This window comes from Pezoporus occidentalis, unplaced genomic scaffold, assembly GCF_034315485.1.
Source record: "Pezoporus occidentalis ecotype Australia unplaced genomic scaffold, CSIRO_AGI_Poc_V1 ctg21, whole genome shotgun sequence".
In the NCBI taxonomy this organism is placed as follows: domain Eukaryota; kingdom Metazoa; phylum Chordata; class Aves; order Psittaciformes; family Psittacidae; genus Pezoporus; species Pezoporus occidentalis.
The window spans coordinates 90,391-151,338 of record NW_026913964.1 but is presented as its reverse complement, the minus strand read 5'-3'; the positions used below and the strand labels follow the sequence as shown (position 1 = coordinate 151,338).

Here is a 60,948-nt window from a genome sequence, read left to right as displayed (position 1 = left end):
AATTGCTTTTCTAGCTAACATTGCCTTGTTAATGAAGTATACAGCATTTCTTTAGAATTATTATCTAGGCAATGCTTGTAAAACATTGCTTTGTAATGGACTCATATTTTAACAAGCAACACCAGCTGTGCCTGAATTGAACTGGAATATCAGAGGATTTCCAAACTGAATCCCACCATTGCTTGGACTGACCTAGTGCGGTGTTAAGGCTACCAGACAAAAGTCTTGCTAGCCTTAACACTTCACAGTATGGGATCCCCTTTTGACAGAGGGGTGTGATAAAAATGCATCTTCCAGGCTTCAGTACAGTAGCTGGCTATGAATGGCATTAATTCACCAGATGCCCCTAATTTCAGTGCCTCTTTACTGGGTTTGTATGAAAAAACAAGTTGTGAGTCACTGGTGTATTACATTAGCTTCATGATGGTTTCTCTCCAGTAAGTCAGTGGCGATAAAGAAGCAGAGTTAATATTTACCTATTGTATTTACTAAAATCACATACCCTTTAATGGCAAATGATCCATGAAATGGGCTGCCAGGAGGTTAAGAAGAATTGTTCTTATTGCTAGTACAGCTGCAGGAGTGTGAAGGTCTCTTATGCCACAGGGTCCAATAAAAGGAAGAGTTATTAATCCTGGTATGTCACTGCAGGAGCAATAGTTATAAGTAGCATGCCTGTAATAGCAATGATTCAGTGGTAAGTGATCAACATACCCACAAACTCCCTGTCAGTCTGAATTTCTTTCTGAAAAGCTATCATGTACTTCTTCTGAAAAACCTGACTGTTGCCGCACTTTAGTACAAAAGCTTTACTTGAATGCAAATATACTGTCAGTAGCCCTGAAATCATTGCAGGAGATTGAAGCATCCAGTGATTTCTAAGGAATATAGGCAGCACTTTCTGTGGAGAGGCCAGAAGCAGCAGCTCTGGTTAGTCACTGACAGGAATCCTGCTCTCAAAGAAATGGCAAAGGAATGGCAAAAATGGCAAAGCAGAGAAGCAGAGGTAAGAAAATGGCTAGGAACAGAGCATGAGGACTGGGTTTCCTGTTCCTCTGAGTAGCAAGAGATGTGCTCTTTCTTTTCTCTGGGGAGGATCCCAGATAACTGGTATTAATTTCTCTGCTGAGTGAAGCATAAGTGGATGGTGGTATAGTGAAATGTTTTATTTTGTCTGTTCCTTGGATGCAGTTTTAACATATGCTGTTCATGTTCTTCTCAGTCCCCTAAGTGCTAAGCAAGGCTTGCAGGGGAAAATCATGCCTCAGCTCATCCCTCCTGACCACCCTGCCATGCCCTTGAACCACCCAACACATAGAAGACAAAGTGCTGGGAGTTGCAGTGGTCAGCCTTATCATGTCTTTTTAATCTAAGGACTACTCCAACCTGAAGGCTGTCTTTCACAAGTAGTTCATATGTGGTTTCTGCTGCTTTTGTTCTGCCCACTGGGAATAAAGAGATTTTTTTGAGTGACTGAAAGAAGTCCCTTGATTGCCCAGGTGGGAATGGGAAAGAAAGAGGATCGTGACTAAAAATTGGACTCTGTCTCAGCAGAGTTCTGCGTTTGCATTTTGATATTAGCATTGATTTAGGAAAATTAGTATGTTTCAGCTTTCCGTCTTTATCCTCAATTAAGCTCTAAAATACTGAAGGCATTCTTCATGTATTTGAATCCACAATTAATGACAGAGATCCATTCCCTGCTTTTCTGCTGCCTGTTACAAATCACTCTATTTGGGTGATTTGGTAAATTGATTTGGGAAATACTGATTTGTGAAAATTAATAGGTTTTGTCTTTCCATCTTTATCCTCAGCTAAGCTCTTTTGCCAGCGTTTGTGGTCTACCGACCTATGTGCTTTTTCTCCTGGACTTCACAGCCCTTCCCCACACCTGACATTAAGACTGTTCTGTGGCCTGAACAAGAGCTCAGCTTGAAAGTTACCATCTGCTGAATTGGAGTATCTGTTGAATTGGAGTGTTGCTAATGCAATGTGTACAGTTTCAGATTATCCTTATACTTATAATGCCATATTCTTGTGGTTCAGTTTATCTACCAGATGTTCTTCTGGTTTACTTTGTGACTATTTGGATGGAAATCAGGGGGGAAGATGCATTGTGATAAAAAGGAAAAACAGCAGAAGCATATTACTTCCATCAGCAGTGCCATAAATCTGTATTCTGTTGGTTCTGTATTCCAGCCAAAATGGCAGGGCTTCGAGAACAGGCTTTTACTTTCCAGTAGTGCCTAGCCTGAAGTGTGACTGACAATGGAATTAATGGGACACGGACAGTAGGAAAGGGGTAACATGAACTCATGTTTCATGTACTGCACAATGCTCTCACCTACTAGAGCAGGATTTTACTAAAAGCAGTAGCAGCAGCAAATCATCTGGCAGACATTCACACCTGCAATTCTGCAAGTCACTTAGTAAGTGGCTCCTAACTATGTAGGGAGAATAGCTGAAAGAAGCAGTGGGACAGCTTTAGGACACTTAACTTTATAAATGCTGGAAAGCTTGGTAAAGCAGTGAGAAGGACACAGTTCTCAAGGACCAGCTTACTGTCTGCCAACCAGATAAAAGTGCATGCATATCCCCCAGTGATTCCATCTACAATGGAATGTAGATCAGCTTGTAACTGAGCCTGCTGGATTTTCTAGGATCATGTCACAGAGTATTAAAACACTGATAGTACCAAAGGACCCTTTTGCGGCAGCATAATTTAGGAGGTGAAGGAATGTGATGTACAGTTTGGTGGGAGCTGGGCACTGCTGCCTCATGATGTTTGGAGAAACCACTACCTCTCTGTGCATAAAGAATGCATTAACTTGTATGTCTGAGTGGTGCTATTAAATCCCATTTGTGCAGAGGTGAGAAGTTTGCACTTTGTGAACCAATATCATTCCTGGTCTGTTGAAGCAGTAAATCTCTCTCTTTTTTTGTTAGATATTTTGTATGTACTTCTTAAAAAATTTTGCCCTCCTTCCAAAAGTTTTTGCTCTAAATAAACTATACATTACGCCTGACCTTACATTTTTTGCTCTAACACTTAGAAGCTGCCATTGAGCTAATAGAAGCAACACTTTTTCTTGAGCTGGGGGACTGTGCTGATGTGCAAGCCAGGGAAAAGCTCTGAAAGAGGTCTATGATTGCTTGTTACTAATCAGATGTTATGAAAATAAAAGCTATTGTTGACAAAGAAAAAACAGCTATGTAGCAGTGGGGGGACCTATATAAAAGAAAAGAAGTAATGAAAGTATAGCTCTCTGTCTCCACATAAAGCAAGAGTGAACTGGATACTTGTCTTGTCTGAAATACAGGAGATTGTTGGGTGCTAAACACGAACCACTGAAGGAAAATTGAATGAAGCTCCACCTTTCAGGGACCCTGCCATCAATGTTTTGTTCTCATGCCAAATTACTGGAGTATAAATATGTGCCTATAAGCCATGAAAAAAAACACTTCTCTGGAAGGATTTTCAAGTCACCACTGCATGGCAAGATGGATATAAAAAAGGGGAGGTCATTTTGGATCTTTTGCCTAATTTGGAGCTGTTGCAGCAGCAAAGAACCAGTTCAGATAGGTAAGAAAAAAATCTAATTCTCAGATTATTTGCTCACATATTGCTCCCCATAGGTGACAAATAGAGTTCTCAAATTAAAATGTGTAACATGTTCATGATAGAGCTGTAGGCATGCCAGATACTGTTTAACATTTTACATTTTCATCCTTAATGTCAACCACTTAAGTAGTTTACTTTCTTTTTTTTCACTGCGAGTTAGATTATCAACTGTTTTATGTCCTAAGCAACTAATGTTAAAGAGGAGACTTGCTGGATACAGTTTGCATCATATTAAAATGGTGACACTCTTTTCAACACATTTGACCTATATTCTTTGTAGAAGAAGTATGTTACCATAATGCCTGCTAGGCTTGATTGACCAGTATGAAATACTGTATTAGGATTAATCACATTTTTTGTGGTCTGCTGCACTGTTACCTCCTGATTTGGTTTTGAATGTCTTATACTTTACCTGGTTGCTTAATACACAAACAATTTACATGACAGTTATGACTGTCTCAGTAATTCTAGCAACTCCACTTTCAAGAATAGCCAAACTTTCTTATTTACTCTCATTATTGTGTAGAAAAGGGCTAAATTTCACTACTCCCCTTCAGGGCTGCAAACACCCATGGCAAATTTCAGTCCTTTTAAAAAGATGTTTCTGTAAGGGCTTCTTGGCACTGGAGTTTGTGTTGTACATTTCTAACATCAATATATTATTTTTTCATTATGCACTTGCTGATTCTTAGGTAGGAATATTTAATAAAATCTTAGAGTTCACTGAGTATATTAATGACTGTTTCTCATTTGATCTGTGATGGATGTTGCTACATTGAATTTCCCAAATATGCTACATAAACAATACAATAGAATTTGCCCGTTTTCATTTGTCGTTCTTTGAGATTGGCCTAGAAGATATGCTAAAAGCATTTTGTAGCAAGCCCATCTTATTTAATTCAAGGCGACTCATACTGGCTTTGTGCAGTATGAAAACTACTTTCTGAAGTGATGTCTTATATGCACTTCAAGTATATATCCATACCTTTGACAGAGGTACAACTCAGAGGTCCAAGATATGAGTTTTGGTTGAAAGGAAAAAGAAGTAGCTCTAAGCCAAAAGCTGAAGCTGGTGGGAGCCTCAACTGCTAAGGTCAGCGGCTGTCATTTTGCTGAAGGGTCATGCCACCCATGGTATGTCCTGGAAGGGACTCAATTCAAGACTGAACCAAAATTTTGCCTGTGTTAAGTAGCAGTATTTCAAAAGTAAAAATGAGATTTAGGCAGCCAGGATGGGATTTCCCTCACTTCACCTTAGATATTTACAGTGTAAAGGTATCTACAGTGTAAATGCTGAGGGGTGCTATCTGCACTGGCACACCACAGCAACCTTGATAGACAATGGCGAGAAACATTCCATCTTGGAGCATCTTCTTCTTAGGTGGATATGTAAGGTAGGGAAGCTGAACCTCTTCTGCTTCTCACTGTTAACTTCAAAGGAGACTGGGCTCATCTGCTTACATTGGAAGTATCTCTGGCATGGACTTCAAATGTTCAATGAGATGAAACTCCTTCCCATATGCTAGTGTCTTCCAGGAGTTAACATTTTTGCCTTTTAAAATCTCTTCTTTCATGTTTTTCAACAAAAAAAAGGTAAAGCACCTCATGTGGGTTGAATTTCTAAGCTTCCCTCCTATGACTTTTTCTTTAGTCCAGGTCTCTACTGTCAGTAGGAGTGAATGTGCCACCTGGGGCAATTTCCACTTTCTTACATTCGACCATGTTAAATTCACTTTTCCTGGAACCTGCACATATGTCTTCGCTTCACACTGCAATGACAGCTACCAGGACTTTAACATCCAGATCAGGCGCAGTAACAAGAATAGCTTCCTGATCTACTTCACTGTCACTATTGATGGAGTGATCTTGGAGGTGAAGGAGACAGGCATCATGGTGAATGGGAACAAGTGAGTAAAGCCATACTGTTGTTTCTTGTGCAGCAATTATAATGTTACGTATTAGCATTAAAGATTGTATGTCTAGAAAGGGGTCCTATTCTGCAGAGGTGCAAATGACTGTGTATGATATTCATAGCACTTTGAATAAGGTATTGCAAATAGTCCACCCCATAATGGAGGAGGAGACCAGAAGCACATAAACTACATCTCCCAGGGATCAACTTGAACATGCTAAGCAAAAGGCAATATGTATGTTATAAAAAGAATGCATAGATTTCCTTAATGTTGCTTTGATTTGGGAGGGAATGGAGGAGATAAAATCAACACTTTATTTATTGAAGATTTTGGTTCTGTAGTAACTTTGTATTTGCTTTTTTTTCTCAAAACACTGTTTCTGTGGTACTATCCCTACTGTGGTATGTTGCTGTTCAGGAACAGATGGTCCTCTTAGAAAAAGCTTTCTGTTTCCAGATAGATTAGTCTAGAAAATAGCACTGCTTTGCAGATCACAGATTGCCTTGGGATCTTCTTACACAAAAGACAGAAGTTTCAGAAGTGAAAATCCACACCTCTAGCTCCAATCTGAAATGAACCAGAAAGCAAGCTGCACACAGAAGTTAAAAATACTGCATAAGTGAAGAGCACTGCTATCAGTTGAGTGGCTAATGTAGTATTGACACACTCATGACCAAAATACACTGTGTTATGGATTAAGGGTGGTGAAAGGTCACAGTGGACAAGGTGATCACACCTAAATTTAATACAGTGTGTGGATGAAGGTTGACATTGAAAAGAATGTCCCTATGGCTTATTTACATTCTTTTGTCTCTATTTTTTCTTATATCTCTGAGAGGACTTAATCAGACTTTTTTTCAATGCGATCTATTTTGTTCTTTCCAATTTCCAGGATCCACATGCCCTTCAGCTTGAAGAGCATCCTGATTGAGGACACCTGTACTTACTTCCAAGTCACTTCCAAGCTGGGCCTCACACTCAAGTGGAACTGGGCTGACACTCTCCTAGTATGAACAGCCAGTTAGTTGTTTTTCTCATGGTGACCCTCATCAATGATGAAAAGCAGAGTTAGATGCAGGCACCATGTTAATATAAGCAATTGTTTCATTTTATCAATAAGCTGATAGGGATTTACCAAACTAGGTAATATTGTCATGGGGAAAGGACATGTAGTCACAACCCCTAGGTGTTCCCAACTCATTTTATTTGGCAAAAAGTGCCACTGTTAACCCTGGAGATAGCACATCTGTAGTTATCTGCTTCCTCCATGGGGCTCTCGCAGCAGCACAGCTAGTCCCTCCAGCTCTGACTTGTTAGTTATCCTCTGAATGGATGCACATCTTGTGTGGGAAACTAATCTGTGTGGCCAGTTCAGTCTCTCTGTGTGGCGGCCACTCTCATTCCAAAGCCTTGTTATGTGGAATTTTCCCTCTATATATCCACCCTAAAATGCAGTTTTCTGCAACAGTGTATTTACACTTTTGGGTGTGAATGCTTATCTTCCATGATCAGGACTGAGTAAATAAATGAAAGTTGTATGTCATGTTTTGCAGTTCAGAGACAGAGTAGATGGTGAATACAGAGAAGAAAAAAAATCAGGAAGCAATCAAGTGGTATTCAAATTCTGATTTAATGAAATACTTGCTTCCCCCCTTCCCCTGTAAAATTAACAACTGAAGTATTACAGGCATCATCTGTACAGTGGACACAATTTTAGGGTGACACACTTGTAGGAAAAGCACCACTTTTTTTTTTTTTTGGTGGTCCTGAGTGGCACAAGTACAACCTTCCAAGCATGTAGAAATGATTAGGTGCAACAGTCTCATGCAGCAAGACAATAATGTGCTAACCTAGTTCTTTATTTCCCCTGAATATGGGCAGAACAAGTTATGCTGGACAGACCCATGCCCAGAAAAACTGTTTTCTGTTTAGCCTATGGACTAGAAAAAGCCTTAGGTATGGTTAAAAGCTGACCAGAAACTGCTGTTTTCAACATCCAGCAGGTTAGTTATCTAACCTCCCCAGAGTAGAGCTGTGGTACCTTGCAAGAGGTACCACATGTCTATATACTAGTGTCTCTATATTGGGAGGCACTGGTCCAAGTATTGGTGCAGTATTCAGCATGCTTCAGTTAGAATGACTGTTGCTAGGGGATTGTCTTCCCAGTTAAATTAAACCTGTCTGCATGTAAGTTCTATGGCAGGTTTGTAACAGAAAAGGAGACTGCTACAAACTGGTAATGAGGATTTCTTTACTGTGCTTTCCAGTTGCAGACCACTTAGTAACGTGCTGCAGATGTGGTAAAAAGCCTTTGAACTCTGGGTTTCCTCTTTCCTTTTGTTTTGTAGCTGGACCTAGAAGAAACATATAAAGAGAAAATATGTGGTCTATGCGGGAACTATGATGGCAGTGAGAAGAATGATTTGGTTTTGGATGGTAGGTCATGAATACAGCATATTCCACATAGGATAGAATTGTTAATACTTGACATGAAACTTGATATCAGTTTCCTCTAAGCAGGGTTTCAGATTTGCTGATAGAGACTGAAATACATTAACATTTCCATATACAGGAGATGTATTTTAGGGATGTTCTGCGATGATCTGAGTTCCTCTGCTGTTCATAAACTTGCAAGAGTCTCAATCCTTTTTGATCCAAATTAACTGCCTGCTATCATGCAGTAACATTGCCAGGTTTCCCACTTACAATAGCAAACTTTAAGGAATTTGTATTCTCAAATGAGGCACAGGTGCATTTTCTGTCATTCTATTTTGATAATTTTCAAGCTGGGTATCAACTATGATTATTTTTGCCTCTGTAATGAAATGAAAGCTTCATCACTGAGCCAGAGATTTCACTGAGCATCTTTGCAGAAGCGGTGGTGCCATCCACTGACACCTTCAGGTATTGCACTGGACTGGAAAGACGCCAGCACAGCAAACAGCGGAGGCTACAATCCTGCAGCTGATCCTACTCTTTCCTGGAGTGGAAAAGTCATTCTCTAAGGCCTGCACTTAGCTAAGGGACTGACTCAGTAAAAGGGCATAGACTTGGTCAAAAATCTGTCTATTAAAACTTAAAAAAAAAAAAATATCAAAGAATAGCTATTTATGCATGCTTTCCATAAAAATAGGTAAGTTTAAAACTTTGTTAGAAATATTTCTTAAATCCAGGATTTTGTGTTTCTGGTAATGCTTTCGGAAAATGCGCCCCTTAAGCTAGTATAATGGTCACCATACATGTATTGTGTGCCTGTGTTCCTCCTGCTTCCACTTCCCATCTTTTCTAGCCTATAAATATAGGTTTCCAGATGATTACAAACATTTACACCTACAGCTGTACTAGACTGTGACAGTAGAAGGCAAACTAAAATACTAAAATATCATTACACATGCAAATGCACAACTCTGTAAGATCAAATACACCCATAATAAATACAAGTATTTGGAAGTGATGATGTACGACAGAAAGGTCAAGAGTCTCATGTGATTTGTTATAAATGCCCAGGCTGATGGCAGGCCTTGATACAAGTGTTCCAGGTTCCTGGCTGTAGCTCAACAGAAGTCATACCAGCTTGTCATCTTCTATAATATGCATGCTGTGGTTAAATTTGGGCATTTGATGAAGAGCGTATTGCCTTAGAACCTAAAGATGAAGAGCATTTTTACAGTACATTAAGTGATCTAAAGAATTGCAGGCAGATACTCAGATACATCTGGGGATTTTGCAGGGTATAAAATGCATCCAAGGCAGTTTGGGAACTTCCACAAAGTAGAGGATCCATCAGGAAAGTGTGCTGATGTGAGTCCAGATGACCGCACTGGAAGACATCCTAGGAGGGAAGACAATAGATGCAGTAAATATGTAAGTATGTGTGGCCAAGAAGTATAAATGCTCCTGAACTACAGTGCTGGAGAGACTGTTCAAACAAGTGTTAGTTACAGAGTATGCACTGACCTGAATTTTATCCATGAGTCTGAGCAAAATGTTGGTCTTATGGCAGAAAGAATATCCTATTATAATAGGATATAAGGAAATATATAGGATATATATGTGTAAGGAAATAGCTAGTGGGAAAATGCACAGTTGAATTTCCAGTCCATGAAAAAGGAAGTCATGACAAAGTTAGACTGCATAGTTTCCTGAGGTCCCATCCAGTCTGAATTATCCTGTGAACCTGGAATTGTGTCATCAAAAATTGGGATGCACATCCATGAACCTGAAAGTTGGTAAATGTCAAGTATTTCTTTTCTTTTCCTTCTTTTCATTTTACAGAGAAAAAGATGCAAGAAGCTTATGTCTCGTTTTGGAAACTGCCCCAAAGTTGTTGCTTTTGATGACTATGTAGAGACCTGCACTGAGGATATGTGCCACTGTTCACTTAATTCTTCTCACTTTGACTTGGTTTCCAGCTGCATATGCAGCACATTAAACCAGTACTCTCGAGATTGTGTCCTCAGGAAAGGAGACCCTGGGGAATGGAGAACCAAAGAACTTTGCTGTAAGTAACTGCTGCTCTGGAGGTTTCTTTCAGGTTAGATATATACACATATATTCTGATCCCAGCAGAGCAAAACTAAGAGCGATTTTAACTACTGCAAGTCAATCTGTAGAAGTACTTTCACAGAGACATTGTTAATGGAAAATCTTCTACAAATTTAACTTGATTTTACGCCTAAAATTAGAACTATATCTTAATATTGTCCCCATCCTCCTTAGGGCTACATTTTCTCCAGTTATTTTTTGAATTTTTCCATGCACAGTTAACTCATGAATAGTATTTTTTTAAATGTTGACATCTATTCCGAAGTCACTAAGAAGTCTAACGTGTTTGTCCTTAGCTTATCCTGTGCTTTCATGTTCAGTAGTTCAGCTACTGAGCAGAAAATCACTGTAAATCCAGAGGGAAGTCTACAGGTAGTTCTTCCAAACTGATGGTGTGGATTGGGGTAGAAAATTAATGCCAGAATGACTTAGGCTTCAGGCAAAAACAAGCTATTATGACTCCATAAATTATTCCAGTGCCCTTTGCTTGCATCATGACTTCAGCCCAGCCAACCTTGAGCAAGTAAAATAATGTGAAATAACTCATATTTCCCAGCAGTACTGTTTTGTCCAAAGATGAAGTAAAAGTAATCATAAAAAATTCCTTTAGGATTTAAACAAACATGACACATCCGGAATTTTTTAAAAACAAGCTATGGGGGTAAAGGAGGATGAAGGGGTTGGGGCGTGAGATATTGATATGAGAGCTCTTATAAATGCACCATTAACATATGCCATTTTTCATTTTGTCTTGTAGATCAGGAATGCCCAAACAACATGGTATACATGGAATGTGGAAACTCCTGTGCTGACACATGTGCTGACCCAGAAAGGAGCAAGATTTGTAAAGCCCCATGTACAGATGGCTGTTTCTGTCCTCCTGGTAAGGCAGTTTGCCTCTTCCAATGCGTCACATATGTCAAGGGAAAAAAGAGGGAGGTTGTTCCCTTTCAGTTAGTGGCATTATTTTTCATTAACATTTTATACTAAAACTGATGAATAAACTGTTTCTTCTAGCATAATTTAACAACTTTCTTCTTGAAAGAACTGGCTCTCTAAAGATTCTAGATCCTGAAACTGGAGAAGGGGAGGGAAAGATTTCTAAGGACTAGACATAAAAAAATGGTACAGATGTAGAACGAGGAGAGGTGGTCTCTAGACAGTAAGAATGCAGATGAAGTCAGGTGAGGTGCCACCCTGTTAAAAGGCTAGATATTGCTGTAGCATAAGTCATGTGATATTACAGCATAGCTAGCTGTGTGCATGTGTAAATTTGCACATGAAGTAGAAGCTAAGATGAGGGTCTGATTTCTGTTACATTCGCTATTAGAAAAGGATGGAAACTGGCTCACATCCTTTCAGTCTGGCACTTGATAATCCTACTCACAGTGACAAATTCTAGTGCAATTCTATTGCAGTATTCTTTGAGGTTTGCCTTGCTTACTTTTAATTAAAAAACATTTCCCACCCACTAACACCTGAAAGGGCCCTTTTTTTTCTTAAAATATACCCCGTTCATTTACAGAAATGCTGAATACTCCAGAGTTTTTTCCTTGCTCTAATCTTCCTTGATGGTGTTTCCCAGACTCACCAAAGGAATACTAACTAGCCAATGTGCCTGAACAGGAACTATCCTTGATGACCTTGGAGGCAAAAAATGCATCCCCAGAGACAGCTGTCCCTGTATGTTTCAAGGCAAAGTCTACGCATCCAGAGGGACCTACTCCACTCCCTGCCAAAACTGGTACTGTTGTGAACTTTTTTACACTAACAAAGCAGAAGCATTTCAGAGCTTTGATAGGCTGCATTATGTTCCTTTCTCCTTTCCCCTCCCCCCCTTCTACTATTTGTCTTGAATAATAGTGCACACTCTGGGTCTAAATTTCAACAGTACAGGAAAACTTACAGGTAGACCTCAACCACACACAGTTACCACCCTCACCTGGAACTGCTAGCAAAACCTGAGCTCAAGATTTCAGAATGTGGAAAACTGAGACTCTTCTCTGGTTAGCTCAGAGGCACTGGCCACTAAAATGTGGCAAGGTGTCGTATCATGGTAATGAGTTAAATTTCCAACCTCCTCTAGGTCTACAAACGGATGTTTGAAGGCCTGGATCTCAATCACAGAATCATAGAATCAACTAGGTAGGAAAAGGCCTTTAAGATTATCAAGTCCAACCGTTTCCCCAGGGCTGTCAAGGCCACCACTAAACCACATCACCGAGGGCCTCATCTACATGGTTTTCAAACACTTCTAGAGATGATGATTCCACCACTTTCCTGTCCCAATACCCGATCACCCTCTCCGTGAAGATTTTTTTCCTAATATCCAATCTAAAAAGTCCTGATCTTTAAGAATTACTTGATTTAGGAAAAAAAATCTGTAGCTTGAACTCGTATCCACTCTACGCTAGTGAAAGGTGATCAGGCCTCGGGTATATTATTCTCAAAACAGTTTTATTTCTTACTAGATACCCATCTAATAAATGAACAGTCATTTGTGTTATTTGAGCTCCCACCACATCATTTCTTGACCATAGGCCTAACTTTTACTGTAGTGAGAATTGAAATATACTGTGGTGCATGGTAGAGTAAGCCAGATGTTCTGCAAGCCCCTTTGGGTCGAATATTTCCTGCAATTTGAGGAAATACTCCTCACAGTTTCACAGTATCACAGTATCACAGTATCACAGTATGCTAGAGATTGGAAGGGACCTCGAAAGATCATCTAGTCCAATCCCCCTGCCGGAGCAGGAACACCTAGATAATGTTACACAGGAATGTGTCCAGGCGGGTTTTGAATGTCTCCAGGGAAGGAGACTCCACAACCTCCCTGGGCAGCCTGTTCCAGTGTTCTGTCACCCTCACTGAGAAGAAGTTTCTTCTCAAGTTTAAATGGAACCTCTTGTGTTCCAGTTTGTACCCGTTACCCCTTGTCCTATCATTGTTTGCCACTGAGTAGAGCCTGGCTCCATCCTTGTGACACTCCCCCTTTATATATTTATAGACACTAATAAGGTCACCCCTCAGTCTCCTCTTCTCCAAACTATAGAGACCCAGCTCCCTCAGTCTTTCCTCATAAGGGAGATGCTCCACTCCCTTAATCATCTTTGTTGCTTTTCGCTGGACTCTCTCCAGCAGGTCCCTGTCCTTCTTGAACTGAGGGGCCCACAACTGGACACAATATTCCAGATGGGGTCTCACCAGGGCAGAGTAGAGAGGAAGGAGAACCTCTCTCGACCTACTAACCACCCCCCTTCTAATACACCCCAGGATGCCATTGGCCTTCTTGGCCACAAGGGCACAAGCTGCAATTTTGAGGAACTGAATTTGATGGACTCTCAGTGGTTCCCATTTAGCTGCATCCTCACTTATTCCTCACAAAACCTGAGCTAGGCTATGGCCAGGCTGTTCTCCACAGCTCTAAGAATTGTAACTGCTCATTATCTCAGGTCCTCTACAATTAGTTGCTGAAATGTTGCATCAGCACCTTGCTGAACAGTTGCATAAGTAGCATAAAATGTTGCAAGATCCTGCTTGAAGAGGTTAATTCTATCTTTAAAAAGCCAAGTAAACAATTTAGGCCTAAAAAAACATTTCTTGCTTACTCCACTTAGTGTTTCTCTAAAGCAGCTAGTTTGAAGCCCAGGGCAGTTAACTCTCATTAAGAGGCATTCAACTTTCACACTTTAAGGGCCAAATATAATGTCTTCTTCACACATGGATTTAATAAGCAGCCAAGGCAGAAAGACAAAGAGGTTTCACCTCTGAGGATTCAGATACAGATGTATCTTTGCTCCTTTAAAGTTATGTTTATTCTAACTATGCCTTTTTGGGTTTTGTACAGTACCTGCAAAGGAGGCCACTGGAGCTGTATCTCTTTGCCCTGTTCTGGAATTTGCAATATAGATGGAGGATTCCACATAACAACGTTCGATAATAAGAGATTCAATTTTCATGGCAACTGCCATTATGTCTTAGCTAAGGTACGAACAAACTCCCATTTGACTCCTGAATCTCATGAGTACCATGAGGCATCAAGTTGTGATGAAGCTTTATATAACTTAATTTAATTAAGTGGCACAAATCCAGCAAAGTTCTTCAACACAAGCTCAGTCTTAAACCACATACATTTTCCCATCTGCGATGGATTGCAAGTGAGAGGAAGTGGATGAGCAAAAATTCATGCAGAAGGATTGAATTCCACAGAACTGTCTGCAAATATGTGATCCACACAGGTTGATAGCAAAGAAACAGTGCAGGAAAGGCAGTGAATATTATTGAATTTGGCAATGAAATAAAGCAGTTTGCAGTTAGCGATTAAGTGCCCCAGTTATTTCATTATTGCATTTTAGCCTTTCAGAGATACCTTTTCTCTCTTCTGGCTCTTTTCCTGTAGAATGCTAACGATGTCTACACATTCTTTTTCTCACCTCTTCAGAATACTGATGATACATTTGTGGTGATTGGAGAGATTATCCAGTGTGGGACATCAAAGACAATGACTTGCTTAAAGAATGTATTAGTCACTCTAGGAAGAACTGTAAGTAACTTGCTTTAGTTAGTGGCACATAATATGTCACTTCTCTATAGATTCAAAGACGGGATTTCTCTAACTCTGTGGACTCATTTTGGTCTGTTTCAATACTGAAACTGCAAGATTAATACCAGCGGGTGATGCAGTGCATGTGTTTATTGGTTTTGTTCTATGAGATATTTCTTTTCCAGTTCTTTTGTATTCTGGCTTTTCCATTTTTTCAGAGGTAAATGGCTAAAAATCCTTGTCAGTTTTCCCTCTCTTTTCATGACTTCAAAGATTTTCACTTGTTTCTTTTTGAAAGAAAGATTGAAATTTCTACAAGATTCCCTTCTTTTCTGAATCCAGAGGTTTTTCCTGATGAAATGAGTGAAGTAGCAGAATTTTCAAAACTAAGGCCAAAGGCTTCTCCTACTGAAGATTATGCCATGATTCACACTGAATTCAGTGGAAGCCAAGTTAGGGATGGTATTTATGCATTCTAAGGTTATACAGATTCATCCTGAGCACCTGGTATTTAACTGGTACAGTCCCAACCATATTAGGAGTTCAAACATTCTAGCGTCCTCCTATAGTCAATAAAGAAAGATGGGGATCTCCAAAGGACAAGTCAGCTCACCTAAGGTATGAGATGTTCCAGAGGTGCCTGTTTTCCTCTATTGACTACTGAGAGAGTTTGAATCAGATAGCTCTCATTTTAGGTATGTTGTGTTTTCAATGAGGTATATCCAACCCTACATGTAACATGATATTTGAGAGAACTCAGTCAAAACTGTTGCTTATGAAGAGAGTTTTTCATTTTTTGTTATCGTCACATTTGCTCTATGTTATTGTAGGTCATCCAGACACTGTGTTACATTGACCCCAGAGATGACCATGTTTTAAAAACACTACTTCTTAATGCTTAATGAAGCTTGTCAGGTTGCTGTTGTCTGTCTCATGTCATATTCATTCACTGCTGTGGGCTTTTTCTTTTTTCTTTTTCGCTGCAGACAATAAAAATATGTTCCTGTGGAAATATCTACATGAACAATTTCATTGTGAAGCTGCCAGTAAGCAAAGGTAAATGTCCTTCTCACACCTTCCCCAGAATAGCCTACATTTATTTACAGAGGGATTCCTCTTCCTTTTTCTGAAAATAATATGATCCTGCTCATTTAACCTGGGTGGCTGCTAGGTCTGGGACTCCCTGGGAATTCCTGTGTTACGCTGGATGCATTGATAAATGGCAGTTCCTGTTTACTCAGCTTCGTAAAGATTTGCAATTGCACGTATTTCTTTTTCTTTTTTTCTCCTCTTCAGATGGCATCACCATCTTCAGACCCTCTACATTTTTCATCAAAGTCTTGAGCTCAACTGGAGTACAGATTCAAGTGCAAATGAAACCTGTAATGCAGCTCTCCATAACAGTCAATCATTCTTATCAGAATCGCACATCTGGTAGGAAAGATCATGCTCTTCCAGTTAGCTCTTAAACTGAGTTATAGCTGCTTGTCTATCACTTGAGGTGAACGCATGATTTGATTTTATATTGATTTTATATGTTAGAATCCCCAGTTAAACCTTTAACCTTCCTGAAACAAAGCGTTGGCTAATCCCTTCAATTTACTAAAGAAAATTAGATAACTCTGTGATGTTTAGTGTGTGCAGGTGTTTTAGACCCTATTTGTAAAAGCAGACCTTTCTCAGAAACTTGAGATGCAGATTGTGTACTTGGTTTTGCCACTAGTCTCCTGTTTATATCATTTAAGCTTTTTGTGCTTCTGTTTCCTATCTCTCTAACGGGATCACATCCTGTCTCTCCTACCTGTTTTGTTTTACTTTTGTGATTTTCTTATCTTGTAAGCCTTTGATGACGGTACTTTGTCAGCCAGTGTTTACAGAAGCACATTTAAGCAGCTTCCAATCTTTGTGCTAACACTAAGTGCAAATGTAATGCAGAAAAATAATAATTATACTCTAAAGACAGGGTGCTGTCTGATTTGTGGGACCATCAGGAAATCTGTGAGGAAAAATGGGCTTCTCCCAGGAGAAGGGCTAAGAGCATTCTGACAGGAGCCGTTCCTTTTTCCACTAGTGATTTTTTTTTTCTTTTGCCTTTTTTTTTCCTGCCATCACCCACACGAGGTCTTTGTGGCAATTTCAATAACATCCAAACTGACGACTTCAGAACAGTCACTGGAGCGGTGGAAGATTCAGCTTCTGCTTTTGGTAACTCTTGGAAAACTAGAGCCAGCTGTTTTGATGTTGAGGACAGCTTTGAAGATCCTTGTTCAAACAGCGTGGATAAAGGTAGTAGGCTTTTCATGCCTGGATTATCAATGCTAAATAATTTTCATATGGCAGATAACCAGAAAAGCTTTGGAAATCTCATAAACATCAAAAGCCACTGCCTTTAAGTATATTAATAGAGAACACATTGGTCTTTGAGGTGACAGCTTTGCTTTTAAAACAAAACAACTGCACTGCTGGAGAAAGGGCCAACACTGATGACTCCAAAAGCACACACAGCATCAATAAGAACAATATAGGTTTAAGGCAGAGCATACTTGGTTATCAATATTAGTGCAAGATCTTAACCCAATCTAGGTTGCTACAGCTGTGCTGAAGGCAAAAGGAATGAGTTATCAGCAGTACCGACTTCAGCAAGCATTGTACTTTACTAGGTGCCTGTCTGGTTTCTCACTTTGACAGGGTTTGGCTACATACAGTATTCAGTTTGTACTGTCCTAGATATTGCCACATGTGACTAAAGCTGCAGCTCATAGGCATACAGCTCACTGATCATTACATATTTGGTCCTGTTCCTTGACTATAAAGAATTGCTTGAATGTAAAGAATTAGCAAAGTTTGATGGAAAACAATGAAAATGGGGAGGTTTTGCAGATGTTCTGCTAACCCAGCCACAGTAATAATGTTACTATTTGGAAGGTGAAACCTTTCTTTTAGGGAGATGGGTGGTCACCATCCAACTGTGCTTGTTGCCTTGATATTTTAATTTCCCCTATTTCTTTACAGCATTATCTGAACATTTCAGGACATTCTAGTTCTGTGTGAAACCTGGTAAGAACATTGAATCAAATAGTAATGCAGTTTAAGTGAATATAGATAATGGTGTTTTTTTCCCACTTCAGAAAAATTTGCCCAACAATGGTGTTCTCTTCTGTCCAATACAAGCAGCGTGTTTGCTGCCTGCCATTCTGTTGTAGAGCCTTCAGTATACATCAAGGTAAGGCACTGGTCTAAATGGGTGGTTTAATCTAGCCCAGAGACTGGTCTGCCATGAAGACAGTCTGGCCTAGGGGAGTGAAATAGATTACATTAATGGCTTTTTGCAAAGAAGTTCACTTATGCTGATGAGAAAAATTACAAAATAAGAGTTTATGCAAGACAAAAGGGGCCTTTATGAGCTTGAAAGCAGCCTTGAAGATATTAAGTGACTGCCATTGTTGACAGTTCTGTTGCATGATCCAGAAGGAAAATAGGAAAAAATGGGTTTATTGTTCTTGAAAACTGTTCACTCATTGAAAAGCCAAATCAGTGTTTCTGTGTGGAACTGAACTGAGAGCTTTTTGAGCTCCATGGATTCCTTCTGTCGTTGTTTAAAATTCACCTCTAAAGGGAGACTATATCACATATTTACACGATTTATGTCCCATTTATTACTTTGAAATCATGTTAGTCTCCTAATATTTAAAATGCAAGAAGCTGCCCATAAGTACTCTTGGTGTTACAGCTGTTGGGGAAGTTGGCTGAGCTAGAGAGTTACGATATTTATGTGAATAGTAAAGAGGTTTCTGTAAAATGCAGAAGATTCTTGTAGGGGGTGTGTGTGATACGATTTGCTGAGAAAATACCTGAACATGAAATTTTGCCTAAAAATTAATGTCTTCAGGTACCTTTAAACACATGGCTTATGCTTTTCCTCTCCCAGGTTTCCCTCAGAAAATATGTCTGCTTGAGAATTCATGTTAAGTAAGGAATTCGCAATTTTCAATTAAGGAAAAGTAATAACCAGTTCCTATGGATATGTCTGTTACTTCTGCTGAAACCATGATTTGTGAAAACATTTTCTATGAGATCAGTAATGGCAGGGTATACCACCATCTATGCAGTATGACCTTACTCATCCTGAGTGACTGGCTGTATCAGGGTTGTTCTGTCCAGCCACCCAATTGAAAGAACTTGAGCTTTAAATCTGCTTTATACTTTCCTAACTATTTCTTTTGATGTCATTATAAATGTTTCTCTATTAAACCATCTTCTGTTATGTACATGTCATTTAATTGTGTGTATCTTACCTGCATACTAGGCAGATACACAAGTGCCAGCCATTGCTGTGCAGTATTTTTAGTCCTGTATATTTTCAGATGACATATTCTCACATGTCCTAGATTGTATATCCTCATGGGAGGCTGGTATAGACATTTCTTAGTGCTTTAATTAACTGTAAATAACCTTATCATTCTTATTATTTATCTATTTGTGATATAGTGTTAAGCAACTGCAATTGATTTCCTGTTTCTCAAGTTTGGGTAGTATTTCATTAGCATACGTTTTCTTTTAGAGATATTACAAATTTAGTTTCATTGGTAATAATACTTTTTAAAAAATATTGATTCATTACTTTTTGAATTACTGTATGATTCTGTGTTTCCCTATTTCTCCTCTGAGCTGGGCTTAATAATACCCATGTCCTTTTCTGTCCCCTAGAAATGTATGTATGACACCTGTAATTCTGAGAAGAGTGAAGTTGCTCTGTGTAGTGTGCTCTCTACCTACTCCAGAGACTGTGCTGCAGCAGGCGTATCCCTGAAGGGCTGGAGACAGGGCATCTGTGGTATGCAACCTAAAATACCTATAGTAGGGATATAGAGGAAGAGCTTCAGGAGATCCCAAACTGTGGCAGTTAATGTGTTTTGTACTTTGTCATCAAGCTAGGGGGTCTTTGAAAAACAGAATATGCATACATTCTATAAAAAACTGCCTGTCAAAATCAGTTCATGTCCATTTCATCTTCTTATGATGCATGTTCCTTGTGTAAATATTAGGTGAATTCAGTACCCAAAGAAGCAAAAGAGTATAAGGTGTATATAATAACAAGAAGTTGTAATTAGGTTAGTTTTGAATACATGAGCTTTCCCATGTATTTTAATTCTGATACCTTTTTTGAACTTCATCTCAGCCCTCTTGTGTCAGACATCTCCCATACAAATGGCATCACTTTCATTAGCTGCATTTTTCCATGTAAAATAGTAATGTTTTTTAATACATACATCTGAGATTGTGGAAGTGTTTAAAGGCTTTTTCAGCATAGGACTATCTAACAACTGAATAAAAGTTTTGTGGACATACACATTGTTACTAAATCCATGGTTCAGAGTCCACTTTTTTTTTTTTCCTATGGCACGGCCAGAATTTATGATGAGATGGTATCAGAGCTGAGAATAAAACTCACAAGTCCCAATTTCTGAACTTTACCTCAGCATTTTTTTTTTTTTTCACTGGCAGTCAGCTAGTTCAAGTGATATTTGCCCATATTAACATGAAAATAAATGTATGGGTTTCTTGACTAATAACATATCTGAATAGGAAACACCACAGCAATTATTTTTATGCAGCTTTCATGCAGCTATCATCTATTTAATTGCCTTGACTTAGAGGCTAGCTGGGATATTTAGTAGAAACAAACAATGTATGGTGCTTTGTTGAAGGCATTTAAGATTACAGTAAGAGCATTTTAATAAAACTTTGCTGAACGAATTCAGAGGGAACACAGTGTAATCCATAGCAAATTATCCTAGAATCATGCAGATTTATGTACTAGACACAGTTGCTGTTTACTGAAAGCTTTGTTATCAACACAGAATTACTAACACTTTTTTATGCCAAAGCAAGACTGGTTTGCAGCATGGGTTAGACTGAAATCTGTGGACTCATGGCACAGTAGATAATATTGACTCAAACAGTGCAGTAACCTTGGGAAAAAAATGCTAATGGCTTAATCAGCACAATCATTTTAGGCCTTTAACAGAAGAAATAATCTTTCAGGAACATGCTTATGATAAGATTGAAGGTTGCGCTATTCATAAGTGAAAGAATAAATGGGCCAGAACAGTTACCCTCAGTGATCTGTCCCATTGCAGAGGATGGAAAGGCCTTTCTGGCTCCTGCAGCTGTGTCCAGCTGTGCTGGGCTGTGGGCAGCATCCAAGACATGTTATATCTTAAGGGATGTCTACATTGAAGTCTGCAGTGTGTATGAAATAAGTACACCCTACTAGCTAACAGTTGACAATGCATGTGTGTGACACAATCTTTAGTGGTAGCATGAACCATTACTTGAGTTACTGGTTTCCCAGAAGACCATCACAGTTAGTAGCCTCTGCTAAGTCATGGCACTGCTTTTCTGGTGCTCCTTTTGCAAGCTAGCTTGAAGCTGGTTTTGATATGCTCATGTTCTCTGCACTCATGCCTCCAGCTGTGATGTATATAATCTAAGATTACAAATCCGTGACAATGAGTACTAAGAACAAATAACCTTTCTCTTACCAGATCTCACTTTACCAAAAGTGATCTTTTTCCTCTATGAAAAAGTTAAAGGGAGAAAGTAAATGCAATGTTTTATTGCCTTAATAGCTAACAATTGAGACACCCATTCAGGCAAATCTGATGTAAACTCATGTTCAAAATCTTTATTAATATCTTTCTTATTTGGCCTATTTTGATCTACAAATACCAGTTGATGCATCTTTATAGTATGCCTACAAAGTAGGAGAGTATGGCTTGCATGGTTTATACACAGGATATTATTGTGTCTGCCTCAGGTAAGACCAGGAAACTAACTGGTTTTTGTTCTTGGAGGTAGTGGTTTTGAATGTGTACACAATCTTAACATGCTAACTAATCTAAGAAAGTGTACTATGGTCATGGACTGGAAAACCATACAGAGCTTTGCTGAGGCATAGAACCTATTGCTGATAAGGTGATAACATTGCTGCAAAGCTGATTAGCACATTTGCCTATGAGCAACTCCCCTGTATCTTCTAGTACATCTGTGCATATCTGAAAACCAATTGTGGGGTTAAACCTATGGATTTGATCTAGAAAGAGGTCCAAGATGAGTAGATCCCCATTTATTTTTGAATTTCAGAGGAATCTGGATGCCAGGTTCTCTTGAAAACTACAACCTTAATGGGGGTGATGTTTCCTGACAGAATTTGCTGTCATTCATATGGATCACTACTGCGGATTTTATGGTAGAGTTTTGAAGATGTTGTTTCTTGGTAGCCTGGGAAAATTAACCAGCTTTTCACTGTCTTACAGGATCAGCTGACCTCTTTAGATATTGGTATTTAACTGTTTGTTCCACCAGAGGTCTTAAACACTGTTCTTTCTGATTTCCCTGGAGGACAAGAGTTTTCTTCAGGACATCTATGAAAATCCAAACACGCTTTCTTTGGTAGCAGAGTTCCTTGGCACTGTCCATTTAACGTCAAAATTTACCCCTTACAAAATATGTTCATTTCTTAAGCTATTCCCAGCCAAAGAAATTAGTAGTAAATTACAGAAAATTAGTTTTTAACTACAGTTACAATTCAGAAGTTATTTAGTTTAGTTCTTGGTATAAAATAGAAATGTAAATTGTACCAACTGTAAAATTCTAATGATTCCTTTATTCAGTCAAGATATACCCTGCTGAGTATTTCAGTATTCAGTATAATGTAGTGGGCAGGTTTCCCTCAGACCACTGGGAGACAAGGACTTATAGTTTGAAAAAAGCACATTTGTGGCTACCAATATGCAGAATGCTGAGTCAACAGCATGAGTGATGATTGCACAGAGAAGGCCATACATCCATTTTATTTCTTTTGCAAAGATCCCTCTGAGGAGTGTCCTGAGACTATGGTTTATAACTATAGTGTGAAATACTGTAACCAGTCTTGTCGCTCGCTGGATGAACCTGATCCACTGTGTAAAGTTCAGATTGCTCCTATGGAGGGCTGTGGTTGCCCTGAAGGGACCTACCTCAATGATGAGGAGGAATGTGTAACTCCAGATGACTGTCCCTGCTACTACAAGGGCAAGATTGTTCAGCCTGGCAACTCTTTCCAAGAGGACAAACTGATGTGGTAAGATGCTCTGATGATACAAAGGCTGCATACCTGGGGGATGTCAGGGCTCTAATCCCTGAATGGTGTCTCTTTACTGTAAGGAATAATGTCAAGCTTCTAGGTTCTACCAAAGCAAGTATTTCCCTGGCAGGGAAGTGCAGCCACAGCAAAGGTTAAGAACCTATATTCCTGTTTCCAAACAAGAACCTGAAAACACATTAAGGAGAGTAATGTTTGCAGCCTATGTGTATGCAAAGCTCATTGTTGGGTAAAAAAATTCCATACGCAGTGGGAGCAAGTTTTCTAGAAGTAAGGGGGCTTGGGAGAGTTTTTTGCTTTGAAATGAAGACATGATGTAAGAAACACCCTCCAACACAACATCCTGCAGACTATTAAAAAAAAAAAATAGTCCAAAAAAAGAAAAATCTGTTTTTAAACTGAGATTTTTAAGAAGAGAGAGAGGGAAAGAGAAAACTGGGGGAGAAATGCTAAAAAAAACATAATTGTTATTTTTCTTTTTCTCGTTTTCAAGCAGTTCAGGACAGCAGTGCAAATAGCAGGGGAAGGCGGTTTTATTCAAATGATTTACTTGCATCTTTAGATATTTTCTCTCTCAAATCCTACAGTTTTTTCTGAGGATTTGATACTTTTTTGCAAACACAGGTTCATTTTGTAATTTAATAGTTCTCCTTTAAGAAAGTACTAATCTCATCCCATGGAGTGGAAAATGGATTCTTAGGAAAATTTTGATTTAGGGAAAACACACGGTAAACCAGTGGCAGATGGAGGAAGAGTATTTAAGAGCTGGGTGTCTTAATCTTCCTTCTGGGGATGGTAGTTTATGTCTGTGAACCTGATAGCTGTACCAAATACTCATTTTGATAGGAATTTGTTATTTGTGTGACTAGTGAAGCTTTGTAATACCTTTCTCTTTAGTGAGAGAAAAATATGCAAAGAGCTGATGTGTTTCATTTTATGGAATCTTTTTAGCAAATGCATTCAAGGAAGATTAGACTGCATTGGAGAGACTGTCCTGGTGAAAGGTGAGATTTTGTTAAATAATGGCATTATGGTATTAGTTAGTATTTATAATGTTTTTCTGTGTTTATCTCACTTTCTGTAACATTTTAGTATTTTATACCTTTTTTGCCTTCTCCCAGAAATGTGCTGGTTATTGATAGTAGTTGTCTTTGTAAAAATGTCACCAGACTTGATGATTTTTTTAAAAGATGAGGATATTTCTCAAAGCTTAGTTCTCTGTTTTCTTCTCCCCACACTGCTGGTGGGCAGGAGCAAAAGCTAATAGAAACTGTAAATGCTAGACATATGCTTTCCTCTGAAATGATCTGGTTTACAATTGCTGACAGCATCCTTATTGTTTTCACTAAATTGCCTTCCTAAAATGTTTTCTTCCTCCTATAGATTGCCCTGCTCCTATGTATTACTTCAACTGCAGCTCTGCAGGTCCTGGTGCAACTGGATCCGAGTGTCAGAAAAGTTGCAAGACACAGGACATGCACTGTGTAAGGACTTCATCTCCTAGCAGGAACATGGGACAACATGATTGTGCACATATGATTGTCCTCAAAAAATGCTGTTGGTAACATGTTATGCTGTTCACAGACCAGCTACTTTAATGATAACACAGCAGCTATAGCTACCCACATAGCTGTAACACTTGCAATTTGATTGTAATACTTGTAATTTGGTTGCCACTAATTTACAGTCACATGCTTAAAAAAGAATACACAAAATACTGGCATCCAGAGCTAGCACTTCTGCTGGCTCCCTGTAGCTTCTGTGCATTAACAAGTTGCCTTGTGTTATGTCTTCATATACACAGTATGTCACAGAATGTGCTTCTGGCTGCATGTGTCCTGATGGGCTGGTATTGGATGGCAGTGGAGGATGTATTCCCAAAGATCAATGCCCATGTGTTCATGGAGGACAGTTTTATAAACCTGGGGAAACCATCAAAGTGGACTGCAACACATGGTATGTTACTCCAGGGTACCATGCTTTACAACAAAGCTGTTAAAATTATCAGTGCATTTTGAAGTCTGTGTTTTCATCATTAGAGTCATCAGGCTTCTAATAAAAATCAAAGGGGAACCATTTCCCCTCTGCAACACACTGCATGAGCCTGAACTTGGGGAGAACAGGTACCAAAACATCCTGTCAAATAATTTCCATCCTTTTGTAAACTGCTTCCACACAAGCTTTAGCAGTACCAGCCTCATCCAGTTGGTCTGTGGCTGGTCATTCCGTAAGGGGTCTGTGTCTGTTGAGCACAGCTGAACACCAGAAAAGAACTGAATTTGGAGGAGGGATGATTTACAATGATCTTCTTGTGACTTGCAGTGCTTCCAAGTGCAGAGTTCTCAAGATAAATTAATGCTGTAGTTGCTCCAATTGCTGGTATAACTCTACCACAGACTTCATTGCTATTACTGATCATGGTGGGTAAAATGATTTTAATCCTTACCCATTATTTAGTGAGGATGACACTGTATAGTCCTGCCAAGAAGCCATACAGAAAATGTGTCAGAAACATTTTGGTCTGATCACCATGGTACAAGCAATCAAATTAACATGTGAAGCCAAACCCTGATAAGCAGTCACAGAGGACATTAAGAGGGTTTTTTTGCAGTTAGGGCTTTGTTTTCTTATGAGAACAGGACACACATGGGAAAAAAATCACAGTCTCTGTGTCAAGGGTATAGCAATAAAGATTTTCTGTCTGTGGTCACCATGAACTGGAGGGGAAGTTTGTCAAGGTCTGACGGCCGGACGCCAGGTGCCTAACAAGCTGCTCTATTACTCCCCTCCTCAGCAGGATGGGGGAAAGAAAATAAGATAGAAAAAACGTCATCGGTCAAAATAAAGGCGATTTAATAAAGAAAAAGCAAAGGCTGTGGGAAAGCAAAAAACTCTCAGATTTATTCCCTACTTCTTATCAGGGAAGGGCTTCAGTACACAAAGTGATTGCTCTAGAATAAAAATGTAATAATAAATGTCCCCATTCCTCCTTTCTCTTAGCTTTTATTGCTGAGCATATGCCATATGGTACAGAACATCCCTTTGGTCAGTTTGGGTCAGCTGTCCTGGCGATGTTCCCTCCCAAATCTTGCCCACCCTACAGCCTACTTGTGAGGGGGAATGTTGGAGGGACAGCCTTGATATTGTGTGCACACTGCTCAGCAGTAGCCAAAACACTGGTGTGTCGTCAACACCTTTCTAGCTACCAGTACAAAGCACAGCACTGTGAGGTCTGCTTGGGGGAAAATTAACTTCATCTCAGCCAGACACAACACACAAAGGAAGACAGGGATAATATTGGTTCACACCTCTGTAGTGAGGAACAGAACTGACCACATGATGCCTCACAGATTAATATTCAGAAATAGCTGAAATATTCAGTTCTTCACCTTGAACTTATGTCATAAATCCCACTGTCTGCTGCCAGGACTTAATGATTTAATGATACTTGAAGGAAAAAATTAAATAAAAATTGACAAAGTTCATACATGTCTTGGTACTAAACGTGAACTTTCTGATTAGTAAACCATCTCATGGCATGGTCTCAAAACAGCTGTGAGGGTAAACCTGGAAGAATGAGAGATGACTGCTTTCTTTGAAGTACTGCAGAAGACAAACCTATGAATTACTCTGCCCCTCTTTGGGTTTTGAGGAAAAACCAAAGATAGTGATTCTTTGCATTTAACCTCCCAGCACCTGCAACAAAAGGGAGTGGAACTGCACAGACAATCCCTGCAAAGGAACCTGCACTGTGTATGGAAATGGACATTACATGAGCTTTGATGGGGAGAAGTTTGATTTCCTGGGAGACTGTGACTATATCCTAGCTCAGGTATCGATTTTTTTCACTTTCCTATCATTATGCTTTTCAAAGCTTACACTGTAGGGTTCAGTCTGATTAATTAAAGGGCTATCCCATGCAAAATAGTCAATATTGATGAGCAGAGCCTACTCCCCTCCTCTTGCACCTACAGCAAAGCAATTAACCCTCAGAAGTGACACAAGAGGGCACTCTGGGATCCTATACGATTAATTCCTGGGCTGGACAGACCTTTCCTTATGTAATTCCAGCACCTGTAATGGAAAGAAATTGGTGTGGAGTTGAAAAGCTAAGTGCTTCTCTCAGCCATTCAAGGCTGACAGTGCTTTTGTTGTGACAGAAACACGTAAGGTTAATATGTGAGCCTCATGTATAACAATTGCACGTAATGAAACAGTACCCCTTGAGACATTTTGTCATTCCCAAATTACAGTTGGTTTTGCTAATTTTAAGGAAAAAATGAAACCCCTTTTTGATTGTGCAGGATTTGTGCTATGAAAAGCTCAATTTTTTCTTGTTTTTTCTCTTGAAGTTCCTGGTCAAGTATGAACCCGACACCAGTTCAACTGCCACCAGATTCTTCTAAAATGCCCAGAGTTTGGTGAATAGAAGTGGCAAAATAGCAGAAGTCAGATTCAAATGTCATTCATTTAGAGTTCCTGAAAATGCTTAAGAGTAGCATGGTTGCGTGAAAAGATCTAATACAAGTTATCTATCTTTCTAAGGATTTTTGCCCCAATAACAAGGATGCTGGCACCTTCCGAATTGTAATTCAGAACAACGCCTGTGGGAAGTCACTCTCCATCTGCTCCCTAAAGATCACACTAATTTTTGAGGTTTGTCTAGAACTGCTTGTAAGTGAGGAGCTGTCGTCTTTATTTTGTAGCAGTTAGTATTGTATCCATACGGAAGTCAAACAGCCAAAAAGTAGAGGCCGGAAATCTGGGAAATGTTTAGTTGTTTGCTGTTAACAGGGATGGACGCTTCTACAGGTGAGGGGACAGATGGAGGAAGTCAACTGCACTCTATGTTTGTGCATGTGTGTGTGTGTGTATTTGCATCTGTGACATTATCAGTATAGGAGAAATGGTAAAGGTTTTAGAGAAGCATGTTTCTGTACCGTGGTTTGAGCACGTGGCAGATGTAACTACAGAGGAAAGAATTTCTTCTTCTGTCCAGCTCAGGCTTAGTGTTTCCCCAAAGTGTACACAAAAAAGATTTCTTCCATAGTAGGAGGTGAGAGGATAGTGAAACAAAGCAGTGTGACAAGGGGTGTACTAACATGCCCCATTACCCGTGCACTCAGGAGCTGCTGTTCCAGCAGACTAGATTTCATCTAGAATGAGGACAATTTCTGTGGCTGTGAGGTAAGACTTACCTGTTGAGGTAAGACTGAACTCAGTGGGTCTTGCTTACGGCTCACATGTCTGGCAATAGACCAAGATATAGTGTAAAGGCTAAAGAAAAGTAAAATGAAGGACAAGACGCAGAATACCAGTGCTGTTCCACAAAGATTTCTATTGGACTTCCTTCCATGCAGTTTCTCTGTTCCTTATAGAGCAGTGAAATAAGGCTCTTGGAAGGAAGAATTCAGGAGATAGCCACTGATCCAGGAGCTGAGAAGAATTACCAAGTGGATCTCAGAGGAGGTTATATTGTGATTGAAACAAATCAAGGGATGAACTTCATGTGGGACCAGAAGACTACTGTTGTTGTTCACGTGGCACCATCTTTCCAGGTAGGTATGGGATGGACAGACAGTTATGCTTTCAAACTCAAAGAATGGAGAATTCAAAGCACTTGAAACTCCAGTTTGAAAAGCAGGGCTTGGAAAAGTGTTTGGTTTGGTGGTCAAGAAGAATCAATCAGGCCATGTCTTGTGTGTTGTTTTATTTCATTGTTCAGTTAGTCTGAAGAGCTCCAGAATATTTGGAGCTAGGAGACAGACTTTTTGCTGTATTGGAGGGCTAACAGATTGATTTTGTCATTTGAAGTCCAGCTTTTTCTAAGCCTCATTGTGATGGCTGTTTAGAGATTTGCAGCTATTTTGCCTTAGCCTGCTCTGTTGTTTATTTCTGTCAAACAGTGGGCTGAACACAAAATAACCAAACTATTTACTGTGCCTACACAAATTACCCAGGGAAAAGTCTGTGGCCTTTGTGGGGACTTTGATGGCCGCTCAAGAAATGACTTCACAACTAGAGGGCAGTCCATGGAGATGAGTATCCAGGAGTTTGGAAACAGCTGGAAAATAACAAGTACCTGCTCAAATGTCAACATGACGGACCTGTGTGCTGATCAGCCTTTCAAGACTGCTCTGGGACAAAAGCACTGCAGCATCATTAAGAGTAACATCTTTGAAGCCTGTCACAGTAAGGTAATCCTGTTCTATCACCCTTAGTATTTGTTCAGAAATACTAGGTATTTGTTGCTATTATAAAACACATTTGCACACAAATTTTTACTATTAAAGGCTATTACACAGCATCGTTGTGTATAAGGATTACCTCTTTCAAAACCTCACTTTACGGCTATGCCAGTTGAATCCTGTTGCACAATATTGAGCAAACAACAGTGACTGTTTTGAGCAACTGAAGACAATGAGAAACATAGAATCATAGAATCATAGAATCAGAATCATAGAATAGTTAGGGCTGGAAAGGACCTTAAGATCATCTAGTTCCAACCCCCCTGCCATGGGCAGGGACACCTCACACTAAACCATCTCACCCAAGGCTCTGTCCAACCTGGCCTTGAACACTGCCAGGGATGGAGTATTCACAACCTCCCTGGGCAGCCCATTCCAGTGCCTCACCACCCTAACAGGAAAGAATTTCCTCCCTTATATCCAATCTAAACTTCCCATTTTAACCCGTTACCCCTTGTCCTGTCACTACAGTCCCTAATGAAGAGTCCGTCCCCAGCATCCCTATAGGCCCCCTTCAGATACTGGAAGGCTGCTATGAGAATAAGTCGGCAACCAGAAGTAAAAACTTAGGTATCAGTTTGTAACGTCCGGAGATACGTTAGCATAGGACTGTTTATATGGGGATCCTTGGGAAAGTTTATTCAAATTACTTAGAGAGATTATTTGGTTTATTTTAGACACAACTTGAATTAATCTAAACAGAAACAAGGCTACTAATTCTTAATGACAATGTCTGTACAAAGCTTCAGTGCAGTTTAATAAGCCATTTTAAAAGCAAACATGGCTTATTTTCCTTGGTTAGTTAATGCTGGTACAGGTTAAAACACAAGAGATGTGAAGTTCAGTGGAAATATTTAATACTCAATTAATCACTATCACTCAGCTGGAGAGTGTACACCCTATATAGTTGTGCTAAGCCAAAGCAAGGTAGGTCAGTCCTGCAGAAATCACGCTGGAAAACATTTTAAGCATAAATGCCTGTATTACACACATGAGAATTAGAAGATTTAGAGTCCAATTCTACCTGAATTGGAAGAACAGAACAGAAAACTACCTGTATAAGATGTCATGTCTCCTTCATGATGATCTCAGGTTGTTACAAACAGCCTGGTTCTGACAAAGAAACTGCCAGTGGGTGGTGAAAATTCTCTCATTAAAATGCAGTGGAGCAGGTACTCTGTGGTAATAGATGTGTTGGTGTTTTGATAGGTGAACCCAATACCGTATTATGAATCTTGTATTTCTGACTTCTGTGGCTGTGACAGTGTGGGAGACTGTGAGTGCTTTTGTACCTCAGTTGCTGCTTATTCAAGAAGCTGTAGCAGAGCTGGTGTCTGTATCAACTGGAGAACTCCTGCCATTTGCCGTAAGTGTTGCACTGAAAACGCCCACAGAAAAGCAGTGCTCTGTGCACTCATGCACATGGGAGATATAGAAGAGCAGAATTTTTATATCACTGTGCACACATGACTTAACAAGCTCTTGTTTACAAGATTTAGAAAATAACCCCTGTTTGGTGTCTGAGACTTACAGATTTTTTATTCGTCTATTCCAGCTGTGTTCTGTGATTATTACAATCCACCTGACAAACATGAGTGGTTCTATAAACCCTGTGGAGCCCCTTGTCTAAAGACTTGCAGGAACCCGCAAGGGAAATGTGGGAACTTGCTGTACAGTTTAGAAGGTAATTCTTATTTTACTTTCATGAAGTTTATGGAAGTTGAAGCTATTAGTCTTGTTTTAAATGTCTTAAGCATCAAGGTTACTGAAAGACTATGTCATTTGCCCCAGAAACTCATTTACCTGGGTAATTCCCCATGTGATGGTGCAATTTGTAGCATAATTTGTCTGTTGCCTTTAAATCTGGTGACAGATAAAAGGTCATTCAATCTAATTTTGCAAAGAATAATTATCTGTTGACAAACAAAACTTTTGGGAGAGAGGGAAAAAGAAGATGTGGAAAAATAATTATAGTATAAAGAACATCTGTACTGGGATTACATTAATTTTGGGATCAAATCTGCATCTGATAGAGGTATTTATGTGTTTTCCCTGGATCTATGTAAAGCAGACTAAGAATGCTTTGTTTACTTTAACCTTTCAGGCTGTTACCCAGAGTGCAGTCCTGATAAGCCATATTTTGATGAGGAGAGCAGGGAGTGTGTCTCCCTCCCCAGCTGCACTTCATGGTAGGTCATTGATGGTGAGAGAGGGAAAACAGCCCTGAAAAGAACAAGCTAAGCAATGTTTAGTTTATGTTCACAGACAGTGGCAACTGTCATTAAATCCCACAGGAGTAGGCTTTTATGTAAAACCAGATACTGTTGCAGACATTGTTATTCCATATATTGATTCAAGTCAATAAACCAAGTCTTCTTTTGTCTTTATCTTCAGCGATCCTGAACAGAAACTGTGTACTGAAGACTCCAAAGGTAACTTTTCACCACCCTCACTATTCACCGAGTATAGGTATAGAAAAGAACAGTATAGAATAGTATATTCCAGTATAGGACTGGAAAAACCCAACACCACATGCTACCGCAGGCGTACTGGTAATAGGACTCTAGCTAGCTAGTTCAGTAGGTGGATGCACAGCAGTACAGATATACTTTAATAAGCCAAATGCAACCTTTAATTTGAAAAACTGTCTGAAGGTTAATAATAGAAAGGAGAGAGGCATGAAATACGGGATACATCTCACCCAGGTAAATGCGACTTCTCCATGTTTATACTTCTTTGGTAGTCAGTGAAGACAGACAGAAAGCAGTCTGAAGCAGGCCACTTACAGTCACTGTTTTAATGAGCATTTTTAGGTGGGTCAAATCTTGTAGAAGTCCATGTAGCTGTTTCCTGTCCACTAATTTCATAATAAGCCTAGACAGCTATCGCATAAGAGACATATTTGTGTGCTTAAAGGACACACTTGCTTAAGGTATGTTATCAGTTCATTCCCACATCTTCCCAGGAGACAGCACATCTTCAATTTTACTGATTTTGTTACAGTAATAGATATATTCCCTTTGGTTCCTGAATGCATATTCTCCAAAACCTGAGGAGTTTCTCATTTATTTAAATTATCACCACATATTCCTCATTAGTGGATAGAAATAGCTGTGCAGCATCTTCTGAGCCAGTATTTTATCACTCATCAGGGCAGTAGTCCCAGTCACATTCCCTGCCAAGGGGAAATGCACCTGAGTTCCATGCTGGGTAAGGACAGTGTCAGTTCTAATGCTTTTACTAGCCAGTAGTTCCTCTATGCAGGCTGACTTCAAGAAACACCAGCAATCATGAAAATCTGACCTATTTTAACTAAATGAGGTAGACTCCCAGTGCAACTTCTCAAGCAGAAACTGAGATTTTTATTTCAGCCAGCTAATTCATGTTTGATATTAGCTACAGAAGAGTAAATACAGAGTTTGTTTTTCTTTTCAATTGTGTTTATATTACAAGTGTCCCCTGTTACCGCAGCATTTGCTCTTTTTGATGCCTCAGAATGCCTTTGCTGCTACAATGGAAAGACCTACGCCTTAAATGAAACTGTATACAGCCAAGCATATGGGACCAAGTGTGGTGATGCTGTCTGTGGCCCTAATGGGGACATCATTAAAACATTCATCCCTTGCAGAACACCATCTACACCAGCACAAGGTACTAGATTTGTAAGATGTTTGGTGGTGATTTTCTGGAAGTCTGTAATGGTAATAAGTTTCCTTCTTCTTGGAAACACACTCCTACTGCATGTCAAAGAATTAAAGGTAGTTGAAGGTTAAGGAATGAGGGGTCAAAACTTGTGGGTCTCATAGTGGAGACCAAAAGTGTAATTTTTATAGATTTTTACTGTCAATGGGGTAAACAGAGAATAGGGAGATTCAGCCATTTTTCAGTACAGCTTTTACAATAACCTATGGCATACCACAGTTGACACTCTCAACTCTCAGTCTCAATATTTCTTACTTCTAAACCTTGTTTTACTCCTTCTTTATCACACTATTTTTTATTGTACTGTTTTCTGCATTGGAATAAGTCAGTCTCAAATACTCTCTGAAGCAAGAAAATAAAGTTGCCTGGTGTTTTACTCCCCTCTCAAAAGAGAAGTTGCAGGGTGAAGGGGATGTGAATGAACAGAAAATAGGAAGTAAAAAGAAATAAAGGCAGAATTTTGATGCATGATTATAGCATAAAAATTATGTATGATCCTAGTAGCAAATTATACAAAGGGAACAAAGAAAATTGAAAGTTAGGCTTTCCACTCAAGTGGAAGAGCTAAAGATACACACCCATGTGTTTGGTATTTACTAAATGTGTTAACTGAAATAAGAATTATAGTGCAGTAATAGCTAGGAAAGGAAGGACTATTGAAAGCAGAGTGTAGGTGGCATAGTAGAATGTCAAAATGATCTGTCTGTATTTAAATGAAAAGATTCTTTGCAACAAAGCATTAAAAAGCAAAATCACTTCTCCAAAGTCAGGTGACATCCTGCAGGTTTAGAAAGTTCAAAGAAATCCTAAATTGGAATTAATAAGCAATGGTAGGAGGGTGGTTTGCTGTATTCTATATAGATTAAAAAAAATAATTACAAGGGGAAATGTGTGTGTGTATTATTCTAGTAGTACACAGTGTAATAAATATATATAAATACAGAGATGACGTTCGTAGTGTGTACATGTAGAGAATGTGGTGGCGGTATAAAAATTATTTTTTGTTCCCCTTTTTGTGTTTGTAGAGAATGTAGTAAATGCCATAGGGCTTGAAAGTAGAGTAGCAAAGGATTTTAATATTGTGTTCATTTCCTGCAGAAGCACAAATGCAACGTGTAACATCTACACCTCCATCGTCAATGGTAGCCACTCCCTGCTTCTGCAATGACAATGGACAATTGATACAAATGGGTAAGAAACCAATTTTTTTTTCTGCACCACTGGTGTGGGAAGATGTACTGTTAGATAAAAGTGCTTCAGCAAGTGCTCATTCAACCTTTTGCAGTTACACATTACCACATCTTGTTACATCTTTGAGCTGTAACTAACAACTCTCCTGTATCTTATGACTTTGTCCTGGTTTGGATCTCCCTGATATAAGGAAGCTTACACAAGCCCTAAATCCTAAACTGCTGAACATGTGCTTGTAATCCACAGTCATATTCCAAAACCAGACGAGGGAAGACTCTTCTTCATCTCTTTGTAGCTACTGAACCACCTATCTCCTGGTCTTTGTGAAGACCAGATGCACTTAGTGATATACTTGATATTCTCTCTTCTTGTACTCATTTTCAATTCCCACTGACGTGCTTAAGAGCAGAATTTTAGATTAGCTGTCTGTGGCTCTCCCTCAGCCTTTGCCGTTTGGATGAATTGAGCTCTGATTGTCCCTGAATTCAAGGAGTTGCAGTCACATCTGAACATGGCCACTGGGTACAGGCAGAACAGATAGCTAAATACAGGGCTGAATATGTGGCTGGTCTGTGATGCATAGGCCTTGAGAGGTACCAGTTTCATGCATAGTCCAGCACTAACTTTTGGTTTGGTCTTGCAGGAGAAAATGTTTCTCTGCCAGTGAATGTATCAGGTCACTGCGCTTACTCCATTTGCAATGCGTCATGTCAGATTGAATTAATTTGGGCAGAGTGTAAAAGTGGTCATACTGAGGCCATCAAGACCTGTGATCCAAACTTTGAAGCCTGTCCATTAGCACCTGCTCCCAGTGCACCAAGCCAAGTTGCTGCTTCAACAGGGACTCTTGTGAGCGATTGTCTTGGGCTGATTCCCCCCAGAAAGGTGAGAGAATGAAAGAATATGTGTTTCTTTAGCTACCACATTGCCTGCAGCCAGAATTTAGTGTTATCCTCTGATGATAGTAACACCATTACAGCTGGTCTGCAGGTGTGGCTGAATTATATGATTTAGAAGTGTACCAGAAACCCTCAAATTACTGAGGGAATAAATTAAAGATTATTCTGTTCACCTGAAACATCTAAGTGATCATAAGTGGATAGAGTTACCCAAGATGAACAAAGGCTAGGAAAGCACACCTGGCAGTGTCCTGTCATCAGAAATGAGGTCAGGCCCTTAATACTGAGTCCTATACAAAATGTTGTAGAACAGAAGTAGGTATCAAGGCTCTGTTGATTGCTATATGTTTCATATTGCCTGGTTTCCAGAGAAAGAATAGATGATAGCGAATAACGCCACATTAGACAATCAACTCTGTTGATTTTAAAGACTTTGTTACATTGCTTTGTTATGTGCCTCTCCTTTTTCAATCCATCAATAGTTTAATGAAACATGGAACTTCGGAAACTGCCAGATTGCGACTTGCCTGGGAGAAGGAAACAATATTAAACTGTCCAGCATGATTTGCCCACCTCAGCAACTGAAACTCTGTGTCAGTGGTTTCCCATTCACAAAACACTATGATGAAACTGGTTGCTGTGAAGTCTTTGAATGTCAGTGTAAGTACTGCAGCAGGAGAAATCTGGAAATTTATGTTATGTTCAGTTTGGTCATAAGAAAGATGTCTATGTGATCAGCACCTGTATTATGTTCATATTAATTCATCAGGATATAATTGAAAAGAAGTCCTATTTAATGCATTTGCTTTTAAGAGCACATAACAGCGTCATTGCTAGGCTAATTTTTCTTTACCAAACTGGTTATTTCAGCTCTCACTGGAAACAAGTAAAAGGGTTAAAACCAGCTTGTACTTACAGGAAGATCAGAAACCTAGCTTAAAGCCTATCGCTCTGTCTTTCAGGTATTTGCAGTGGATGGGGAAATGAGCATTATGTGACTTTTGATGGAACGTATTATCATTTTAAAGAAAACTGCACCTATGTGCTTGTGAAGTCAACTCATCCTGACACTCACAACTTCCGGATTCATATAGACAACTACTACTGCGGTGCCGTTGATGGAGCAATTTGTTCAATGTCCCTTCTCATTTTTCACTCTAACTCTGTTGTTGTTCTGACACAAGCAATGGAACACGGAAAAGAAACAAACTTGGTAAAGTATTATGAAAAATTAATTTTCAGTGTTATTTTGCTGTAGTTGTATTACTGTACTGCCAAATGACCTGTCATAGCAAAGAATGAAACTTGTAAAAATGCAGTGAGTAGGAAATGTAATTACATTGCTTTCTCTATTTTTTCCTTGGTGTCAAGAAAAATTTGTATATGCTAAAAACTTAGGAAAATATCACATGATTGAAAGTTGTGTTTTTCTTCCTGACTGTGGTGGTTCAAGACCAGCCAGCAGCCCAGAACCATGCAGCCGCTCGCTCACTGCCCCCTCTTCCGCCCCCCGCCTCCTGGAGGCATGGGGTGGAGAATCGAAAGAATGTAACTCCCACGGGTTGAGATAAGAGCAGTCCAGTAACTAAGGTATAACACAAACCACTGCTGCTGCCACCAATAATAATAATGACAAGGGAAATAACAAGGGAAGAGAATACAACCACTCACCACCCGCCAATCGATACCCAGCCCAACCGAGCAGTGTATGCCTTTCGGGTAACTGTCCTCAGTTCTACATCCCTGGGCATGACATGCTGTGTTATGGAATACCATTTTGGCTAGTTTGGGTCAGGTGTCCTGTCTCTGCTTCCTCCCGGCTTCCCCTCCTCCCTGGCAGAGCATGAGACTCAGAAAGTCCTTGGTTGGAGTAAACATTACTGAGCAACAACTAAAAACATTGGTGTTATTAGCATTGTTCTCAGGCTGAAAGTCAAAAACACAGCACTGCACCAGCTACTAAGGAGAAAAATGACTGCTACTGCTGAACCCAGGACACTGACATGAATAGTAAAAAAGAAATTACTACATATTAAAAAGGAATCATAGAGAACTGCTTAAATGATTGCCTTTGACAGACTTCTTTTGGTTCACCTGAAGTATGAACCTGTGCTGCTCTACTTTCCAGTTGCACAAACCTCATACCTTACTCAACAGAAGGGTGTCCATACAGACTTTTGTTTCTCTTCTTTTTAGGTTTTGTTTAATGATAAGAAAATTGTTCCAGACATTTCCAAGAATGGTATCAGGATAACCAGTTCCGGCCTCTATGTCATAGTAGAAATTCCTGAATTAGAAGTTTATGTCTCCTACAGTCGACTTGCATTTTACATAAAACTGCCTTTCGGAAAGTTTTATAACAGTACCATGGGACTGTGTGGTGAGTGTCCTCATCAACTGCCAGTAATGAATGCAATAAATTTTTCTACTTCTTTCCCTCATGCCCTTGTAAACATCTCTAAATGCTTGCAAATACACTGATTTCTATTTCTCCCTAATTTTAATAGATGTATTTCTATTTGGTGGAAAGACAGTGTCAAAAGACAGAGTTTTAAGTCACTTTCATTCTTTTCACAGCCTGTTGGTGGATGGAGATAGGCTCTTTCTAAGCCTTTCCTCTTGATCAGATCTATTTAATATGTGAATGTAAAAATCTGGAGAGTTCTGTGCTAGATAAAAACATCTCAGTTGCTTTGGCATCAGGAGAAAGGCATCAACCAAGACATCAACTCTGGTTTTCATGAGTAACTGGCAAACTATTTCTTCCAGCCTTCTTTCCCACAAGTGGTTCTTGTGAACTCAGATAGGACCCCACATGTTGCTAGCTTCCCACAAGAAGGAGAACTTCCCTCCAGGTTTTCTCTAAAAGCAGATTCATCAGCATCAGCTGTCCTCGAGCTTTCACTTTGCTTTTACATTGCTACCAGGTACCTGTACCAACCAGAAATTTGATGATGCTATGAAGAGGAATGGTGAAGTTATCGAGTCCTTCAAAGAGATGGCATTAGATTGGAAAGTCCCAGGTCCTACCAACAGATACTGTAATCCAGGTGTTTCAGAACCAGCTGAAATTGAAGATCATCAGCACTGTGAGCCTTCCAATCTGTGTAAAATCATCTGGTAAGACATCTTGCAAAAGTGCCAGAAAAAATAAGCCCACAAGATAATTTTGTGCTTCACTACATTGCATTAGGTGAACTGCTTATAAGAAATGATGAAAACATGAAGCTAGCATACCTTGGAAAACTGAGCAGTAAAATTATGTGTGAATGTTCCTGAGTTTGGCAGACACTTTTCAGCTGTACCATCAAAATCAGTCCTCTCTTAATAGTGTCTGCTGCTTGGCACACCCCCTGCCTGTCATTTCTGGAGGAGCCAACCAGGAAGTAGTTATAATTCTGTATCTCAAAGCTTTGGATAAAAAGGAACTCAGTCAGAATATAGTAAGTAAATGTGTGTGTCTGTTCTTTAAATAAATCCATGGTTTAAACCAGGATTGTCAAACATGCTGGCATAAAACTGTCAGCATATAGAATAATGGCTGTGAACTGTGCAGAAGACTTCCCTTTGCAAGTACTAGCTCCTTTCAAATTGCTTCCTTTCAAAGCGTTGTAAAGAATGGGAGATAAAGCTCACTCTTAATTAAGCTGTGTGGGTGTACTGCCTATTAGAACAATTTGTAGCTGCATCTTTACCCTGAGGCCTCTGGGGTGGGAGAAGTTTGGTTGTGAGTTGAATTCTTCCTTGGAAGTAGCCCAAGAAAGTGAAATGCCATGTCTCCTTGCTTTGCACAGGAACTTGACAGAGTGCCACAGCGTGGTCCACCCACAGCCCTACTACGAGGCGTGTGTGGCCAGTGGATGCTCGGAACAGTACCCCAGCTCCGAGTGCCAGAGCATGCAGACGTATGCAGCATTGTGTGGGCTCCACGGGGTCTGTGTGGACTGGAGGAGGCAGGCGAATGGAGAGTGTGGTAAGCCTGAAAAGACCTGCTGGTGGTGAAACAGCCCTGGTCTGTTCTTTCCCCACCTACACACCCGTTTGTGTTCCTCCACATCATCAGTCTTCAATCCTTCCTGAGCTGCTCTGGACCTGAGAAAAAGCAGGAAGAAGTCAAAGAGGTTGTTCCAGTCCAGAATTGGCACAAAACAAGTGGGAAATAGGGTCATGCTCTTTCTCCCGAGCAGCTCAGCTGAGGAGCCCTGTGTGTTACCTGTAACTCCGTCACTAGGTGACAGCACGCAGTTTTTCCCTCAGTGCTTTACCCTGCTCAGGGGCACCCAGTGATTCAGGGGTAAACCCTACTAGTACTGTCGCAAGCAGCTTGCTGAGTACATCGATCCCCTCTTGCTGAAGCTGAAGGGGACTCCGTCCCTGGGCAGGAGCCTGGGCTGCGAGAACCCATGGGGAAGGCTGCGTTACTCTGCGCAGTTCATCCCTTGTGCAACAAAGAATACACATAGGTCTGAGCTTTCTAACTTGTATGCTGTAATGCTCCACAGAGGCCAGCTGTGTTCAGGATCAGGTATACAAGCCATGTGGAGAAGCAAAAAGAGACACTTGCTTCAGCAGGTGGGTCATTTCCTATGGCAATTTTTCAAGTCCGTATCTTGAAAATTGAAGAGGAAGGTTGGAAGTTCACATTCCCCTGGGAATTAGGTGTCTGATTGCCCTGGGACACATTTCTACCTCTCATTCATTCCTGTTTATATTCTAATTTTACAGAGGAGTCATCAGAAAAACCCTTCCCTCCCAAAATAACACACCAGTGTTTGTTGAGGGATGCTACTGTCCTGATGGAAAAATTCTGCTGAATGATCATGATGGCATTTGTGTTTCTGTCTGTGGTAAGAAATGATGTAAATGGGGCAATGGGAAGGGGTAAGAGCCTGACTAGAAGTTCTGCCTCCCTTACTGGGGGTGTTCTGGGTACAGAGGGAACAGGGGAAGACCATGATACTGACCTGATCTAGGCTGAAATTGTTTCAGATTGGCAGTTTCTGCCTGCTCTTATGCAGGAAGTGCAACTTTCAGAAGAAGAAAGAGGACCTTTGGATGGTTTTGGGCACAGAACCTGTGACTTTGCATTCTGGATCTCTCTTTGTGGCTGTTTCTCAGATTTCAAGTCCTTCCTTCCATTCCTGTCCTCCTGCTTCTGTTGTTTTCCCCAGTTCAGTTACCATAAAAGTAATCTGTAATTAATTTTATAGGTTGCACTGCACAAGACGGGTCAGTGAAACAGGTGAGAAAAAGGAAAAATACTGTCTTTATACTGTATCTGGGTGATGCGACCTGTAAAAATGACTGCATGAGTTTCTTCTTTTAATCCTAAGCAACGAACTGCAATAGCAGTTTGTGGGAATCACTGTTTCCTGATAAAACTACCAGACTTCCCTTCTGGAAACGCATATAACTGCAAAGGAAGGTTGTCAGATAATAGCATCTTTTCATACTGTTCCCTTCTTCTTCCTCTGGAATCTGAACTGTGATTTTCCTACAATATAAACTAGGGTAATTCAGCCCTTCATTGTCTTGAAGCATTAATATAATGCTTCTAGTTTTTCCTCTCTGAACTACTATCCCTATTGTTTACACAGCCTAGAGAGGCCTGGGAGCATGACTGTCAATACTGTACTTGTGATGAAGAGACCTTGAACATCTCTTGCTTCCCCCGCCCTTGTGCTAAATCTCCACCTATCAACTGCACTAAAGAGGGCTTTGTACGCAAAACTAAAACACGTCTGGATGACCCATGCTGCACAGATACAGTCTGCGGTGAGTAGATAATTCAGATGTCATAATGTGGTCTCATTTGCCTTTAGCAGCAACCTGCAAGCGAGATCTGGCACCCCACAGGTACCAAATTCAGATAAACACACTGGAGAGGTCATTTCTTCCATCTACATGTCAGGAGTTCTTGCTATCAGAAGAGACTTCTTCTGGTCTGGCTTGTATTCTAAACTGGTGCCATGAACCATCAGACACTTATGTTGGAAAATCCCCCACAGATCATTGGGATGAGCAGGTGCTTCAAAGTATCCTCTGGCTCTTCTCACTTATGAGATTAGAGGGTGATTCTTGCACAGAGAGTCATCCAGTAAGGGTGTATGTTCTCATCTTTCAGACTCCCCCAAGGCTTCCTGTGGTGGTTCTTGATATATCTCTGCCCTCACCTTTCCATTTGCATCCTCCCAAATGTCCACTGCAGCACAGGACCTCCTCATCAACCTGTCCCTAACCCTGGCCATTCTCAGTACCTATGAGTGCAGGACAGGGTATCCTGATAATGGTGGTGGGATGGTTTTCTGTTCCTCATCCCTTCATGATACCAGGCAGAGGTCCATTAGGTTTCTTGGATGCCTTGAAGGGAACAGTGGGCATCGTCAGGGTGCTCTGCCTTGCATGTCCCAACCTTTACATCTTTCGTTCTCATCCACCACCTCTTCATTTTTATCACTCTCTGACTCATTTATCTTTACCCCGATTTGTTTCTCTGTCACTTTTTTGATGTGAGGGTTTTTATTTTTTCAGAAATACAGAACTCAAGTGGGTGAAGAGAAGCAGGAGCAAGGGCCAGAAGTATATGTCCAGGGAAGAGCTTTACAGTAAAGCATGCTTAGAGATACTTCATCTGGACATGTCCCAAACTCAAAAAATGTGTGGTTCAAGAATCATCTATTTCTACCCAATTTCTTAGATGTTCAAGCTTTGTGTGCAAGTAGCACTGCTGGATGGAAAGCTTTGGCTTACTTTATCTCTGTTGTATATTGCAGAATGTGATATAAAAACCTGCATTATCAACAAAACAGGATGTGACTTAGGCTTCCAGCCAGTGGTTGATATATCTGAGGATGGTTGCTGTCCTATTTTCTCCTGTAGTAAGTACCATGTTTCCTTAAAGGGTTTTACTTATTCATTGAACTACTCAATTTTTTTCTAAATGAGTCAAAATCATAATCAGTATCTTCTCCCCTTCCCTTCCCCTTCCAGTTTTTACAACTGGTGATTTTTGGGGAGGGAGGTGGGTGGAGTAACTAGTGCAAGTTCTCTTTAGCTGGTATTCAGTGAGTGCAAGTTATTGGTCAGATACTGAATGTCAGCTACATTGAACCCATCCAGAAGCTCTGCTGACAAATTATAATTCCAGATTCACATGCCTGACACAGCTTCCCGTTGGCTTTGCTACCAGTAAGGTGGTTAACAATAGAGAAAAGCTCAACTAATTTCAAGGATGGGTAAAACCCCATGAGGTAAACAGATTTTCCCATATAGAAAATAATCAGGATATAGAATTATCCCCCACTTCATGCATAACATCTGAACACATGTTACATGTGGGGCTTCAAATAACAATTAGCACTATGTACTAATTAATATTTTTCCCCTTTTGTGCGGAATACTAAGGCTACTGAATAAGTCCAGTTCTATGTCTCCTCTAAATCACTCACAATTCACAGATAAGAAGAGTAACTCTTTACATCATTCCAGCACATCGTTTTAATTTTCCTTTTTCTTACAGTACCAAAAGGTGTATGTGTTTCTGAAGGAGTTGAATTTAAGGTAGGTTTTCTTCCAGACATTTCTTCCCACAGGTTAATGCTGCCTAAGTCAGAATTTTCTGAAATTTTCCTGTCCACGGGCACATAAAAAGTAGGATTAGAATGCCCGTAATTTTTCCCTGACAGTATGTACTATTGTAACTGTTCCTGAGCAGGTAATGCTAGAGACCAGTATCTTGCTTACTAAACAGGATTTTACCTATATTTCAGAGTCAGTAAGTCAGAACTGTGATTGAATACAAATTTTGAATTTCGTTAGATATTGTAAGATTAACTACTAGGTCAAAATGAATGAAAATTGATGCATGGAATTTATGAGATATTGTAATAACTTATTTAACACCACTGATGCACTTGGGAGTGTCAGCCTTCAGTTCATTTTGTGATACTGGCAGTGTGAGGTTTTAGAGATCTGGAGGTATTAATTTCAGGAAGTTCTTCCAAAAATAAATCAAAAGCATAACATTCAGTTTTGATAGTCTTGGGGATGTTACGTTTATTCTAGAACCCACTGAATTCTTGCCATGGCCTGTCTCCTCTCTCTATATTTCCAGCCTGGGGCAATGGTGCCTAAAAGCTCTTGTGAGGACTGTGTGTGCACAGATGAACAGGATGTTGTAACACAGACCAATCATATCCGGTGTGTTCCAGTGAAATGCCAAACCACCTGCCAGCAGGTCAGTGCTGCACACTCAGCCTGCTCAACCATGGTCAATGGCTGTTGAGGTGTTGTACTCTAAAACTGGCATAGGATAACTGCTACCCCACTGAAAGACAGAAGGATACAATCTATTAGATTTTTTTGTAAAGTCCTTTTTAAGATGCTGGTTATTTTTAGTCTAGCATGTTTAAAAGACCATCCTTGGAGACATGCCCTGAGGGAGAGCAAGGGCAAACTGACTGCTGAAAGACAACGTTTGTGCAGTTCTGTTGGTGTTGCCCACAGTCATCTCAAAAATTAAGATTGTAAAGAAACTGCACAATAGTTTATACGTTTTCAGATACTTCTCAGTACTGTGAGCTGAGAGTTTGCACACAAACTGTTCAGTCTATTACTGAATATAAGCAGAGTGGTTTCTCTTCCATTCTTGCCCAGATAAGGCCAGACCGCTGTCAGTCCTAAAAATGGATAAAACCATTATCCTTTATCCTGAAGCCAGCCACACCCACCAAGATACCTCAAACGCAGGGGAGGGAATAATTGTTGCATGATCTTCACATGTCTGACAGCAGCAGTTCTTGTGGATACTCGTATCAGACCAAGCACTGGTAGTAGATTGTGCCAGTAATCGTACACTGAATGAATTTATTTGGCCTGACTTGTATGGTAGCCAGAAGAACAGAGAAAGACAGGGTCTTGATGGTAACAGAGGTACCCAGAAGTCACCATTCAATAAGAGAAAGAATTATCAGCTTTGATTGTCAGACTTACAGTGGTTTCAACAGGTTTCTAAAGACAACAGAAATGAAACCAGAAAGTTGACTCATTTTCTCTGTCATCTCCACTGTGGCTTTGATCCAAAGGTGTTTCATGAACAAGACATCAGATAACATGGCTAAATGCAAACTTTATTCCCCCAGGGTTTCCGCAGTGTGGAAGAGGATGGTCAGTGCTGCAGCCAGTGCCAGCAAGTGGCATGTGTGGCAAATTTTCCATTTGGCAATGTGACCATTGAGGTAAGCATTTCCCTACTCTGCACACAAGGCTAGATTATCAAAAAACCTCAGCATTTTTTGAACCAGTGTCATACATTTTGAGGCTAGGAAGAACTCTGGAAGATTTAAAAATGTCTGTATTTCCAAAGTAAATGTAGATGTTATACAGCTGCTCTCTGCTGTGCTGAGAATTATGCATCTCTGGCAGGAATGGAATTCACGTTACCCTACCTCCTTCTGACATGCAACCGAAAGAATCTGGAGAGGATGGTGACACTGTGTAATATTGCAGAGATGCATAAGCTGGCTTCACATCATACTGCTTTGTTGTGAAACTGGGTCATTATCTTGTCTTAGAGATACAGGGTTAAATAGTGTGAATGAGCTGATATAATTGTTCTACCCCTAGTTCTGAATTTGCTGAGACAGAAACCAAAAGTGGCATAGCTGCTGTAGTGTAGTGTTGTGTAGACATGGGCTGAGACTTAAGGCTAGCTCTGATTCTATTACAGCCTGCTACTCCTGTGAAGGGTTAATGACACTGTGTCAACCAGTCACTGTTGTCTTTCATGCTATCCCTTCTCTGGTTGCTATTGCATTCTACATCTTTTCCATTTTCATTTCATCTTTTATTCCCTGATAATTCTTTCCACCTAAGTGGCCACAGAAGGGGTTTTGCATGGGCTGGTAGTAAGTGAATCTAGTACTTGATTTGCAGATATAATTCCAGATGCCTCTGTACTTTCAGAGTGATATGAAAAACCCTGTGCTTCTGCCAGTTCATTGACTGTAGTATTTTTGCATTATTCTATTTTTATTGTTATACTATATTGGGTTAGGTTTGTTTTGTTTTGTTTTGTTTTTTTTCCTGGTTTTATTTAGGTTGGAAAGAGTTATAAAGCTCCATATGATAACTGCACTCAGTACACGTGCACTGAATCAGCGGGCCAGTTTTCCTTGACTAGCACAGTAAAGGTCTGCTTACCATTTGAAGAATCAAACTGTGTCCCAGTAAGTACTTTACAGCCAGAAAAAAGACTTCTGCAATGAGCCCTGCTGGTCTGGGAGTTTTCTTTTCTGTTTTGTATGAGACACTTCAGTATTTCTTCATCTTTCTGAGCTGATTGTCCTTGTTTGAAAGAAATATCCTTTTTCATCCCTGGAGTGTCCCATGGAAGTAAGAAAAACTGTTTGCAAACAACCTACATATTTTACTGTTGTGGGATAAGCACTAGAACTTGAAAGAGAAGATTACTGGGGTAATAGCAAGGTGGGATTTTTCATCACTTAAGAAACACCACTGTTAAGAAATGCAGTTGAGCGAAAAGGTAACTCACAATGGGCCCCTGAGGAAACCGATGTCTGCTGGTAACTGGTGCATCACTAAGCAAGTAAGTGGTACATGAGTGAGCAATTCATGCCCTGACTTTCAGCAATTTGTGGCTTCCAGTAACTGTTGTAGGGCTTCACAGCTGATCTGAAAACCAAAGCAGGGACGAAGACAGCCATTGACCTGAATTAGCTTTGAGGTAGGTTTTGGTCAGGCTGTTCAATTCCAGAATCAGCTGTCCCTGGGGCTTGGGGTTTTGTTCGGGCTTCAGTAGTACCTGCATAAGGTCAGGCATGTGTTACAGGACATCTTACCTGGCTTGTGAGAGGATATGCAGTTTTAAGAAAATTCACTCCCTTTGCTTTTGGGTTGGTTTTTTTTTTGGTTTTTTTTTTAAGCAGTTTTGTATATAATTGGTACAAGCAGGTCTGATGCAGAATCTGCATAGGTTAGAGATGAGGGAATATGCCTGAACTCTCACGATTGCTACTAACTGCTTAGAAATTTGTGCCTCTGAACTATTCTGGTCATGTTTGCTTTCAATACAGGGGACAGTTGATGTGACTTCAGATGGCTGTTGTAAGACATGTGAGTGCATTAAATCACCGGTTCTCTATTTCAACACTATTAGGTTCTCCCCTGCTTGTAGTCCTGTTTCTGTATGCACTGAGAGTCTGCAGTTTCCACAGACTCGACTGTTACAGCAGCAGTGAAGTTTTGTACCTCACAGCTGAGGCTAAAAATCTGCCTCATTCTTCCAATGGGGACACTGTGTTAATGCCTCTTTGCACCCTCATTTGCTTCTTTGGTTATGCATTTGAACTGCAAAAAAGTTTTAGTAGGTTGATCTGCCCTTGATTTCCTAGCACATAACTTGCAAAACATACACTTCCCAGTCTGAAGAAGTCTAACAGAAGTATGTTCTTGCACAGGTATCGATCTGCCGCATAAATGCAAACGCAATGTGAAGGAGCAGTATATCGTCCACAACAACTGTGAATCAGCTGCTCCAGTCCCAGTGCCCTTTTGTGAAGGGACGTGCAGTACCTATTCTGTGTAAGTAGGAAACCTTTCTCTGCCTGCCCCCATGTCTGATCTTCCTGTGTTCTTGTTGCCAACGGGCTGCAGCTGTTCGTCCCCTTCCTGCTGTTTAGAAGGGCCTGGTAGAGAAACTGGGTGTGCTGTCAGTCATTATCAATGTCTTTAGTGTGACCTGAATGCCCTATCTTAGGAAAATAGATCCCTTTGAAAAAACATCAACTAAATTCAACTTGCTTCACATATTCTTATGTGGTTTTTAACAGCTCTTGTGCTTACTGGAGTTTTTTCCTGCTCTCTGATTTCTGCATGAATTACTCCTTTCTGTCTTGCCAGAATGGACCTGATCCAAACTCCAGTGATGTTACTGGGATTTTCCCCATTGATATCAAAGGATCTGACCCTGCATGGCTAATAGCATCCTGATAAAATATGCCATGAATAATCAGAAAAATAGGAAATTTTGTTCCTCTGCTCCTTAGAAGTACTTCCATTTTTGAGCAGCAAATATGGATCAGTTTGGGAAAACAACAGGCAGCAGACTGATGTGCAAATCTCATTTCTATAGGTATTCCTTTGAGGCCAGTGAAATGGAACACAAATGCATTTGCTGCCATGAAAAAAGGAGTCATGAAGTGAAGGTGGAACTGGTTTGCTCTGAGCATAAAACAGTCCAATTCACATACATGCATGTAGATGAATGTGGATGTGTGGAAACAAAATGCCCAAAGAGGAGAACATGAGTATAAACTGAAAGAAACATTTCATGCTTCCCATTTATCCATTAATCCCATTTAATGCTTCCCTAGCAAATGCTTTCCCTATAAAACAGCTGTGAGTAACCTTCAAATGACCATACTTCTCTCTTGTTCTTTTTCCTTTTAGTATTATATGCAGTTATGGAAATTAGCTAAATATTTTGCTCTAAATGCTTGTTGAATAAATTGCATTTCAAGGAGGACATCTTCTCCTGTTTCAGTGATGCTGTTAATGGGGCAAGGTGGCTAATCTTTAATCCCATAGTGGTGTATAAACCAAGGTTATTACAAGACAGTCTAGAGACAGCTGATGCCCTTGAAAAGTCCTGTCTGAAGATACTGCACATTATAAACCCATAAACACATGCATCACTTCATTTCCCTTAGGAGGGAACCAGCAATCATTTACGCAACTGTAGTTCAGTCAGAGAGGCAGGACTCAGCTCAGAAGCACATTTGTATTCTTCTCCCCAGCAGTCCTGGACCTACTTTGGCTGTGACTGTGGGTCACTGGAGGAAAGCAAAGTGCTGTTCTCCTTCCACACAGTGAGCACTGACTGCATCAGGAGCATGAAAACATAGTTAACATATATGCTACGAAGTTACTGTATTTGCACCTGTACTGTGAGTCCTTATCTCGGCAGTGGTTTTTATTATTTGCCAACATCAAACTCTGAGCTGCATGTGTGAGGTGAAAGACTGATATTCAGTCTCACTACTGTTTACATGACTATGATTTGTGTTATAAATTATTGACTCCCAGCTAGCATGTCCAATCGTACTGATGACAGTATCTTATGTGGACAGGGATCAAAATGATCCAACAATACCTTCAGAATACACAGGGAAGGCACATATTTCTGCTACTTGAGTAGTTTGGTCTTTTGTGACTTGAAAGAGAAATGAGGACTGTGAGTCCTTTCTTAGAGTACAGCTCTCTCTGGGGGCTTTTGGGAATTGTTCTGAGGGGAATGCTGCAGCTATTGAGCCCTAAGTAATCTTTAATGTAATTCTTTTTCATAATAATCATTTTGGCTGATATCAGGTTCCTTTCATATGTATTGTTCCATTATGATGTTACTGATCTTAAAATTGTGGGAATCTTTCACTTTGAATAGGCATTGGAGTTGAATGGTACATTCTTTTCTCCATTCTTACCTGAGAGTCCCATGCTTATTGGGTCATCATTGTGATGCAATAGGGCAATCTGTATTATGCCTCTGCAGGCTCAGATTGTTTTAACTAACCTGTCCTGCAGCTCATTCCTGGCATGATTTTTCTCAGCCTAAGACTACTGTAAGAGCGATGGAAAAGTCACCAGTTTCTTAGCCCTGGATATTTTGAGAGTCAGGGTAGACAACTTAGCTGAATTCAGAGGAGGTGAATTTCATTGCTTGTTTTTATTCTATTTCCTTCTAAACAATAAAAGAGATGCTGGGTGTACCTGATGATCACAGTGGTGTACTGCGGGTACTGGTGGTAACAGGAAAAACAAAATCCAACAAGATGTTTGTGCTGAAGTAATGAATTTTAGAATCATAGAATCATAAAATATCTTAAGTTGGAAGGGACCCTGGTGGTAAGAGGAAAAACAAAATTCAACAAGATGTTTGTGCTGAAGTAATGAATTTTAGAATCCTAGAATCATAAAATGTCTTAAGTTGGAAGGGACCCAAAAGGATCATCAAATTGAACCTAACTCTCTCATTCCCAGCCTTACAATAGTCAGTGGACTGGTTTGCTTGATTATAAAGTGTAGGAATTTCTGAATAATTTTGTTAACTGTTGGAGCAAAGCAACTCACTTAGAAGGCATGTGTGCAATTGTTTGACAGTGAGGCTCATGTATAAATTTCATATTAGCCCGGAAAAAGTGTTTACTGATACAAATCAAGTGCATGCATGCTTTTAAAATTCAAAGAACAACTGCAAAAAAAGGACATTCTTTTCCCGGTGCTTTTCCGGGAGGAGGAAGAAATCATTCTTGAATGCTTTTGTCGTCTGAAGAGTAAACAGACTCTAAGTAGTCAGATACACACTCATGTAAACCATGCAAATCAGTCTTTCTCAGCAGGATGACTTATCAAGAACACAATTAGAAACCTTTTCCACCTCTGCATTATCTTCAGGTGGGAGAAAGACAAACCACAGTCTAATCTCACCAGGTGTACTTAGATTTCTGTTCTCCTGCAAGTTTTAGTGATGATGAGACTGTATACAGAAACTGGGAATGGCATGGATTTAAAAGTGTACTTTCCTGTTCATTTTTGGTATGTATTCTGCTTTTCAAGCAAGTGAAATGCTGGAACCAAAACCATATTCCCATCTCCAACATATATATGATAGATAAAAGGAAGAAGTTCTTTACTGTGAAGGTGGTGAAGCATTGGAACAGGTTGCCCAGAGAAGTGATAAATGCTTCACCCCTGGCAGTGCTCAAGGCCAGGCTGGAAGGCTGGACAGAGTCTTGGGTGACATGGTCTAGTGTGAGGTGCCATGGCAGGGGGGTTGGAACTAGATGATCTTAAGGCCCTTGCTAACCCTAACTATTCTATGATCCTATGATCTCCAGAGTGCTTTTGAACTGAGGATCATGTGAAACCTCCCATGCTCTTTCTCTGTTCCCAGTTACACCTGGCACTTCATTTATTCAGTCAGTCCAACACCTAACTGGCCTACAGCTCCAATGGCCGGATATTAAAGCAAATTCATTGGTTATCTGTTTGCAGGTACAGAGTCCTATTTAGCTGAGATGGAGACAAGGCAAGGCCTCTTCAATGAGAACTTTCAGCTTTCTGAGCTCAGAGACAGTCAATGGGTCAAACATCTTCTCTCCACTTCCCCCACCCCCTAAATGGATAGAAACAAAAATCCCGAGCGGATTTCAGGCTGCTCAGGAATGCATTAGGCTGGAAGCAAATAGATACAATGACCCACTTGCAAGCTTATCCTACTTGCTAAGTGGCTCTGCCTCTGCATGCAGCAGCATTGCCACTTTCACTGAGAAAGCTGGGCTGCGGCTAGAGCCTGTGTTTCCTTCTTTAGGCTGTTGTCACAATCACCCCACTAGAACTGGCACAGTTAAACACGGGCACCTTTTCCAGGAAAAGCTTCCCTGTAAGCACTTGACCATGATCCTGCTGCCACTGGTGTGTAGCTGCTTCTGATGTGTGTGGATGGTCAAGCCCTCATCTGTAGCCTTAGGGCATCTCTTCCAGTTAGTGACTAGTTTCTGCAAGTCAAATATTTCCCTGGCATGACTCAAGAAAATCAGTGGCATTTCTCCAAGTACTGTTTCTTCCTTTTGCGTGAATTCTTTAAACCAGCATCCATTTCAATAGGGCAACCCCAGGAGAACCAGCGTTCAGCTGAGCCAGTTGGGTCAGGGCTCAGCTGGTTTCAGCCTGTAGCCATTCTTTTCTTATCATGCAACGATGGTAATCCCACTCACCGAACAGTTCTGAGGCAACACACCAGGAAGTACTGTCCCATACTGCTAAAATAAATATTTGCTGGAGATACTGCCTTATGTCAGGTGAACAACTCCAAAAACACTTTTTCATGTCATTGCTGTACTCTTGAGTCTGGGTTGCCATTATGAGATGAACTCTGACGTGCCTATTGGTTTGTGGCCCGGAAAGGTCAGTTCCCAACGCTACTTTGACGTAGTTTAGCAAAATTTTTCTTTGGCTTTTGTTACCAATTATTGGTTCTGTCAAGGAGGAAAAGAAAATTCAAGGTGTGCTCTGGATTTTTATTTGAGGAGAGGCACTGTTCTCTTACATATTTTTCCACTGAGCAGATCCCCTGAATGTGGAATTAGACCTCTAGTGTTATCTACAGTGTGTTGCATTGATATCAATCTATTCTGGTATCTAGAATCTCAAGCTGAAAACAAAGACTGTGAACTGTAAAAGCCCTCTAGTACAGAAAGGATTGTTTAGCAGAAAGCTGCACCTATTTTGTTTCAGCTTACAGTCTCAACAATTGGAAAGTTGCAATGTAAACATGAAAAAATTTGTCTAAATATCACTCAGGAAAGTTATATGATTAGTAATGAACCAGAAAAGATAATCATCTGGCAAATTCGGTGGATTATATTTCAGGTAAGGGGGAGACCAAGCATTGGGTGGTCTGAGAGCAGTGACTGAGTCTTCTACAGATTCACGTGCTCAAATACATGTTCTTGGCCTTGTTTATATATCTTTTCTGATCTAAGATATTTCTCTTATGTGACTGTAACACTTAATATGTAACTATATATTATATAATATATATTATATAATTACATATAATTATACATATAATTACTTATATGTAACACTTAAATTCAGAAAGCCTTTTTGTAGTAGTATGTAACAGAAAACCTGAACTTGCTTTTGTCAGGCATCCTAAACAGCCTTTAGGAGAAAGAGCTGTAACAATTTTCCAAAGACACCAAGACAAAGGTATCTGTTGTGAAAATCTTTCTGGTTTTTACACTTCAAATGATCTGATTATTCAGTATCTTTAGGGCAACAATGGAGTCTCAGTTTACCTTGTACAAGGCCATTCTCATATCCATTTAATTCTTTGACAACCACAATCCCTCCCTCAGGAAAGCAACCTCTTCCATGGTGTGCCCAAAGCAATTGGCTTTGTGTCAATAGTAGGCCAGGCTTTGGCTTTGTGTCAATAGTAGGCCAGGCTTTGATCATGAAGCTGCAGAGAGGTTGTCATTTCTTATGTACTTGTCCCTAGGTGTGAAGACCCATTTTTCATCAGTAGTTTCTGAGACAGTATATTTGATACTCTCTGGCTTCAATGTAATGATCTCTCTAATTCAAAGAGAATCTCTCCAGTGGCTTCCTGTAACTGTAGGCTGACACCTATTTATAGATATCCCTGTTTCACTCAAGCTTGCTTTCTGTGAAGGCCCGTTTTTGAAATAGCATGCTTGTTGAAAAGAAAATTAACTGCTGATCCTCCAGTGGATCCACTCCAATGAGGTCTCCTACTTGTTCTGAGTGAAGAAATCAAGGGGGACTGGATGGGTAAGGTCTAGTTCATCCCACTTACCAAAAAATGTATAAAGTAGGACCTGAGGCACTGTAATCTTTTTGTATAGTTAGTGAAATTGCTATGCATCTTCTGTGAGTGCTCAACTGCCTTCTGGAAATACCCCCACCTCACCCCTTTTTACTTTATAGGCAGTCTAAATTAAGTACAGCCCTGTCTCATCTAAACCCTTTAACACAGTGTAAGAAGTTGATCCCAAACGCTGATTTCATATATTTGTAATGGTGTTACCAATCTGGGACTTTCTAAACAAGGGCACAGAATCTAGTTTAGGAAAGAGACATTATTTATTCTGTGCAGGGTGCTCCATGGAAGTCTCCACAAGTCAAGAACTGCAATGATTGTAAGTTTAAGCTATTTATACATTTTGATAAACAAAGAAATCAATGTTCATTGGTTGAGAGTTACACAATTTGTTCATTAATTAGTACTCCACCCTTTATTGGTTAAGAGTCCATCTCGCTCATGTTATCAAGCTTCTTTTGAGTCAGTGGGTTGCTTGAGTTGCTGGTTGTGGTGCTCCCAGCCAGAATTACCTTTTACTGCCCATTTTCTTCTGCGTAGTCATCCAAGGGTTGGGACCTGATATTCCTCATTATCAGTTCTGACTCATCATCCAGAGAAGTCTTTGTTTTGAGCATCACTGGGAGCACCAGATATTTACTGCAAATTCTACCAACCCTATGTCCTGCCTTGAACATCTCAATCATCCCTAGGACTTTCACTGAAAGTTCCTTTCACCCTGATTTCTAGTAAGAATAATGCTGAGAACAGTTTCATTATTTTTATAGGTTCTTTGGCAAAGGCTTCATCTTACTTCTTTTGTAGTGGTCTTGTGAATCTTTCCAATACTCCCTTTCGGGTTTTTGTGTTTGGTTTTTTGGTGTTTTTTTTTTTAATGTAGTCTTTAGGAACTGGTCTCATTCCCAACCTTGACACAGAGTAATATTTTGACCTATACCAAAGTCCCTTAGCATGACTCCAGAAAATCAAAGGGGGCTTAGAATTGGGCTAACTTAGCAGGCAGGGAGTTCGCTGCCATTCCTATGTGTTTTATATGTAAACTAGATTCAGCTTGAATTCCTGAAAGGACACTTAAGAAATTCATGAACCCTTTTGTGTTCTAACTCTAAAATGCTTTTTCTATGTCACCACTTCACCCTACACTGCTATTCAAAGATAAGCATGAGGCAAGTCCATTGCCACTCCTTTACGGCATCTTTCCTTCATTACATATCCAGACATTTTTCTATATTGACTGATCCATTTCCCATAATGCCATAAAAACCTGGCTTAAAACCAGAGTTTAATCTGATCCTCAGTGAGCATTGGTCTATAAACAGAAGGCTACCAAAGTGCAATGTAGCCATACCAGCTGCCACTTCGTGGCCTGGAATTAGCTTTTCCCCAGGGCTATTTCTGTCAAAGACCACAGCAGATACCTTTACATCCCTAGCACTTCTAGCTTACCCACTCACACTTTCTGTCTGCTTTTGATGTTCTCTGGCTTTTTCAGATGCAGCCACTTCAGGTTAGGAATGGAAGAGATTTCCTGGGTATGTAATATATGCTATATATCCATCTTTCCTTGCTGTTACCCCAGGAAAAAAATTTGGGAACTGGTACAATTTATCACACCCCTTTTTAAATAACTACTTTGGGAAATTCTTCAAAGAATTTTTATAGCCTGCAATGCTTGCTTTGTATGGTGATGTCTCTGTCTGGTGGCTGTTTACTGAGAACCAGAATTGCCCCTGTGGCACCAGTGTGAATGCTTGTTCTTCTCCATCACAAAATACATTGGTCTGGACTTAACGACATCTGTGCCTTTCCAGCAGCAAGTAGTTGATTGTGTGGCATTTTTGTATCCTATGTTGTACTGTTCAGAGGAGATTTTAATAATGACCTTCATAGCCTTTGTAAAAGGAAAAGCAGTCTCAAGTACATTCTCACCCTACATCCACACTTCCATAATTGGATAATTACGTATTCAATTACTGGTCATGCAAAGATTTCTGGCAGAAACAGAAACTATGCCTAATAATTCACCTTTCTCTCAAGCTCAGTGACTGAAAAACATCTTGTCTATCTGTGCAAACTGTTGATTCATATTCAACTTGCCATAAACCCAAACCCCCAGATCTCTGCCCATGGCAGGGGGGTTTGGAACTAGATGATCTTTAAGATCCCTTTCAACCCAAATCAATCTATGATTCTGTCATTCTATGGAAGAAACCCAACTCAAGTTAAAAAAAAAAAAACAAACAAAACCCAAATTTTCCCAGTGGTCTCATGTTTTACTTTCAGAGCAATGCTTGAGAGTGTGCTCAACTTCCCTGACGTGTTTGTATTAATAACTTTTATTAATGAATTAAAGTGCTTGCTTTTGATGTTAATTTTTCACTGCAGAGTAAGACTCAGTAAAAGGAGTTTCTTTGCATTCTGGACATGAGTGTTACCAGTGTATCTTAGGTTTACCTGACTGATATTTTTCCTGGGTTAGCATGGCACTTCTAGTTACAAAATCGTCTGTTCTATACAAATCTCAAAGAAATGAGTCATTATTTTATTTGATGAACAGTTCTACATCACTGTGTAATACCTTCCTTGCTTGGAGATACTGAGGCATTCCCTAAGATAGTTACATTTCACTAGCACTGGATCACTTTGAATTCTCCAGTTTCTGATAGCTTTGGGCCTGATTATCTTCTAGTTTCTAGTTTCTAAATCTGGGATAATTCAGGAATCATTTTTTTTTTAATCACAGCTTTTTAGTATAGCTTTAAAACTGACCTACATTTTTACTTTTTATTTCCCTCATAACTTGGGCTGTCTTGCCTGAGAATGAGAAAGATTCTCCTAACAAAAAATAAGTAACAAAGTTTTTCATTATCATCAGCAAAGATAAATACTTTGTAGCTCCTAAAACACTCCTCCAACTATTTGAACAAAATAGATTGTTAATAATGCATGCAAGGGATTATTAGTAATTAAGAACTGTTTCTCCTTGTTCCTGCAGTCACAACAGTGAAGCAAACATTGAAATATGTAATCTTTGCTGCTAATGGATTCTGACTGCACTAGGAGGTCCTGCTTCACCTGCACAGTTTTCTCTGAAGGAAATACAAATTAGTTGCATGTTCAGTCTGCGCTACAGCTGGAGACATGAGATGGGTCAGTACTGTCTGTTAGAAGGAATATATACTTATACCAGCAGAATCTGAAAGTGAGAAAATACCTTGTTTCCTGTGAAAATCTCAACCTGTCATTTGATCTGAGCTGACATTGGAAGTGGTGTTATGATGTAGCAGAAATGTGGTGTGACAAGATCTCTAGCCAGCCAGTTCACTGAAGTGGAATGTTTTTAAAGTAAAAGGGCTCTCCCTTGCCAAAAAAACCCCAAACCCAAACTGCAGTACTTCCAGTTCCTACAGCTGGATTTTACTAGATTACAAAATAATAATGTGCAACAGGATGTCTCTCAGCAGAGGAACTGCAGAGCTGCTGGGTGAATCTGATTTTAAAATGTTTTATTAAGCAGGTCCCTGTCAGCTGTGCTCATGAAGAGTGGGTCCTTTCCCCAGTCCAGCCCCTGCCAGAACCACTCGGGTTGCCACTCTCTTCAGGGCCCCTGGAAAGCCTCCTTCCCTCCCTCACTTCTCAAGTTTGGCTTTGAGTCTCCTCTTGGCTGCAGAAAGCCCCTGCTCCTTCTCTCCCTGCCTGCACTCCTGTTGCAGGCTCACCCCATATATTTTACACTATATTTTGATGCATTTGTCCTCCAAAATATTCACCCAGCTAAGTTTGTGCAGTTATTCTCAGGAAAGAAGTCATCACCCATTCCTAGAGAGGGTCTGCTTCTGGCTGCAACAAGTATTGGGCAATCTCCAATGTCAGTGCAGGCTGGGTGATGAATTGATTGAAAGCAGCCGTGAAGAGAAGAACTCAAGAATACTGGTGGGTGTAAAACTGGACACGAACTGGCAATGTGTGCTTGTAGTCCACAAAGCCAATCACAGTCTGGGCTGTGCTAAAAGAAGCAAGCCCAAGTTGAGGGAGGTGATTCTGCCCCTCTGTTTGACTCTTGTGAAATTCCATCTGGAGTATTGTGTTCAGCTCTGGAGCCCACAGCACAAGAAAGACATGGATCTATTAGGTCCAGAGGAGGGCCAAGAAAATGATCAGAGGACTGAAACACCTCTCCTATGAAGACAGGCTGGGAGTTGGCATTGTTCATGAGGGAGAAGTGAAGGCTCCATGGAGACCTTACAGGGCCTTTCAATATAAAAAAGGGGGCTTATAAGAAAGATATGTAAAGACTTTTTACCAGGACCCAGAGTGAATTGACAAGGGACAACAGTTTTAAACTGAAAGAGGGTATCTTTAAATTGGATACCGGGAAGAATTTTTATATAGTAACAGTGGTAGGACCCTGGAACAGGATTCTTAGGGAAGTTGTGGATGCCCCATCACTGGCAGCGTTCAAAGTCAGGTTGATGGCACTTTGAGCAACCTGATGTAGTGAAAGATGCCTCTGCAGGGAGGTTGGACTAGATGATCTTTGAAGGTCCCTTCCAACCCAAACCACTTGGTGAACCTATGATTCTAATTCTTCTCTACAAAGACACACTCTGTAACAGAACATGCAACAGACAGCAGATATTTCCGCCAAACTGAAAACCAGTAATGGTTTCTTTGGGGGCTGCCGTGGTTTAAACCCAGTCAGCCATGCAGTCCCCCCCCACTCTCCCCTTCCTTCCTCCCTCCACTCCCAGAGGGAGGGGGGGGAGAATCGAAAGAATGTCGCTCCCAAAGGTTGAGATAAGAACAGTCCAGTAAATAAGGTATAACACAAAACCACTACTGCTACCAACAGTAATAATAATGATAAGGGAAATAACAAGGGAAGAGAATACAACCACTCACCACCCGCCAACCAATACCCAGCCTGACCGAGCAGTGATCTAGCCCTTTTGGGTAACTGCCCTCAGTTCTACATCGTGGGCGTGATGTGCTGTGTTATGGAATACCTCTTTGGGTAGTTTGGGTCAGGTGTCCTGTCTCTGCTTCCTCCCGGCTTCCCCTCCTCCCTGGCAGAGCATGAGACTCAGAAAGTCCTTGGTTGGAGTAAACATTACTGAGCAACAACTAAAAACATTGGCGTTATCAGCACTGTTCCCAGGCCAAAAGTCAAAACCACAGCACTGCACCAGCTACTAAGAAGGAGGAAAATGACTGCTACTGCTGAACCCAGGGCAGGGGCTTTTATTTCTAATAAGCACAAAGACCAATGAAAAGCATGCCACTGCTCTGCATCCCTCTTAGGCAGAGGAAACCACTCCAGTTCCTCTTTGCTTTTTCTCTGTGTCTCTGTCTCTAACCTACCAGGGCACACTGTCTAGCTTTCTATTGGTTTCTAAACTTGCAGCTGGTGTCAGCCTTTTTGCAGAGTCATACACCAGGCTTTTGTCCCACAAAAATATTAGCAAAGTAACTGCAAGTTGCAGCAATTTCTGCTGTTAAAAAAAAATTCATGCATAATTGCATTACTGGAATAGGAGCCTCTTGGAAATCTGTCTTCCCCTTTCAGTGACATTGTTACTTTGGGACTCACTACAAACACTCAGCAGGGTGTCTTATTTATTTATACATAAATCCTGCTTTTCTTTGAGCACAGATTTGCAAATCTGTGTAAAAAAATAAGCTTGGTCTGAGTCTTTTGGAGTATTTTAAAAGGTGACAAACTTCCAACATGAAAAAAAATCCACAAGTGAATTTGTAAAAAGCTCTTTGACTTAGGTTAGATTACTATAATACTATATTAACAATATTATCCATGCTCTGGTTTTTAAATTATACCAGAAGTACTGTAGACATTCCAGAAATTAAACTTTATAAAGTGCCACTCTGGCAGGCCTTCATCTTTCTTTTGCAATATTTAGAGAAAACAATACAATTAACTATTGACAGAACAAATTAAAAGCCAAAAGTCCATGTTACACCTAATAGTCCTGAGATCCTTTCTCATGTTTTGATAGAGGATTAGACTAAATTGCATCCACAAAGGTGAAATTTTAAGAAGAAAAAAGCCACAGTTTGACCATGTGTCAATCCTAGGTAAATATTTTCTTCATTTATTGGAAATTATTTTTGAATTTAAGGGAAGCAAGGAGAAATATTCTTTTTAAATCAGTTCTGTAGATAAATTATTTGTTGGCTTTCCATTTCATTAAATGTCAGAATATTTAGCATTATGAGAATTTTATTTAATAATTCTTATGATTATACTTAACTATTCTTAAATGGTCTTCCATCTTTATAGATATAATTTATGATTTTCTCATATGTGTTTTGAGAGCCTTTTTTTTTTCCTTTTATTCTGGTTGGACCAGGGTCTAGTGCATTCTCTGAATACATTTATGTCATCAGTTATGGAACATCTTGCTACGGATTACATCAGTTTTAGCATAACATATACATATATACCAAAAATATTAAGTACTGCTGATTGTGTTACCCTTTAAACCCGTTTGAAATAACTCTATGTTGCTATTGAAGATGTTACTGCTTTTACCTAGGTACAGAACAAAATTCATTGAAGTCATCAGAACTTCAGTGAGAATTAAAAAATGGTGTGATATATTCTTTTTAGTAAAGCATTAGATTTATTAGTACTACATCCATTTGTATACCAATCCTGTTATTTCATGTATCCTGTGTTCCAGTTCTCCTAGTTCCTACTTAAAACCAAGGTCCTGTTTGTAAATATGAGTGTTTGTTGAGAACCAAAAAGATCTGATGCTGACAGAGGTTTTTCAGGTGAAGGATAAAGAGCCAATTTGCATGTTTTAGTGTACATACCATCTGCACCCAGAAAGTCAATACAAGAAGGGTGGAATAATCAACAGGTTTTACAGAGGTATTTACCTTTTCTTCTTTAATCTGAAATCATAGTTTGTGATCCATCAAACATGAAAGGCCCTATAATCATTTTCTTAGGAAGTGGCAAAGGCAAAAATCCCACTGGGTTTAAGGTAGAGACAAATACATTTATGAGAGCTTACCTGATAGGATTCCTTCTTCATACAAGAGGGGAACCTGCTGGCCTGAGAACTCTCTTCTACCTTGAGGTTCTTAGTAAATGTAATGGGCAGACCAGATACATGAGTTTTAGTGGGCACAAATCAGGAAGGCCATGTTGATGCTTTTAGTGCACACTAAAGTCTATATTGCCTGTTTGAACAACATGTTCCTGACCGTTGGTGTATTTCTGTCCAGAGAGCCAAATTAAACTTCATCTTCTTGCCTTCAGTACATGACTTGACATCAATCATGGCTGCAATGGCATGTCCAGGACCTTTGCCAGACTGAGCATTTAACATAGCTTACGTCCAGAGCTACTGTTCCTTAGCTAGCTTCCACACTGGGTTTTTAGCACTAGCTTTCTAATTTTTGTTGTAATTGTGGTAATGTCACTGAAAGTCACCTTGTCTTATCTGTGGGCCTTTCTTCACCATGAACATGCCCATCTCAAAACCTTAAAAATCAAGTGACCTGTCTTTTTTGTGCTGTGCCTGTCAGGGAGGTCTGGAGGCTTGTAAGACTCTACTTCATGGTTCACATGTTGTTCGAAATTCACTGTCACAAATTCAGACTCGCTTGGGTGTTCATACTGCAGAAAAGGTGACTGTACCTCCTCTGTCCCAGCACAGGCATGTTTCCTTTTGAGGACAGCATATCCTGTGGGACCAGGTGTTACTCCAGTACTTTGACATGCTTTGGAAGGTTCCAAAGAAAAACACTGGGGAAGCAAACTGCTATGTGTCACTAGTGGTGCTGTTGCACTGGACAATGTTTGCTTTTCAAAACCCATGTTCAATAGAGGTAATAAATCATTTAATTGCTTTCCACATGTCTGCTGCAGCACAGCTAACCTCCTGCCTACCTGGCCAGGCAGACTTCAGCAAACACTGTACACAGGAGAGGTGAAAAAGGACCCAAACATAATGGCAGGAGGAAATTTGTTTCTTTGCTGGCAAAAGCAACTATTCATCCCTAAATCAAATGCCAGCACAATGGAATCACCCCAAAATACAGTATATTGTGTTGTTCTTAGGTTTTAGCATGGGAGTCTGCGTTCTCATTGTTCTTTCCCATATACCAGTAAGTGGTAGTGTTTACTGTACAATTTCCATGGGTTCAGCTTTTGTGCCTAGATAATTACAAGGAAGCAGCTACAATTTAAAGTCATTGCGTATCTGAAAATAGGACAAAGTGCTACCAGGCAAAACTTTTATGTTCTGTGACAGAGCAAGCGATTTTGAGTGGCTTTTATGGTGCTACAGACTTTGTTCTTCCTATCAATGACCAGCCCTGAGGTTTTTCACCACGTTCCAGTGAGCTCCATGTTGAAGGTGAACAAATTTAGGAATTAGGAAATCTGCATTGTCAGTGTAAGTGACGGGAGTTACCTGGGGTGCCGCAGATGATCTACATCTACATAGGGTCTGGACAACTTTTGTGACCTGTTGCTCAAAGCATGTACAGTGGAAGATAACACGGGCCAGCACTGCAAAAAGGTATTGATACAAAAAGCTTGCAATGTGTTAGTTAGAGACACTAATAAAGCAGTAATGAGACAAACCCTGGTCTGTTACAGAAGGACTGCTTCTGTAAAAACAATCCAGACTTAAAGAAGCAACTTAGTTACCAAAACAAAATGGGTTAAAACCAGCTGCATT

At 40.1% G+C, this 60,948-nt stretch overlaps 1 protein-coding gene across 5 annotated transcripts; it reads left to right on the top strand.

Annotated features, from left to right (window-relative positions):
• Positions 1 to 715: 715 nt before the first annotated feature.
• LOC134163886 (mucin-5B) lies at positions 716 to 47,351 on the top strand. Of its 5 annotated transcripts, none has more exons than XM_062619083.1 (48): positions 723 to 1,006; positions 3,383 to 3,583; positions 5,274 to 5,529; positions 6,428 to 6,542; positions 7,884 to 7,971; positions 9,266 to 9,399; positions 9,811 to 10,036; positions 10,838 to 10,963; positions 11,707 to 11,824; positions 13,928 to 14,066; positions 14,522 to 14,623; positions 15,610 to 15,679; positions 15,920 to 16,057; positions 16,745 to 16,909; positions 17,752 to 17,846; positions 19,331 to 19,457; positions 22,496 to 22,748; positions 23,721 to 23,773; positions 24,153 to 24,253; positions 24,574 to 24,725; positions 26,463 to 26,601; positions 27,315 to 27,425; positions 28,148 to 28,327; positions 28,730 to 28,966; positions 30,227 to 30,383; positions 30,573 to 30,701; positions 31,122 to 31,206; positions 31,412 to 31,449; positions 32,513 to 32,668; positions 33,818 to 33,910; positions 34,554 to 34,795; positions 35,292 to 35,469; positions 35,772 to 36,022; positions 37,006 to 37,189; positions 37,737 to 37,929; positions 38,604 to 38,782; positions 39,312 to 39,381; positions 39,535 to 39,656; positions 40,020 to 40,051; positions 40,407 to 40,584; positions 41,583 to 41,687; positions 42,329 to 42,369; positions 42,923 to 43,045; positions 43,950 to 44,045; positions 44,907 to 45,035; positions 45,903 to 45,942; positions 46,287 to 46,410; positions 46,961 to 47,351. In XM_062619083.1, the coding sequence occupies exons 1-48, from the start codon at positions 976 to 978 to the stop codon at positions 47,133 to 47,135; spliced, it is 6,477 nt and encodes a 2,158-aa protein (XP_062475067.1). In that variant the 5' UTR covers positions 723 to 975; the 3' UTR covers positions 47,136 to 47,351. The 5 variants fall into 5 exon arrangements, with proteins under 5 accessions (XP_062475069.1, XP_062475067.1, XP_062475068.1 ...); XM_062619084.1 differs by having other exon boundaries at positions 3,321 to 3,583; XM_062619086.1 differs by lacking the exons at positions 723 to 1,006; positions 3,383 to 3,583; positions 5,274 to 5,529 and having other exon boundaries at positions 6,226 to 6,555.
• Positions 47,352 to 60,948: the final 13,597 nt, after the last annotated feature.

What these genes read in the sequence shown, in the direction of transcription:
- LOC134163886 (XM_062619083.1), top strand. Translation starts at nt 976, where the DNA reads ATGGCAAAAATGGCAAAGCAGAGAAGCAGAG. An exon ending in ACAATAGATGCAGTAAATAT is followed by an intron (nt 9,400 to 9,810) that starts GTAAGTATGTGT and finishes TTCATTTTACAG; the next exon opens with AGAAAAAGATGCAAGAAGCT. An exon ending in GCCATTATGTCTTAGCTAAG is followed by an intron (nt 14,067 to 14,521) that starts GTACGAACAAAC and finishes TCACCTCTTCAG; the next exon opens with AATACTGATGATACATTTGT.